Genomic DNA, 72,089 nt, shown 5'->3' with positions numbered 1-72,089 from the left:
CAGAGATCTATATTTTATTCACGTTCCAAATATGAAGTACCTTTTCTTCCCTTATTAATCTTTTAATTCTTATTAACCACATTTTTACAACGATTATAAAACATAGTTACTAATACGGAATCATGCATTCAAGTAGAAGAACCAACTATTTTAAACTATTTAAGAACAATTTACAACACCTTCGAAATGTGTGTTCTTGACACTTGCAAGACATTTCTTGCAAATACCCCTATACCCCTTCCAATGTCCATCATTTCATAAAGAAAGTTTGTTCCCTTGGAGTTATTTTGCCTTCTTCATTTGACTTCTCCATTGACTACAATAGTCATGGTCCCTTAACCTCTCACTATCTCTCTTGAAACTTATTTCAATTGTGTTATACACATCAAACGATTTGGAGAGTGCGGTTATTGTTCACTATATAGTTTACAATAAACTTATTGAACCATTTGGATAGGAACACAAAGGTGAAGTCTTTGCCTAGATTCCGTCTTCTGAAGTGGTTTGACACTTCAACACTTAATGATTCAAAATCATCATAAGTCTATGTTGATCGACTATTTTTGTCAATCAACCATTCATTATGTTCTAAACATAATTACAAACTTTCAAGAGTTGTTCAATGTAACTCTCATTTATTCATACAACAATTTGTAAGTGAAGAATCATGGCACATAAAGTGTCTATGTTCTTGTGCTTACTTCTCAAGTTCCTTGTTCATTTAATAAAGAAACAAGCACTAGTGTTTGCGTTAACTAAGGGTTGTTCAAAGCAACTCTTATTTCTTCATACAACGATTTGTAATGGAAGAATTATGACACTAAAAGTGTTGTCTTCTTTATGATAGACTTATCTAACATGTTCTTCCAATAATACATTATCAATAGGAAAATTGTGAGGATGAGACTACTTAGGTATATATACAATCCATTCAAGACAATCTATGGGATTTTGGTACCAAGTCCGGAAACTAAAGCCTTTAGCTTTTCTTTGTCAAGTTTTGGATAGCGTTTGCAAATATATCGATAATTAAATACATAACAAATATAAATTGATTGATTTTAAGCCATTTGATCCGGGATCTTTAAATCAAATAACATCATCCACTATTTTTGGCAAATTTCATATCCCTCATCGGAATTCGAGAGTCTTGGATAAAACTCTTAGTAGGGTATGGGAGACGCATTATTACCAAGCCCACCTCACAATGATATGATGTTGGCTCCATTGCATTAAGTTAAGTTATTCCCACCATGCAAATTCAGGTAGGGGTTTAAGAACAACCTCACAATGATATGATGTTGATCATTCTCATTGCCTACCTTCACAACATCATGTATGCGTATAGAACTTCTCGTACTCCCCAATGATAGGGTGAAGTCGGTGTATGAGTCACAAACGATTGGAGCTTACCACGGTGGAAAGCCACGAAAGAGTGTTCAAAGCACTTTCATGCTTATCAATTTAACAATGGTTTGGTTGAGGGTTTTTAGGTCTCATCACATATTATCATGCATTTTAATCTCATTAAAAACAATTTGGTCATATTACAACTATTGGTTCATGTGATTGATTTAGTAGTATATGATACTCCCACTATGCTTGTAAAACTGTTTTTAAAGCAGGAGTATATGATATTACTAACATAAGCTTTGCATTCATTGATGGACTATATAGTTGCCTTAGAGCCTTAGGATGAACCTTTAGTTTGATCCAACACGAGCCTAGTGTTGGATCTCGGTCTAGGGATGGTGATTGATTTTAGTTACGCGTTTAATCACATTAAGGCATGTTTTCCTATTGAGTGTTGGACCCTATGACTCCAATTTCATGCATATCAAATAAACAAGAAATGAGTACTTCAAAGTAAAGAAAAGTTTATACTCTTTTACAACATTTGATCAAAACAAATTACTTTAAAGAAAAGAAGAGCTTATGCCCTTTTACAACATTTGATCATATCAAATTACAACCAAAATCTAATTTACACATTCTCATGGTTCAAACAAATTTGAGAGACGGTCTTTAACATAGCTCAATTATCGTAGGCTTAGGTTCATGATCACCCTTTCTTTAATTAATTAACGCTTTAACTAATTAAACTTGAATGCAATATTGTTATTTGGTTTTTGTATCCATAGAATTGATTTAGATGGAGTTAAATGAAATAAAAATCCAATTCTCATTTAAATATACAAAATTATTTTGTTCTCTACTAATTTGGGCCAAAAAGCAATAACCTGAACTATTGGGCTATATTGCAAAACACAAACTTTTGAGGTCACTTTGTAAAATTACAAAAGTCCACTACTTCATGTAATTACAACTAGAACTCAAAAATTTCAACAAATGCAAAAACTTCATTAAAGGAGCAAAACAATTTATCCTTTAGTGATTTTGGGCCTTTAAGTAAAAACGTAAACTTTCAGGTCAAAGTGCAAATACACAAAAGTATCAAAACTTTATATAATTGCATAAAAGCCTCAAAAGTATCCATCTTATAGGGTTGGCCGGTTATGGTGAGTAGTAAGTGGTTGGATGGTTTTTTATGAAAAGCAAAAGTCTTAAAGTCAAGTATATTGAATATGTGATGGGTATGGTGTTGAAAATAGGTATGAATGTGTAAGAGAAATACTAATCATGTACAAAAATTCAAACACATTTTTAACTTTCAATCACTTTTTAAAAATTGTCTTGTTGATTGAAAAGTCACACCATCCATCATAAAACAAAACTTTATGTATATAACCTAAAACTTTGAATCAAAATACCAAACATTTTGTTTTTGGTATGAACAAAGCAAGAACATTGAAGAACATTCATGAAACCCATAAGCGCTCCATGAATATTTTCACTCAATAAAACTCAAATTTTCACTACTCAAAAGTGGGTTAACATTCTAGGGTACTTAGGGATTCCAAAAATCACTGTAAAACACTTTTAACAAAACAAACATGAACCAAGAATCCACCATTTGTATTTGGCCGAATTTTCCCCTAAATATGACACCAAATTGGTGATTTTGGGGATTTTGGTGAGACACAGTTAAATGGAAAGAAGAGTTCACGAATTTAACTGTGTCTCACCAAATCCTTTAAATTTTTTGGTTGTGATTTTGGGGATTTTGTTTATGGCTTCGGCTTCTGGGTGATGGTAGTTAATTTGGTTTTGTTTTTGGTTTCAGGAGATCCCATTTTTCGGGTTTCTGATGTTTCTTTGCAGCTTGCGAATGCCTCTATTTTTTAGGTGAGTAGTTTTGAAATTCTACGTTTTTGATTCGATTTGCAGCCTGAGATGTGATTTTAAAGCTGAAATTTCCAAGTTTTTTTATTAATCTTAAGTCAGATTAGTTAATTATAGTTTTTTTTTTCTTAATGCGATGTAGCTGAAATAGCTAAAGTTGAGAAAGAACAATTGGAGCTTTGAGTCTTGCACTTGGGAGTGTAAATTTGGATTTACAAATGGGTTTTTTTGTTTAAATTTTTTGGTTGTGATTTTGGGGATTTTGTTTATGGCCTCGAATTCTGGGTGATGGTGGTTAATTTGGTTTTGTTTTTGGTTTCAGGAGATCCGGTTTTTCGAGTTTCTGACGTTTCATTGCAGCCTGCGAAGGCCTCTCTGTATTTAAAGTAACAAATAATGTAGTTACTTTATTTCCTCCTCAACCACCTGTATCTATACCACCTGATATACATATTAATCGTGAATCACCTTATAATTCTCCAATTTCACCATCATCAGATTCATTATCCTCTATCCCATTAACACCATTACATAATGATGATTCAATTCCTCAATCTCAATCCATTACTGTCACATCACATTCTTCTCCTCATATCTATGTGGTCCTTGTCAATGGTTCTGAATATCAAAGTGTCACTTTTTAGTTTAATCCAAAAACATTACAAGTAGTGCTGGATATTCCACCACTCAATCTTCATCCAATGTAGACAAGAAGTAAGGGTGGCATTATTAAAAAGAAAGCTCTAAGTGCTTCATTGCAGCAGTTTACTAGTTTTTATTTGTCTATGAGTGGGCCTACGTCTTATAAGAAAGCTCTCAAAGTTCTATTTTGGTTACAAGCAATGAAGGAAAATGCTGCAGCACTACATCAACAAGGCACTTAGACCTTACTTCCCTTACCACTTAACAAAAACCTAGTAGGGTGTAAATGGATATTCAAAGTGAATAAGAACTCTGATGGATCAATAGCAAGGCACAAAGCCAGATTGGCAGCAAAAGGTTTTAGTCAGAAACCAGGACTTGATTATGGGAAAACTTCAGTCCAGTGGTTAAACCAACCACTGTTAGATTGGTATTAGCACTTGTAGGTCAGTATAATTGGCCTCTCAAACAATTAGATGTCAAAAATTCCTTTTAACATTGCATTTTGCATGAAGAAGCCTATATGGCTAAACCTACAGGCTTTGAAGATTCAACCAATTTTAATCCTGTTTGCAGACTTCATAAATCATTATATGGTATAAAACAGGCACCTAGGGCTTGGAATGAAAGGTTCATAACTTTCTTGCCTCAATTGGGATTTCAGAATACATACTCAGATTCCTTTTTGTTTGTTAAGACAATTGGTTCTGAAATTGTAGTTCTTTTATTATATGTTGATGATGTAATCATCACAGGAAGTGCAAATGCTATTTTGCAACAAGTTATCAATTCTGTCACAATTGAGTTTGATATCAAAGACCTTGGCACATTACATTATTTTTTGGGAATTAGATCTCCAAGATTGCGTTTGGTTTGTTTTTGTCTCAGACTAAATATATCATTGATTTGTTAGAGAAACTTGAGATGCTTGAGTCCAAACCATGTAATACTCCTTATTTACCATACACTATACTTTTGAAGGATGATGGTGAGCTATATGGACATCCAAGCTTATATAGAAGTGTTTTTGGTGCCCTACAGTACTTGACATTTACAAGGCCTGATATAGCCTTTTTTGTTCATCAAATTTGTCAATTCATGCAACAACCTATAGTTTCTCACTTCACTAATGTCAAAATGATACTTAACTATCTCAATGGTACTATGCATTATGGTATTTCATATCGCAGAGATGATTTGTTGTTAAGAGCATTCAGTGATGCTGATTAGGCAGGAGATCTCATTGACAGGAGATTTAGTACTAGTATTGTTGTGTTTCTTGGTTCCAATCCTATATCTTGGTCCTCTAAGAAAGAACTCATTGTGTCTCAGTTATCAACTGAAGCTGAATATCGAGCTCCCTCTTCTACTTCTGCTGAGATTGATTGGATCAAGCAACTTTTGCAATTTCCGCAGGTGTCTTCCTTTACGGTTCCAATTTTGTTTTTTGATAATTTGTCAGCCATTGCACTGTCTTTTAATCCTGTGCAACATCAAAGGACCAAACACATAGAGATCGATGTGCATTTTAACAAGACAAATATGAACCAAGAATCCACCATTTGTATTTGGTCGAATTTTCTCCTAAATATGACACCAAATTGGTGATTTTGGGGATTTTGGTGAGACACAGTTAAATGGAAAGAAGAGTTCACGAATTTAACTGTGTCTCACCAAATCCTTTAAATTTTTTGGTTGTGATTTTGGGGATTTTGTTTATGGCTTCGGCTTCTGGGTGATGGTAGTTAATTTGGTTTTATTTTTGGTTTCAAGAGATCCCATTTTTCGGGTTTCTGATGTTTCTTTGCAGCTTGCGAATGCCTCTATTTTTTAGGTGAGTAGTTTTGAAATTCTACGTCTTTGATTCGATTTGTAGCCTGAGATGTGATTTTAAAGCTGAAATTTCCAAGCTTTTTGATTAATCTTAAGTCAGATTAGTTAATTATAGTTTTTTTTTCTTTCTTAATGCGATGTAGCTGAAATAGCTAAAGTTGAGAAAGAACAATTGGAGCTTTGAGTCTTGCACTTGGGAGTGTAAATTTGGATTTACAAATGGGTTTTTTGTTTAAATTTTTTGGTTGTGATTTTGGGGATTTTGTTTATGGCCTCGAATTCTGGGTGATGGTGGATAATTTGGTTTTGTTTTTGGTTTCAGGAGATCCGGTTTTTCGAGTTTCTGACGTTTCATTGCAGCCTGCGAAGGCCTCTCTGAATTTAAAGTGAGTAGTTTTAAAATTCCTCTGAATTTAAAGTGAGTAGTTTTAAAATTCTACGCTTTTTATTCGATTTGCAGCATGAGATGTTATTTTAAAGCTGAAATTTCCAAGCTTTTTGATTAATCTTAAATCAGATTAGTTAATTATAGTTAAATTAAAAATAAAAAAATTTTCCGTTATGTAGCTGAAATAGCTAAAGTTGAGAATGTTAGGGAAGAAATTTTAAACCTACAAAAGCTTGATTTTCAGGAAATCGCCAATCCTGCAGAAACTTTGGGTTTTTCTGGTGAGTTCTCCGACTTATTTGTTTCGGGTTTGGTTTTTGAGTTCTCTTTTCTTTATTCAAATTTTTGTTGACTTTAATTTTAAAAATCGGGATTTTTTTTATTTGTTCAATGGTTTCGTCCACCTTATTAGCTTTCTCACCAGAGATCTCCGCCATCACTGCTCCACCAAACTCGCCGATAGCTTCCGCTCTCTCAAACCAGGTACAACTTCTTTCACTTTCTTTTGTTTCGGGGAAAATTTAGGGTTCGAAAGTGTGTACACAAAGAAATTGAATTTTGATTTGTCTTTCGGCATACCCTTACTGGAATTTTTTGATTTGGGAATTGTAGAAGTTAGTGGCCATTCGTTAACCGGAATGAGAATTCGATGGCACCTTATTCGTTTCTGCCACGAAACTGTCAACTACTCTCTCCGTGGAAAAATAAATTAGGGTTCTTCTTCGATTATCTCAGGTATCCAACTTGTTTTTCTCTTTTGCCTTATGTTTCCTCAACTACTTCTTATCAAGAACTAAAAAAGTTTGTTCCTGTATTGCACTTTTTTCAATAAGTTTTTATCCTTAGTTGCTTAAATTGATCATCTGATTTAGAAGCAGTGGAAGAAATTAATTAGGCTCTCCATAAGGCACTCCAGTCAAGACAAAAGGATAACGAGGATGCACCCCAGTTGAGACAAAAGGATAACAAGGATGAGGCTCTTCCAAAACCAATTTGATCGATACAGAAGGAAAAACAAAGGGATGAGAAGAGGCTGTTACTTTTGATAAGTCTGGTAATTATTAAATTGTAATTTCATTTTATGGTTCCATTAATTTTGTTAGAATTGTGATTTGCAAGTTACAAAGAGAATTTCAGTTACTTTGTTTTCTCGATGAAGATTTAGGGTAAAGGTATGGGTTTTAATCAACCAAACATGAATAGAGATGTTCATTATCTATATCGTAGTATGAGTTTAGAAGATAATTGCAATTAAACTTATCTGACTTATTTGTGTTTCATGATGAGGATGTGAAGGTTTTTGGCCGGGGATGGATCAGGTATGATATATATATTTTTTCTGGTCAGGTCTGATTTAACTTTACCAATATTTCATGCTATTTAATTCTGTGAGATATATTTTCTTTAGTGTTGTTTTTTAGTATGTCAATGTGTGGGTGTCTTTTTTCTTTTTTTTTTCAAAAACATATTGAACAATGTTTTGTTTCAACAAATGACTTAAGCCCTTAATGTGTTAGGCATCGTATCATGTTCCAAAGAACTTGAATGGCAGGTTAAAATATACTGTAGCTTATCAACAAATTTGCTACCATTAGTGAACAACGAAAAAAGAGTGAAAGATTGTGTACATTTGAGAACTCCTTTTTAATACAACTTCATTAAATTTCTCTAAACCGTGGGGGGGGCGGGGGGAATGTTGGACAGAATGAATCTTATGGCGTTAAAGGTTGACAATAGTAGCTCATGCTGATGGATTTTTAGAAAAAAAAGAAGAAGAAGAAGAAGAAAAAAGGGGTATTTTCCTTTTGTCTTATGGTTTATGTTTCAATTATATAATGGATGCAACCTAAATGTTTCTTATATTTTATTTGATTTGACGCAACCTTTTGCCTACTAGGAATTCTCCACCGAAAGGCAAATTGGTTTCTGTTTTCTTTCTATCTTTAGGAAAATTTGGGGTAGTTAAAAGAGAAAAATAAAATTAAAAAAAGGAGGGTTCCAAGTTACATATGAATATGATCATTAACTTCATGGTTATAGGTGGGAACAGGAATAGTAAAGGAGCTACTATTTGTGCAGGTTATCCAGTCATGGTATGTCATGGGACGTACTCTTGGGTGCTCTTAATTCTAACAATATGCATGTTGCCTAATTCCATTGTTATAAATCACTACAGACTTACATTCTTACAACTTTAGTACATTTAAAAAATGCTATATTATTAGTCCTGAGTCACTTTGTCGATTCGTTGACCTTAAATACATATGAGGGCAGTAATTGGGTAATTGTCGTATACAAAAGAATTTCATAGAAAGTCAACCTCCTCAAGTGTAACTATGAAGGTATGATAGGAGTGGTGAGTAGCAATTATTCAATTCAATATGCGAGACAATGTTTGAACTATAGAGTTAAACTTCCTAATGCAAAAGGCAATCTTTTTGTGTTATAAAACATACGCAGAGTATTTCTGCTTCTTCATATTCTCATTGAGCTTTATTCAATCTTCCTAGTAATAGTTGTTATGTGTAAAAAGATTGAAATATGCTAATATAATATAGTATTAATGGCAGCTCGCAAGTTCTTCTATGGAGTCCATTCCCCTCTATGGTGTGGATAAGGGTTTCAAAGTGATGCCATCTTCATTTCATGATATCAGCAACATTGAGTATCAAGATACTTGGGATTGGTTTGGTATGCTTTGCATAACTTAGTTGAATTTTCATATTACAATTCTTTGCAATTTTTTTCCACATGAGAGTTTGAACTTGAATTATGCATACACGTACAACTGGGAAGACCTTGGTACAGTTTCTATTTTGGTGTTGATGTACACCTCAATTGCTTAATAGTCTTGAGTACAGAGTAAGTTTGAATAATCTAAACTAAATAGAAACTATTCCAGTTTGGGTTGAAAAAGCGAATGGTACTTACTGTAAAACCTTATGCAAATATTCTTCTTCAAAAAAAAAAAAAACCTTATGCAAATAATGATTATAGGGTAGGAAACTATTCAATCAATTAAATCTTTTTAATGATTTCTGGTGGAATTGTTCAGTTTATATCTTTTAGTGAAATTCATATATGTTATTTGCGTTTAATTTAATAAACGATGGATGCTTATGTAAGTGCACACATCTAGATGGCTTACTTTACTTTCATAGAATGTTTTTGGTTTCTGTTTGTCTTGGGGGAAAATTTACATTTGTGGAGAAGTTTTTGGTGAAATATGATCAAGTATAAAGCTTTGCAGGTTGTTTTGTTTCAACTAAGTAGTGCTGGATTTTTGTGTGGCATAAATGAGTTCAAATTTTTCGTAAATAGAATTATTTGTTTTGAAAATTGGGTTTGAAGGTACTCAACTGTGGTGAAACCGTTGTTCAAAAGGGTTGGTGTGGAGCTGATCGCAATTGAATTGGATGAACTGGGTACGAATTTTTCTACCCATTACATGGCAATGCTGCAGTTTGCAATTCAGTCCTTAGATTAATGTAATTGAATTTTGTCGTATCTGAGCCTGTTCTTTAATCGTTGTTTAATCTTTGTTGGGATTGTGATTGAAAAGAAATTAGACTACATTGTCTCTTTGAATGGGGGGTTTTCGAGTCTTGGACCTCTCAGTTCTGGTCCATGGGAGAGCTAAAAATGTTTTTATCATCATTGTTATGCTGTTTTGCACTCAACATACGAGTAAGAGGAAGCAGTAACATCTTCTGTATAACAATCTACATAGCGTTGTCAGGTAGATTGCTATATACTTTATCTTTTGTCTATAGCATTAACGTTTTGCAACCCAATCTTTTATATCATTCAGACATAATCTTTTTTCAATTTTTAATTCCGTAGCAATGCGTGGGCATAAATTTCTAGTTAAATACTATAATATTAAATAAATATAATAATATAAATTTCCAACATTGACTTGGCTGTCCGTCCATCAATAAAAGGTCCACATCTCAACCCAAATATAATGACGTCAAAGGAGAGGGGAAAATGAGAAGGAAACTCAGGAGGGTAGAGGGAAGGAAAAGGAGAAGGGGAGAAGGATTAGGATTTTCTCTCCTCCTTCCATCCCATTCTCTCATGTTCTTTATTTTGTCTTTTTTTTTATATAAAAAATTAATATAAGATTTTGACGTGGTTGAATTGTGATCGTTTAAATAGGAGGGGAGGGAAAAAAAAAGAAGGGAGAGAATCCTACTCCATGGGAGAAAAGGAGAAAAGGAAAGGGAAAAGTAGAAAAGGAGAAAAGGAAAGTGAAAAGTAGAAAAGGAAGGAGGAAAATGAGAGGAAATTTCGGAGAATAGAGAAAAGGAGAAGGGAAAAGAAGAAAAACAGAAAAGGGAAAGGGGAAGGAAGCTTAGGAGAGTAGAAGAGGCAAATGCATAAAAATAAAAAATAATAAAGGAAAGTTGCCTTCATCATTATGTCTACTAACAGAAAAGAGCAAAATGCCCCCAACTTCCCTTGTTTTTTACATTGTAAATAATATTGAGAAACCAGTATTCCTACCCTGAGGTTGTAGACACAATTTGCCGAATCTTGTTGCTCTACAGCAAGTCTATAACTATACAACAATTCAATCAACCATCTTAAGTTCAAATACACATGAACCAACATTCAAGTTTTTCCAAACTTTCCTTATGAAACTAACTGAACATTACAAGTGTCACATTATTATGCGGTTTTATCAAGTTTTAATTTTTGTCTCATAACCACATTATCTTTAGGACAATCAGTTTTGCAGATGAATATATAAACCTTCAAGATTGTGATATTGGAAACAATAGTTGGTGGGTTGATTAGTAGAAATGGTTCCAACAATTCACGGACAAGAAATGAGTATTAACCAAAGACCAAAATGTGTTATATTTTATCACAAAGATTTTTGTACATATTAGAAGTGCATTTCAAAAAGGTGAGCAACGATGAATATAATTGTAATTTATATAATCACACATAAAACAAGAAGTAATCTTTTCTCTTTATTTATTCATTTCTGCTACTAGCAGCCGACCATGACTTAAAAAACGCTTTTTTGGGTCAATGGATGGGAACGACCCATTTTATAATTGTTTGTAAATTTTTCTAGAAGTAGATGGGAATGGAAAAGGAACCTCGCCGGATTCATTTTCTAGGGATCCTAGGGATTTGGTGATCTTATCCGTTCATCGTATATCGTGCGATCAGTTTTCGTTAGGTACTATTTACACTTAATTTTAAATTTTAAATTTTGTCGTATTTCTGAGCTTGTTCTTTAACCGTTATTTTATCTCTGTTGGGATTGTGATTGAAAAGAAATTAGACTACATTGTCTCTTTGAATGGGGGTTTTCAAGTCTTGGACCTCTCAGTTCTGGTCCATGGGAGAGCTAAAAATGTTTTTATCATCATTGTTATGCCGTTTTGCACTCAACATATGTGTAAGAGGAAGCAATAACATCTTCTGTATAACAATCTACTTAACGTTGTCAGGTAGATTGCTATATACTTTATCTTTTGTATATAGCAATAACGTTTTGCAACCCAATTTTTTATATCATTTAAACATAATCTTTTATACAATTTTTAATTCCGCGTGGGCATAAATTGCTAGTTAAATACTATAATATTAAATAAATATAATAATATAAATTTCCAACATTGACTTGGCTGTCCGTCCATCAATAAAAGGTCCACATCTCAACCCAAATATAATGACGTCAAAGGAGAGGGGAAAATGAGAAGGAAACTCCGGAGGGTAGAGGAAAGAAAAAGGAGAAGGGGAGAAGGACTAGGATTCTCTCTCCTTCTCCTTCCACCCTCTTCTCTCATGTTCTCTATTTTGTCTTTTTTTTTTATAAAAAATTAATATAAGATGTTGACGTGGTTGAATTGTGATCGTTTTAATAGGAGGAGATGGAAAAAAAAGAAGGGAGAGAATCCTACTCCAAGGGAGAAAGGGAGAAAAGGAGAAAAGGAAAGGGAAAAGTAGAAAAGGAAGGAAAAAAAATGAGAGGAAATTTCGGAGAACCGAGAAAAGGAGAAGGGAAAAGAAGAAAAACAGAAAAGGGAAAGGGGAAGGAAGCTTAGGAGAGTAGAAGAGGCAAATGCATAAAAATAAAAAATAATAAAGGAAAGTTGCCTTCATCATTATGTCTACTAACAAAAAAGAGCAAAATGCCCCCAACTTCCCTTGTTTCTTACATTGTAAATAATATTGAGAAACCAGTATTCCTACCCTGAGGCTGTAGACACAATTTGCCGAATCTCGTTACTCTACAGCAAGTCTATAACTATACAACAATTCAATCAACCACCTTAAAAGGTTCAACTAAACATGAACCAACATTCAAGTTTTTCCAAACTTTCCTTATGAAACTAACTGAACATTACAAGTGTCACATTATTATGCGGTTTTATCAAGTTTTAATTTTTGTCTCATAACCACATTATCTTTAGGACAATCAGTTTTGCAGATAAATATATAAACCTTCAAGATTGTGATATTGGAAACAATAGTTGGTGGGTTGATTAGTAGAAATGGTTCCAACAATTCACGGACAAGAAATGAGTATTAACCAAAGACCAAAATGTGTTATATTTTATCACAAAGATTTTTGTACATATTAGAAGTGCATTTCAAAAAGGTGAGCAACCATGAATATAATTGTAATTTATAAAATCACACATAAAACAAGAAGTAATCTTTTCTCTTTATTTTTTCATTTCTGCTACTAGCGGCCGACCATGACTTAAAAAACGCTTTTTTGGGTCAATGGATGGGAACGACCCATTTTATAATTGTTTGTAAATTTTTCTAGAAGTAGATGGGAATGGAAAAAGGATCCTCGCCGGATTCATTTTCTAGGGATTCTAGGGATTTGGTGATCTTATCCGTTCATCGTATATCGTGCGATCAGTTTTCGTTAGGTACTATTTAAACTTAATTTTAAATTTTAAATTTTAAAATGATTTCTGACCGCACGATATACAATGAACGGGTGAGATCACAGATCCCTAGAATCCCTAGGAAAAGATCCGGCGAGGATCCTTTCCCGATGGGAATGACCCAAGTACATATTTCCCTGCTCACAGACATTTGCATTGCACCTAACAAACACCAGTTTTTTTGTTTGAACATCGATACACAGCAATGGCTCTTGTGAGAACATCTCCAGGAACCTCTTCGGATTCCAACACTTTTCGGCGTTATCGCTACGACGTGTTCTTGAGCTTTAGAGGCGAAGAAACTCGCAAGAAGTTTACTGACCACCTCTACACAGCCTTGAACAACGCAGGATTTCTCACGTTCCGAGACGACGATGAACTTGAGAGAGGAGAAGATATAAAGCCAGGACTGCAGAAAGCGATCCAGCTGTCACGAACTTGTATTGTCGTGTTTTCGAAAGATTACGCGTCCTCCAGGTGGTGTCTTGACGAGCTTGTGGTCATCCTTGAACGCAAGAGGACCACCTCGGACCATTTAGTTTTACCAGTCTTCTACGATGTTGATCCGTCCCACGTGAGGAAGCAGACAGGTAGTGTTGGAAAAGCATTTGCTAGAAGCCAGAAAAATCAGTCGCCGGAAAAGGTGGAGGGATGGAGGAAGGCACTTGCAGAGATTGCAGACCTAGCAGGCATGGTCTTACAAAACCAAGCTGATGGGTAACTTTCATTATCTCCATTTCTCTTCTCTTTCTTGGGTCAATTTGATGTATGATACGTAGTGTCCTTGATTTTTATATATTTATGAATTCAATCTCAGTAGTGAATAATAATCTCAATTTAGGTCAACTTAAAGAAATCACACTTGGACTCAACTTAAGGATTAGTCATTTTCCATGTTAATCTACATTTGTTTGATTTATTAATTGTCATTCTAAATTCCCTAATTCATTATTCATTCATCCAATACTTCTGTGAGACATAACATGTTTGATTTATTTTTCATTTTGTTTGTAAATTCTTAGGTATGAGTCAAGGTTTATCGAAAAAATTGTTAAAGTGGTTAGAGACAAGTTAAGTCGCACACCATTGACTGTTGAACCAAAATTGATTGGAATCAAATCTCAAGTCAAAGACATCAATTTGTGGTTACAAGATGGATCAACCGATGTCGGGATACTGGTTGTTTATGGCATGTCTGGAATAGGGAAGACAACCATTGCAAAACATGTTTACAATTCAAACTTTAGAAGCTTTAAAGGAAGTAGTTTCATTGAAAATATCAGTGAAACAGCAGATCGACCAAATGGCTTAGTTCAAATACAAAAGCAACTTCTTTCTGATATTTTGAACGGCAGAGAAGTGAAAATACATGGTGTTAGTGAGGGACTAAGAAAGATTGAAAGAGCCATAAGCTCTAGAAGAGTGCTTCTTGTTCTTGATGATGTGGACCATTTGGACCAATTAGATGCAGTACTAAAGATGAAAGATCGGTTTTATCCGGGAAGTAAGATACTTATAACCACTAGGCGTGAAAGGTTGCTAAAGGCACATCAAGTTACAAAGGTGCACAAAGTTGGAACTTTGTATTACAATGAGTCATTAGAGCTTTTCAGTTGGCATGCTTTTCGCCAGTATCATCCCCCTAGTGGTTACGTGGAATATTCAAAAAAGGTTGTACACTACTGCGACGGACTTCCATTAGCCCTAAAAGTTTTGGGCTCTTCTTTATCAGGGGAACATATAGATGTATGGGAAAGTGCATTGGAGAAGCTAAAAGTTATCCCTAATGGTGAAATCATGTATAAACTAAGAATGAGCTATGATAGTTTGCAAGATGACCATGACCGGAAATTATTCCTCCACATTGCTTGTTTTCTAATTGGAAGGAACAAAAGCTACATTGTTAAAATACTCGATGGATGTGATTTCTATACAATTGTTGGTATTCAAAATCTCATTGATAGATGCTTGGTGACAATTGATGGATGCAACAACGTGCAAATCCATGACATGATCCGTGACATGGGAAGAGAAATTGTTCGCCACGAATCAGAAGAGCTTGGAAAACGTAGTAGATTATGGCGCCATAAGGATTCTTTCGTAGTACTGAGGGAAAAGAATGTAAGAAACATGCCTTTTAGTCTATATATGTATTTCTTCTTGTGAAAATTATCCATATTAATGTTTTAAACTTTTTTTTTTCTGTTAGGGTACACAAACAATTCAAGGTCTTGCCCTGGATATGCGTATGCATCTTCCAAATAGACCAATAAACACAAATGAGACAGTTTTGGAAACCAATGCATTTGAAAGGATGTGCAATTTACAACTACTCAATCTTAGTCATGTACGACTGGATGGATGTTATGCAAATTTCCCTACAAGATTAAGATGGTTGTGTTGGCTTGAATTTCCATTGGATTCTATACCTGTTGATCTTCCTTTGGAGTGTCTAATTGTTCTTGAAATGCAACATAGTAGCTTAAGACAAGTCTGGAAAGGAACAAAAGTATGTTACTCTACACATTTCAATTCAGTTTTTTATTTTTTGACCAAATGCATATGTTAAAATTAACTCTCCCACATTTTTTTTCTTTCTTTGTTTTTATTTTACACAGTTTCTTCCATCGTTGAAGATCCTTGACGTCAGCCATTCCCATGCTCTCACTGAAATCGTGGACTTCTCACTTTGCCCCATTCTAGAAGAATTGATTCTTGTTGATTGCACCAGCCTGATTGATGTTCATGAATCCATTGGAAACCTGGAGAGACTCGTGTACTTGAATATGAAGGATTGCAAGAATCTTAGGTTGCTTCCGAAGAACATGTGTTTGCTTAAATCACTTGAAACACTCATTTTATCTGGTTGCTCAAATCTTGATGAGTTTCCAGCGGAGATGATGAAGATGGAGTATCTGAAAGTTCTTGAAATAGATGGAATTCCAATAGGTGAATTATGGCCAAAAAGAAGTTCAACTATCTTGAGTTCTTTTCCATGCTCCTTAGTAAAGTTGATTCTCAGTAGGTGCAATCTTTCTGAAGATGCCTTTCCTACGGATTTAAGTAATCTATCCTCGTTGCGAAAACTAGAGTTAGATGAGAATCCAATTTGCAGTTTGCCAGGTTTCATCAAAGGTTTGAGGAGGCTTGATAAACTCTCTTTTTGTAATTGTGAGAAGCTCGAATCGCTTGTGGGGTTGCCGAGAGTACACAAAAAGATGGATGTAACCGATTGCATATCATTGAAAAAAGTAACATATCAATCGTTTGAGGGGCTCCAACCAAAGACCTTTTGGGGAAACAACGACAACACAGTTGAGTGGGAGTACATTTTCAAGTTAGAGTCTATTGATAGAGTTGATGTGGAGATGATCAAACTTTTGGGCTTGTGCAACTTGGGATCCATGCCACCCATTACAATGAACGCTCCATTCTCAAGCTATGGTTCAAAAGTGAGTCCTATCCAGGTGCGCCTCTCTCTCTCTCTCTCACTCACTCTCTCATAAGTCATATATATATAATGGGAAATAAATGACTTTGTAATGTTGTGATTATTATGGAAAATGCATAGGGACTGTATGAATGTGGTATATTCAGCACATGTTTTGTTGGGAATGAGGTTCCAGGCCGGTTCAGCTATAAAAGTACCAAGTCCTCCATATCTTTTAGTGTCCCTTTACTCTCTTCTAGTCACACAATCCGAGGCTTGAACATCTTTGCTACCTATGCAAACGAGGAGAATTCTAATTATAATGGTTATAATAAACCTCCAATGATAATCAAAGTGAGTAACAAGAGCAAGGGTCTGAAGTGGATCTATTGGCCATTATTCTTTGGTATCCCAGGTGACGGAGAAGATATGATATGGTTGAGTCATTGGAAGATGGTGAACGAAACAATATTACAATGTGGAGATCAAGTGGTGGTTTCAGTAGTGGCCGGACCACATAAGTTGTTTCGGATAAAGGAGTTTGGTGTCGAGCTTATGCAAGAGCACCAGAATAATATGATGATAAGTACCCAACACAACACCAAATCAGATCCTAATTATCCATGTGTCATCGGTGGAGATTTGTCCATGTGGGAGCGTAAACCAGGAATATACTTCCTTTCTATCCAGAAAGAAAATTTTGAAGACGATTATGACTCTAAGCAAAGATGGTTGAATCGCCTCATCATGGACAATGATGAAGAAGACACAGGTATGTTGTGATGTTGTATTGCAATGAATTATACTCCATCCAAACACTTCCAAGTCCGTCCCTGTTCAATTCAAAAACATAAGTCTAATATTATTTGTATGTTCTTCAGACAAAGAAGGCCAAGAGGATGAACCTGATTACACAATTGGAAGGACAAGGGATGCCAATAACAATTGCGGCCTCAGAGGCTGGAAGGTGCTCCTCACAGCTGCCGGCTTATTTTTCTCGCTTGCTCTAGTAGTTCGGTCCTCCATATCTCGGAAAAAGAAGCGACAGTAGTCCACAAGCCAACCATGAGTTTGTAATTTTACTTGATACAGACATCTTTGGATTCCCTCCTTGTTTTTAATATGTTTTCTGCCTTCAAAATATTGGAGTTCAGATGTGTTCAACATCATCAAATACTGCATAAATATAGCATAAAATACATCCAACATTAACGATATTTAAGAATTTTTCTTCCCTGCCACTGATTGCATACAATCCCGTACCAGAGAAGAAAAACAGATGGTTGTATACTAGCAGTAAATAATTGAAAAAAAGAAATATATGATTCTAAACATACAAGGGAAGGACATTGACATAGGTATCTTTAACAATACCAGGCAAAAATCAATTCTTTGAACTAGGGGAAAATATTTTCTCACCGAGGAAAGCAAAAACATCCTATCTGCTTATAAATGTCAAATTTACATAGTAATTGTCATTTACAACAAAATCATGCTTCTTAAAGACTCGGCTCCGATTGAAAAATTGTGTAAATTACATAAGTATCAGTTACAACAGATATTAGATTGACTAATACATCAAATAAATTAACAGCAGACAATTTCTTAGCCTGAGATCTAAGGACTATACAGCTGACTTGCATTGCTACTACACTACAAAAGCTGGTTTCTGCTTCTTCAACCCGAACAAATTATTGAGGTCAGGAAGCATAAGAGAAACGGCCATGGTCTCTGGAGCCATGAAATTTACTATCTTCTCGTAAACATTATACCTGCAAAAGCATAATGCAATAAGCCTTCAACAATCTGGCCTAGTTTGCTCAACAGATGCTCCAAGATATTCCAAAACAAAATCAATATAGTTTCACATAGGGAACCGAAGAATCTATTGATACCTTATCTTGCGACTTCCTCTTCTTAGCATGCAACTTTTTCAAAGAATAAAATGTTGTCTCTACGGATAATCAAATAGTGCAAAATCAAAATAAACAATAAAAGTTCAGGATCAAATAGGTTCCAAGCCCACAATAAGCTGAGACGATACAGTGCCATTGACTTGAATGGCTGCAGATACAGATTGTTTGAATGAAACTCTCCTCATGACTCAGACTTAGTTACTTAAACTTGGTTAGACGAGTCCAAATTGTTTGAAAATCATGTTCATCAACTCCACATATCCAAAGCAGCAAATTAAAGATGATACCGGACATCACTTAGGACGATACAATCCTTAACAATTTCCAAAAGCCACAGTTTTTATATGCAATCTGATTACATGTGTTTTGAACGACAGGAAATCTTATAGATTCGGTAACCCGTTTACCAAATTCAAATGCAATCATTCATATATGAAGTATGAGATGCCCAATAGTTTTACTAAAGCCAATTTTTTCACTAAATCAGGCTGAGGTTTATATGAGATCAAGCAGGAAAGATTTGTGCCGACATCCTAGGGCAATTTGAAATCTGGCTTCATCTTGGCTTATGCTCAGATCAACAAAACAAGGCCCAACTGATTTACCTTCTATGTCAACATTATGCTTTTGACAACTGCAACAAATACTTACCTCTAGAGTGTGATTTAATTGATGTTTCTGTAATCAAAATCCCAAGGTGTCTTATGTTTGTCAAAAACAACTGTATTTCTGACCAATTGGACTACTTTGAACTTCCCACCTCTTACACTCTTAATGATAACTTAGTACCAGCACAATCTGACTAATTATAGCTACCGTTGTAGTGGAACTTCTGAAATTTGGGGAACCCTCACAATCATATGAAAACTTAAGCATTTCCTTAAAGTTTGATTTGACAAAATTGAACTCTCTCTTAACTAATAGTATAGTTATAAGCCAAACACACTTTATGAGAATGTAAACGGTTATTAAAAACTTCAAACACAAAATGTAAATCACCAAGATAGTTGCAAACCTTTCACATATTGGCAATTCTTATCAAGCCGAAAATGATAGATTATGCACAAGAACGGAAAGCCAAATTGTATTACAAGATAAATATAATAGTTTGATAAATGTACTTTGCACATACTATGTGTTGCTTGAACAATGGACGGGTTCTTCTCAAGTAAAGCTGCAACAAGAAAAAATAGCCCGATGTGATTAATGTTAGCATATACAAATGGCAATATTAACAAATCATAATAATGTATAAAGCACTTATCATATTACAACAAGGTATGAAGCTAAACCGCAAACCAAGTAGTACGAGGTAGACAAAAAAAACTTTTGACAGCCATACTTCTTGTAGTTCCGCTAGTTAGTCCAAAGTTCTCCTGATGAGTCCACTAGATCAGAATATGCTGCACTGACACCCTCATGTGAATCGCAAAAAAAGAAGCTTTAAACAAGGAGCAATAATTTCATGTTGACAAACAAAACCTAGTTCATGGATATTACAAGAGCTATTATTTTGAACAACACACCTTTTGGTTATTCACTGCTTGACCTTTAAGAAGATCTTCGTCCTTATGACCCCTTAGATTCTTTAAAATATATTTGCATGGGAACAGGGAATAAACGAAGAACAAAATTAACTTCATATGTCAGCCTATATAGCTCCATTTTGTGCTTTCATAGTAACTAAATTAAATATATACTGAAAATTAGCCTTGAGCTAAGATGAAAATGGCACTAGTATTCAATTCCTATAGCTACACTCGCGGATTATTTACATTATTCAATGACTTCTGTAACCTAATATCAAATTTCGTCACCAACCTCCAACTGCTATGCATATTATCTCTTATATTCACATTATTTAGCTCTTTGCCTTCATTCTAATTAAGCATCACATGTTTATAATTAAAAATAAAAGGACTGTGAATGGAAGTCTCTTACTGCTCCTGATGACGAAGATTCATGTATTCTTTCTCGAGTTCTTCCATCTCGGCGCCTTTATTATCGTTTTGCCCATCACCATTTTCCTCTTCCCCAACTTCTCCTCCATCTTCTTCCTAATTTTCTGATTCTTCTTCCTCCTCCTCGCCATCATGCTCATCATCAAATCCATCCTCTTCCTGCTTCATCTACATCACAAATCATCAATTAACAATAAAATAACCAAAACAAAACCGAATGATTACCAAAACCCAATAACAGAATTTACAAATCAAACTAACATTCAGCTCATCGCTGTTGAATCACCATCGTCCTTGAACTCACTGTTACTTTCACGAGCCTTCCTCTCCATTGTGACGTCTGAGCCCCTACAAATTCAAACACCCACATATTTACAGAATTTAATTCCACAAGGATTTAAGCTTTGATGGTACATACAACTTCATTTCAAATATCCAAACCAATTTATGAATCTCAGATTATAAAATTGATGATTTTTCCTTGTTTTCTTTCAAGCGAAACAAATTAAATATACATATATATATATATATATATTATATATAGAGAGAGACCCTTGAGAGAGGCACAGACAAGCCTCAGAAGAAGCTGTAGAGTTTGAGTTTTGGGGGTTTAAGCTAGGGATGACAATTCAAAAAGTTAAATCCAACAACCGTGGACAACTGTCCGAACGAACGGACTTGGGTATGAAATTTTGGGTAACTCCATAAAGTGCTATTCGACTAGCTTGAGAGGGTCGAAGAAGAACAAATCACGCGGATTGGAGGCACTCGAATATTTTGGATATGAAAAAAAAAACCGTGAATATTATTCAGTTATGGTTTTGGATACGGTAAGAGTGCATCCGGCGTGTTGTGTGACCGTCATAGGTCACTGAAGCTCAAGGGAAAATTTTATAGGACGGCAATAAGGCCAGCGATGTTGTATGGCACAGAATGTTGGGCGGTGAAGCATCAACACGTACAAAAAATGGGTGTGGCGGAGATGAGGATGCTTCGTGGGATGTGTGGGCACACGAGAAAGGATAAGATTGGGAATGAGGATATCCGAGGTAAAGTAGGAGTAGCCGAAATTGAAGGAAAGATGAGAGAAAATCGGTTCCGGTGATTTGGACATGTGCAAAGAAGGCCTACTGACGCTCCGGTTGATGTCACTACTAGATAGAGGTTCAGGGCCGAAGAGGTAGAGGAAGACCTAGGAAAACTTTGGAAGAGACTCTAAGAAAAGACTTAGAGTACTTGGATCTAACGGAGGACATGACACAAAACCGAGCGCAATGGCGTTCTAGGATTCATATAGCCGACCCCACTTAGTGGGAAAAGGCTTTTTTTTTTTTTTTTTTTTTTTTTATGGTTTTGGATACGGTTATAAAGATCCTCATTCCATAATCGTCTCCGAATCCGACCCAAATAATATATATAATCTAATATTATCATATAATATAGATATATGTGTGTGTGTGTGTCAATATATATATATATATTGATCTGACACACACACATATACCAAATATGGGGAAAAGGAGGGCAGGAGAACTTTTCTTATAGGAAAAAGGAAGAATAATAAAGATAACTAATGAGAAAAACATCAAGAAATCGAAATCACAAACTTCGACGAAAAAATATGTATACCTAACATTTTCTAAAACTTTAGGGTAGAATACTTGTTTATATGACACTGCACCAAAGCTGTACATATAACAAACGCTCTAAAGACAATAATCTGACATCTTGGATAAGAAACGAAATAAGAAGAAACATACAAATGTTTCGCATACAGTGATATTCATTTTCTACATTGAAGCCTTTTGATAAATTACTTTCTACACATTCATGGAGCCAATACTTTGATTGCCCGAGAAAGCAACTATTTGTTTCACACTAGACACCAAACTCAACGTAGTGTGTTAAGTGCCCGGAAAGACCATAAGGATTAGGCCTTGCAAGGATGCAATGCTGTCCCAGACTCACAAGGGAACCTTGTTGCTTGTTCTTTATGTTTGCAAAATCCCAGTCACTAATCATACAAATTGGATTCCTTCAGGAATATAAGATACTCAACAGCCATATTGGATTCAAACAAATCTCTCTAAGGCCTGAAATGGATAGTGAAGGCCACTGTTTATTTGTACCCTAACAATGCACAAGTCTAAGTATCTTGCCTATAATCAACAACATCTAAAAGGATAAAGATACAGAATGCACGCAAAGAAAGAGCCAGACCTACGTAACCAGTCAAATTCAAGTTAATTTCTATATCTCAAGATACTTCGTTTGGGAAAATCTTCAACCGGTTTAACTGAAAATCTCTAGTATACTCATGTGTATCTATATTTGGTTAAAGAACTTCCAACAGTTTTAAGCACATTGAATCATGCAACTATTACCAACCGCTAACGAGATTCGTGTTATATACAGACAACAAATCTATACAAAACCACCTTTTAGCAAAACACAGTTCATTATCTAGTATCTACATAAATTTCAAATTTCAATTCAATAGATAACTTAAAATACTCGAAACCAAAATTGGATAGCATTCATAAGGTATAACTACTTACTTCATGAGAATGTCATAGTACTCGGGATCCAAAGAAGAAAACATTGCAACCACCTCTTTAATAGCCATGATAGCTCTATGCACCATTATCCAATTTGCAGACTGCAAAACTCAAAAAATAAAAAATAAAAAAAATAAATCTCATCACTTTCTTTTCATTCCGCACCAAACAGGACACTTGGATTATAATTAAACACAGGGGAACAATTCTGATTGGTACCCAAGAAAAACACTGGAAAAACAAAAGAAAAGAAGAATAAAGTTCTAAACTTGCAATTCAATTTTCTATTCCATCGATTGATTTTCTCGGCAACCAAACAGAAGATTAGCAAAAGAGAAAAGACAAACCTTGCAACGCTCGTCTTTGGTGTTGAGAGGCGAGCCTTCAAGAGCAGTTTTTAGAGCTTCAACTGTCTTGTACCTAGATGAAAAACGGATCAAACAGTTAAGGTTTTTGGGGAATTACCAAATCATTAAGGGGTTTTACAGAAAATTGAATGTATAAAGGGGAAAGTTTCACTGTGATTTTCTCATATGGCAATTGGAAATGACTCGAGGAAACATATTCCCGAGAAAGTGAGACGGCAGGTGGACCAAACTGTATATTGGGCATTTTGTCTTCCACTTTGAGGAGAAAAATAACGGGTATGCTTCTCTCCTCCGTGAGAGCTTTTCTCTCCGCCCTGAGAGCCTCCTCTGTGAGCGTGTCCTTTCCTCCGTGTGGGTTTTTAGTGTTATGGTGTTGTCGGTGTTTAGAGGCATGAATTAATATTGACCACACAAAACACAGGGCATGGAAAGGCATGAAAAAAGAAGAACAGACAATCCTTGTCCCGTTCTCTTTACTCCTTGTCCCTTTCTCTTTACTCCTTGTCCCTGCCTCAAACTTTCTTCCAAATGGGTATAATTTAAGATATACTTAGTGAGAGTGGGTATGGGTATGGGTATGGTATGGGTATGGGTAAAGGAGGTTTTAACTCACATCAATCTTTCAATCTAATAAGAGGTATGGGGGTTGGGCGTAGATACCTTACCTTCCAACAAATTAATATTTTAATAAATAATGCAAGGTCATATTGTTTACCATCTTCAACCGAAGGTCACATCAATATTTTCGATCTAATCAGAGATGTGGAAAAATTAATATTTTAATAAATAATGCATGGTCATATTGTTTATCATCTTCAACCGATGGTTAAAGGGTCGTATGGCCAAACATAGTCATGTGAAAAAAAAAATCATCTCCAACCAATGACCAAAGGGTTATAGGATCAAACATAATTTATTATTTAAATTTAAAGGTTAATCTCAGTTTACTACTTTGAAGTTTCGTGGTTTTCAACATTTGATACATGAAGTTTTTTTTCATTTTAGAGTCATATCTCAAGTCTTAATTTTGGGACAGTTTAGTATATTCGTTAAGTTGGCTATTAAGTTAGCCGTTAAATGATGACGTGACGCCCATGTAGACAATGACTGGGCGTCACGTGTCAATATGGGCCCACGTAGATATTAAAAAAATTAAAACTAAAAAAAAAAGGGGTTAAAAACTAAACCTAAATCTAAACCCTTCCCCATGACCCAGACCCATTCTTTCTCCTCCATCCTTGTCGACTCGATCTCCCTCATCCGTCCCTCTCCCCACTCGCACTCGACCTTCCCTCACTACCACATCCCAACCCTTTTTCTTCTTCTCTTTGATAGCCACCCAAACGAGAGCTTCGAGAACGTGTAGAAGGTCATCGCGTTCGACTCTGCAAAGGAGGAGGTCATCTGGTTTCTGTACAGAAAACGAGAGGCGAGAATCCTAAGGCCTCTGCTTTCTCCATGCAGGTCTGGGTAGAGCTCATCTTCAATTTTTGAATTTTTATCTCCCTCTCTCTCTCACTACAATTCCAACTCCTCTTCGATTTGAATTTGTATGCGCTCCCAATTCCTTTTCGGACGAGACCCCCTCCCCGACGCCGAGAAGAACCAGATCGAAAGCCTCATCGTCTGCAACCCAGGTATGCTGAAGAAAATTGTAGTAAGAGAGAGGGAGAGAGATGAGGGAGAAAGGAGGAGGGATGGGGTTTGGGTCCCAATTTGTTTCAAGGTACTAATTTTATTAGCAATCAATTAGGGTTTAATTAAAATGGATTTTGGTTTTTCGCTTAGAGGAATAATATTAGAGTTATGGAGGTTTGGAGAGAGAATAAGAGAATTGAGAGGGAAGAAGATGGAATTGCATAAGTCATGGTGGTACGGCAGTCGGACGGGAAGAAAGAGGTAGGTAGGGGTGTGACGTTCCAAATTTGTTTTTTTTTTCTAAGTTTTAAAGTTTTTAATTTTTTTAATATCTACGTGGCACTTAGTCATTATCCATATGGATGCCACGCCATCATTTAACAGCTGACTTAACAGCCAACCTAAAAGATGTACTAAAGTGTCCCAAAATTAAGACTTGAGGTATGACTCTGGGATGAAAAAAAACTTCATGTACCAAATGTTGAAAACCACGAAACTTTAAGGAAGTAAAGACTACAACAACTTAAATTTAAAGTCCATAAGCAACATCATCTTCATCATCCGACATTGTAGGAGTATAGTTGGAGGTAAACAACTGCCGCTGGACCGTAATTTCCCTCTTTTTCCTATCAAAATAAGCCTTACTCATTGGAGTGTAATCTGAAGTGTTCCTTAGCATATTCCTATCATCCATCTCTTTTTGTATTTGTTTGGCCCACTCTTCATGCCTACGGTTCCTTTCTTCCGTGACAATGGCATTTTGTCCACCATTAATCGTAATGACGTCGCCACTTTCTGTTGGGCAGCATAATCATCCTTTGCCTTGCTCTTTTCCTTCAACCACTTTCTGTTGGGCAGCGTAATCATCATTTGCCTTGCCCTTTTCCTTCAATCTTCGGGCCTTGTTTCGTCTCATAGCCTTAGGTATGGAACTTTCACCAGAAGACGGATTTTCTACCCTTGTTCCTTGAATGGTAGGAGAGCTATCTTTATCCCCATCTACATCTGAGGATGCAGTTCCGAACACCGGTGTGGGACCTACTCCATGTTGATGTGGATCTTTAAATAACACCCACCCTTTACAAATTTCCCAATAACTGTGATGTTGAAAGGGTTTCGAGTTGCCCTCCATATACAATTCCTCCGTTTAGTGTACCTAGAAAATATAATCACAAAAATTAAAGGAAATTACTTTATGAAATTAATATAATTAAATATAACTACAAAAATTAAAGGAAATTAATTTATGAAATTAAATGTAATATAATTAAATATTTAAAATAAATTATGAAAACACTTACTTCGTCGTAGTAATTAGCGCCGCTTTCATGTCTACTTGCGGCTGCTAACAGTGCTTGATGCCATTTATTCAAACTTGGATGAAGATGTTTCTTCCATCTTGAAGAACAACTCTCGTGGTTTCGGATATTCGGTGGAGTGGTGCCTTCGTAGAACTCATAGTATTTTTTTGGACACACGAGTCCAAACACCTCACTTGTTTGAGAACTCCCGTTCACACTATCTTCCGAGACCCATCTATAAGTCCTGCAAAAAGCTTCATATTCTTTTCGGGTCTAAACCTACCTTTCATTGCAGATGAGGCCATTTGAAAATTATTGAAAAGAATTAAAGGAAAGATTATTGGAAGAGGTAAGAAAATAGAATGTGAAGAATTGTAATAGAATGAAGTGAGATAGTATGGAATGGTGAAAATTATGTGATAAATGGTGTAGGAATGACTTAGGTATTTATAGGGAAAAAATGAGAATTTAAAAAAAAAATTTTAAAATTTTGCCCAAAAAAAAAACTCAAATCCAACGGTAACTGACGTTAGCTTGCCGTTGGTTTTGAATTTGTGGCCGGCTTGGGGCTGGTTGGCCCTTTGGCCCTTTTTTGGCCCACGAGCCATTTGGCCTAGCCTTCGGTTGGAGACAGTTTTCGGGCTATTTTTGGCTCTCTGGACCCTTCGGTTGGAGATGGCCTTATAAGAGGTAGATGTGGAAATGGTCCTCTTTTGGGTCCAGATTAGGGTTGTGCCGTTATTTTTTTATATCAGAAGCCAACGGTAGACACCCGAGCTAAAGAATTTGGGGAGTTCGAAGATCCTTCTAAGGCCAGAGGTTTTCTGCATGTAAGGGTGATGCGAAAATTTTCTTAACACACAAATTTAACCCTCTTTTGACAATTGTAGTACAAGTATAAGTAGGGATCGTTCTGGACTGGGGATTAGGAGAGCTTGCTAATAACCTTTAAACTAACTCAAAAACATAAAACTAAACTTAAAAACACTTAACAAGACTCACAAGACTCAAAACAAACTTAAAATAATCAAAACAGCTTAAAACAACTAAATAAACTTAAACTGGACATTAGGAATGACTTTGGACGAAAAAATTGACTTTTACTTTAATCAAAACACTTAAAAACACAAACTAAAACATATTTGAAACACTTTGAAACAAGAAACTAAAAGGTGGGGTTTTGATTTGGATGAAGTTGTAACAAACAAACAAGTATGAAAAACTAGACAGATTGTAAAATAAATTTGAGAAATAAGATGATGGATGTGATAGCTAGAGGGTTTTTCTCCACACATGATATGTATGCAAACAACTCGATTTCCAGTTACTATTTCATTGAATTATGAACGACAATGCTCCAAATTAACCATGACATCACTAGTTAACTCTCATATTTTCCTTCTTTTATTGGATTGGATGATATCATTCGACAACCCAAAACATTCTTCTAAAGTTTCCTACATGACATCATAATAGAGATACAATCAAAGATCATTACGTTTAATGAAAATCATAAGCATTGACAAAGCACTTGCAACTATGACATCATGTCACTCATGCTAGGAATTGAACTTAACGCGATCGTTTAGAAGCGACCTTCACTACATGTGAATATAAGTTTGTAACGATTATGTGAAACTTCCTTATATTCTAGCAACGGATTTATGCATGCAAATTAAGTGTCGACCCTTAATTAACAAATACAAATAAGTTATCAATCAAAATAGTTAAGCCAATTGCATTCACGATTCAAGAGTTCATAACTGGAATTTATCAAATTATATTGCACACATAATCATGGTTTTGAAATCACCCCTAGCCAAGAGGGGTTTAGTCACTCATATTTACAACAAAACGAAAGGAAATGAATTTAAACATTAGAAACAAAAGAAAGAAAACACCTAAACGCTCCAACGATCCAAGTTGGACAGCAAGCACGTCTAAGCACTTTCCTTCCCTTCCTTTGCTACGGCACAAGGTGTTGGTGAGTGTTTGAAGGTTTGTTTGTATGGAGGAATGAATGTGTTTGGATGAAGGTTGTGTTGAAATGTGAGTGAATGATCTAACCAAGTATGAACTAAATTTATGTTACACACACTTCCTTTTATAGAGGAAGTGCATGGCAATGGAGGGGAACATGGAGTGGTGTAGCAATTGAGTGCAATGATGTAATGTAATGATGCATGAAATCTGAAATGATGGAGGGAACAAGGAATGGTGTAGCAATTGAGTGCAATGATTCAATGTAATGATGCATGAAATCTGAAATGATGGAGGGGACAAGGGTGATTATGCATGGCATGGGTGGAAATGTGAGTAAGTGGTGAATCAATGAGTGCAAGGAGGTGAAAGGACATTGTGCACATGGTAGACAAAGGAAAAGAAATGGAATGATGCAACAAATGAGTCAATGGAGGGAACATGGATGATGATGCATGGCATAGGAATCTAAAGGGAGTGCAATGGTGGTGCACGACAATGATGGAAAGGTGAATGGTGGAGTGACACCTTTTTGTGGCTGAGCTCTTTGTCATTTTTACATTAATTCTTCTTTCTCTTTAACACATTCCTAGCCTCTTTAGTCTTTAATTTCGTCCATCCACCTTGCTCCATGCATGTGCTATTCATTCCAAGCCCAAAACTGCTCCAAAATGCATCTTATTGCTTTATAAGGCCTATGGACCTATAAACACACGAAAATAGCTTAAAATACATAATTAACTAAGAAATAACAACATAAATGCATGAGAACAAGCTAACTCAGTCGCATAAATATGCTCCTATCAAATTTCCCCACACTTAGCTTTTGCTAGTCCTCGAGCAAAACAAAACAAACAAAACAAACAAAACACAACCTAGATCTTCCAACATTTGCCTCAGGGATTTTTAATGAAACATGACATGTTAAAAATCATCATTCCCACATATTTTGGTCATCTTTACACTTAAGCACATACTTAATCACAGTCACCACTTACTAGTTCACAATTAACCAATTAAAACAATGTTTTGAATGTAGTATCATGCCTTAGAGAATTTGCTCAATTCCTTACAAGATACTCTCTATTTTCACACACATTTTCTGACTACACACTCTACACTAGTATATGTGAGAAGATTGATGTAAACACGAAAGACTAGGACTCACATATGTTATAACAAAGAAAGCAATTTTCTGGAGTTATTAAGCATGTTTAGATATGATCTCATGAATGGAATGCTACTACTTAGATGCGAGAACCAGTGACACCATATGCTTATACCAATTTCGAACTCCACAAATTGAAACACACAACACTCAAGATTGAAGTCAAGGGTTGTAACAGGGCTTGGGGGTAATGGCTAATAAAGAAAGGATAGGAATAACAAACGTTCTTAAAGCGATAGCAAGCAAAGCGATGATATAGACACTTGGAATTCACTTTAGAATGCAGAATCAACTTTTAAATACAAAGGGAAGATTAATGCAACACTTAAGGCTCTTTTTCATACTCTTTTCAATTCTTTTTTTTTCTTTTCACTCTTTTTTTTCTCTTTTCTACATGTGCCTTATTAAGGACTTTGGCGCACACACACACACACACAAGAATCACTTCCCCCACACTTGCTTTCTACAATACATTGATAAAAAAGGAGTTCATTTTAAGTATTGCTTTACTATGCTTCAAACATCTTACAAAAACTGATTTTTCCTTTATGATTGCATGTGAATTCATAAATTATAAACACAACCAAGCATACACCAAAGAGTAAATCAAACTTTCATCCATGTTTATAACTCTCTTTAACAGTCATGTAATTAAAAACCAAATCCTCATCATTGTGTTGGAAGGTACCCTAAGACACAAACAAACACATAAAAACAACTCTTTTTGGGTTTTTCAAAACAATTTTTCAAATTTTTATGAGATTTTCAGATTTTTATGTCAAAACACACAAAAACACTCCAAAACAGCTTAAAAACACTTAAAACAGCAAGGAACAACACTAGAAGTAATGGGTGATAAACTCCTACGAATTTCATGCAAAATAACTTGGTTACCCCCTCCCCACTTAAATCAAACATTGTCATCAATGTTTCAAGCATAAACTCATACAAACACAAGCAAACAAACAAACAACGAATAAACATGACAAGTATAGCAAAGTAAAAACCAGACAGAGTAGAGTTTAAGAACGCAAATCTGATTTTGGAGATAGATGATCTTGTTGACTTTCCACAGCTTTGATCTCGAACTGGTTTGGAATTCTGAGCGAGGAATATCAGAGTTCCTTGGTTTCAAATCAGACTGCTTCTGCTGGTTGATTTGATTGTGCAGTCTGCACGGTAGGTAGGCACGAGGTAGAGGTGATGGTCTGTTTCTTTTTTCAATCTTTCCAAGTGCCCACCATTTGCTTTCTTTCTCCTTGTCCCTAGCTGAGGATGAATTAGCGTATTGTCTCCACATGCTTTGAGGTATCATTTTCACTTCCCTTATATGTACCCCAGGCAGAAATGGTAAACGAAGAGGAAGCATAAGATATTGAAGATGAGTACTCGAGAGCAAGGCTAGGTAAGCAATCAGGAAAGGGTTCCAGGCAGTCAGTTCCAGATCGGAGGATTGATACCAAGTGCTGGCTGATTGCTCTCTTTCTCATTGTCCCGCAGATGAAAACAACGACAAGGAGAAAGACAGAGAGAAAGTATGATATGAGATACTCTTGCTTTCAATCTTCATGATATGAAATACTTTTGCTTTGGATGAGTTGTTTGCAGAGGTACCCCAAGGAATAAGGAACACTGAGTGACTCGAAAGGCTTCATTGGGAAGACATTCTCGGAGATTAAGAAAGGTTATGTATGTCTGCCTTGCAATGGAGGGTAAAGGTTGACATTTATAGGAATTAATAACCGGTACTATTCTTTCACTTTTATCGGCAACCGTTGGATGATTTAACAGTAAACTTCACGTGCCTTCTACTTCACAAGAAATCTTCGACAGATTGCCCGTAATTTTCGCAATGCTGATTGTGCATGTGACAGGTGCTGACACGTCTGGAAAAGCAAGTGCCTCTTCGATATCTGGAATCGGCGCTTCGACAAACTGTCTGTGATTTCCGCAAAGCTGAGTGTGTATGTGACAGATGCTAACACGTCTGGAAAAGTAGATGCCTCTCCGATTTCTGAGCTTGCCTCTTCGAGTTCTAAGCTCGCCTCTTCGAGTTCTGAGCTCTGTCGAGTGCAGAGGTTGCATGTGACAAGTACGGACAAATCTGGAAAAGAAGATTAGCCCGTGGTTTCTAAGCAAGCCCAGCTTTTGAGAAAGCTAGCGCCTTTTAGATTTTTGAATTGGCCTATTCGATTTCTGAGCTCGCCTATTTAATTTCTAAAATCCCATAGAGTGCTGATTTTTATAGAGGCGTGCAGTTCGTTTCAAAACACACTTGAATTTTTGCCTGTAGAAACCTTCTTCATTGCACTTCTAAGATCTCGATTTGTCCAACCTCTTCTTTCTTCAACATTTTTTAAAATGTCTGGCCCCTCCGACCGTCGTTTTGACTTGAACCTTGGTGAAGAGGCATACATGCCTTCTCCAGACAACATATAGCGTCCATCCTTCATAACCTCTACTGGTCCTCTTACTGTTGGGGATTCGGTGATGAAAAATGATATGACCGCTGCGATGGTGGCCCGGAACCTTGTCACTCCCAAATATAACAGACTATTTTCCAAATGATCTTATGAGTTGGCTGTTAAGGATTCTCTGGCTCTCAGTGTGCAGTGTGCAAGTTTTGTGTCCAATATGACCCAACGTCTATTTGCTCGAACCCGTCAAGTTGAATCATTGGCGGCTGAAGTGATGAGTCTTAAACATGAGATTAGAGGGCTCAAGCATGAGAATAAACAGTTGCACAGGCTTGCACACAACTATGCTACAAACATGAAGAGGAAGATTGACCAGATGCAGGAATCTGATGGTCAGATTTTACTTGATCATCAGAGGTTTGTGGGTTTGTTCCAACAACATTTGCCTTCGTCTTTTGGGGCTGTACCGTGCAGTGAAGCTCCAAATTATCAACCTCCGATACCTCCTCCTATGGCTCCGCCGACTACTGAGACTTCTCCTAAGCAGCCTTTGTGAAGGTTCTCTCTTGTATTGTTCTGCCTCCTGTTCATTTTCCACGAATTTTAATGTAAAAGTACCGTGCATATCTGTCAATGTTTCAAAAATAAACCTACACCAAAAACAATTAAACAAGCAACAAATAAAAATGACAATCATGGAAAAATAAAAATGCAGAAGATGGAAGGTTTTTAGGAATGCAAAACTAATCGTGGAGTAATTCAAGGATCTTCCTTATTTGAATACATGGGTTGCCTCCCAAGAAGCGCTTGCTTTAACGTCTTGTAGCCGAACGAAACTTCCTTCTAAGCTTGGATAGGGCCCATAGCATGGAATTGATCCTTGAATGGAAGGTGATACTTAATGTGATCCGGCAATGGTTTAAATTCTAGTGTAGGTGCCTGAATCATCAAAATCAACAAGTTAGTATAAAATAAAATCAAAGTTGGAAAAGATGGCTTACTTGCTTGCTTCGACACAAACTCAATTACGACCATATCTTTGAAGGTTGCAGAGATATGGGACTTGGCCAGATTTGGTGTTTTAAGAGTTATGACTTGTCATGTGTCATAAAATCCAACTTCTTTGGGATTTTTCGTCTCAAGTGTATCTTCTTTGATGAATTCTAGAGATTCCCCATCCACTTCTTACTCTTGATTCTTTAGAAAGGTTTCAAAGATGCCTTTCTCACCCTCTTTTTCCTTGGATTGCATGATCCTGCAATGAATAAGGACATTTGGTGAAACGGGGTCAAGACGAATTGAATTTAGGCTTACCTTGGTTGTAGTGGACGGCATAAAGGGCATATGGGGTTGCGGCAAGAGTGGTTCTTCCCTTGCCGTGGCCTTGTTATTCTCCTCTTCTTCGAGCATCAGCTATTCATCTATGTTTTGGCTTGGTTTGGATGTCTTGGGTTCACCTCCAACCTCCATAGCACTTCCCAAAGTGATAGCATCATGGATTTCAAAATCTTCCTTCAAATTTTCAATAATTGAGTTGGAGAGTTCATTTTGCTCTTGAATTTGTGCCGTGAACTCCATAATCTCCCCAAGTTGATTTTTCAATTCGCTAATCTCCTTAGCTTGATTGAGCATTGTTTCATTTTGATTTTGCTGCCCCTACACCAAAAAGGTTAGTAATTGAAAAATTGGATCACTATCCGTGGACATACTTGAATTTGATTGGAATTGTTGTAAGGGAAGCTGTGGTGGCTGCATAGGTGTTAAATAAAACTCCTCAGATTGCTGCCAATATCCATCTTGTTGAGCCTCCTTGGTTTGATTTTGTGAGCCCTGCACCAAAGAATTTATTTCATCAAAAATTTGCTCATAATCTATTGATGAACTGAGTTTGATTGAGCATATTGTATATGAGGTTGTGATGGATGCATAGGTCTTAAATGAAACTCCTTTTCTTGCTGCCAATATCCATCTTGTTGGAATTGTTGAGGTTCTATGTAATCTGAATAATCTCTCCAATCCGAATTGTAAGCGTTGGAAAACATGTTGTCCCATGATTGGCTATGGCCTTGATAACCCCAAGCATATTCATTCGCAGCGAATTGAGAATATTGCTGAGTTGGATATTCTTGCCCATAGGACACACCACATGTATGGACACTTTGCATTGTGGTCCTTTCGACATATTATGACAATTGAGAAGTAAGTTCCGCCAATTGAGCTTGAATGGTAGCAAAATCCATGTCTTACTTCTCTAGTACCTGAAATCAAGGAAACAAAACTATATCAAATATCAAAAGTAAAACCAAAAAAAAAAAAAAAAAAAAACACAAACAGAAACAAAGTCAGTAACTAAAAACAAAAGACACGAAAATAAACAAAAAGAAATAACAAGGGATTAGCAAAGTTGCTAATCCCCGGCAACGGCGCCAAAAACTTGATGCGAAAATTATCTTAACACACAAATTTAACCTTCTTTTGACAATTGTAGTACAAGTATAAGTATGGATCGTTCTGGACCGGGGATTAGGAGGCTTGCTAATAACCTCTAAACTGACTCAAAAACATAAAACTAAACTTAAAAACACTTAACAAGACTCACAAGACTCAAAGCAAACTTAAAATAATCAAAATAGCTTAAAACAACTAAATAAACTTAAACTAGACATTAGGAATGACTTTGGACTAAAAATTGACTTTTACTTGAATCAAAACACTTAAAAACACAAACTAAAACATATTTGAAACACTTTGAAACAAGAAACTAAAAGGGGGGTTTTGATTTGGATGAAGTTGTAACAAACAAACAAGTATGAAAAACTAGACAGATTGTAAAATAAATTTGAGAAATAAGATGATGGATGCGATAGCTAGAGGCTTTTTCTCCACACATGATATGTATGCAAACAACTCGATTTCCAGTTACTACTTCATTGAATTATGAACGACAATGCTCCAAATTAACCGTGACATCACTAGTTAACTCTCAGATTTTCCTTGTTTTATTGGATTGGATGACATCATTCGACAACCCAAAACATTCTTCTAAAGTTCCCTACATGACATCATAATAGAGATACAATCAAAGATTATTACGTTTAATGAAAATCATAAGCATTGACAAAGCACTTGCAACTATGACATCATGTCACTCATGCTAGGAATTGAACTTAACGCGATCGTTTAGAAGCGACCTTCACTACATGTGAATATAAGTTTGTAACGATTATGTGAAACTTCCTTATATTCTAGCAACGGATTTATGCATGCAAATTAAGTGTCGACCCTTAATTAACAAATACAAATAATTTATCAATCAAATAGTTAAGTCAATTGCATTCACGATTCAAGAGTTCATAACTTGAATTTATCAAATTATATTGCACACATAATCATGGTTTTGAAATCACCCCTAGCCAAGAGGGGTTTAGTCACTCATATTTACAACAAAACGAAAGGAAATGACTTTAAACATTAGAAACAAAAGAAAGAAAACATGTAAACGCTCCAACGATCCAAGTTGGACAGTAAGTACATCCAAGCACTTTCCTTCCCTTCCTTTGCTACGACACAAGGTGTTGGTGAGTGTTTGAAGGTTTGTTTGTATGGAGGAATGGATGTGTTTGGATGAAGGTTGTGTTGAAATGGGAGTGAATGATATAACCAAGTATGAACTAAATTTATGTTACACACACTTTCTTTTATAGAGGAAGTGCATGGCAATAGAGGGGAACATGGAGTGGTGTAGCAATTGAGTGCAATGATGCATGAAATCTAAAATGATGGAGGGAACAAGGAATGGTGTAGAAATTGAGTGCAATGATTCAATGTAATGATGCATGAAATCTGAAATGATGGAGGGAACAAGGAATGGTGTAGCAATTGAGTGCAATGATTCAATGTAATGATGCATGAATCTGAAATGATGGAGGGAACAAGGAATGGTGTAGCAATTGAGTGCAATGATTCAATGTAATGATGCATGAAATCTGAAATGATGGAGGGGACAAGGGTGATTATGCATGGCATGGGTGGAAAGGTGAGCAAGTGGTGAATTAATGAGTGCAAGGAGGTGAAAGGATATTGTGCACATGGTAGACAAAGGAAATGAAGTGGAATGATGCAACAAATAAGTCAATGGAGGGAATATGGATGATGATGCACGGCATAGGAATCCAAAGGGAGTGCAATGGTGGTGCACGGCAATGATGGAAAGGTGAATGGTGGAGTGACACCCCTTTGTGGCTGAGCTCTTTGTCCTTTTTACATTAATTCTTCTTTCTCTTTAACACATTCCTAGCCTCTTTAGTCTTCAATTACATCCATCCACCTTGCTCCATGCATGTGCTATTCATTCCAAGCTCAAAACTGCTCCAAAATGCACCAAAATGCATCTTATTGCTTTATAAGGCCTATGGACCTACAAACACATTAAAATAGCTTAAAATACATAATTAACTAAGAAATAACAACATAAATGCATGAGAACAAGCTAACTCAGTTGCATAAATATGCTCCTATCAAAAGGTCATGATTAATACTTCTAAACCATTGATCATAGGCTGTTGGCTACCGAGGGAGGGCAATAAGGATACTTGGATTGAGTTTTGGTACTATAGGCTGCAAGATTTCTATTACAGGTATGGAAGAATATGGCATACAAAGATGAATGCTCTTTTGAACTGAATAAATGAGGGGCTGCCAATTATGGGGAATGGACAAAAATAGGGCCAGTTCGTGAGGAGGTGGATCTCCCTAAAGCCATATCACTTGAAGTGGAGGAGATGAGGCTTGCTGGTACCGTGAAGCTAGGAACCATGCCCACTTCGCAGCGGAATGTTGAAGACCAGATCAGAGCATGAGGAGGGAACACCATATTAACCCTTTGGACTCAATGCAAACAGATGAGATTTAGGAGGTAAGAATCCGAAGAAAGAGAAGAGACATGTTGGAAAGTCGTGGGATGAATGGGGGGAATATTTCTGCGCAATGGTTTATAACTAAAGTTTCTCCTAGTTCTTCCCACCACGAGTTCTTGGGATTGGTATCATTGAGCTCTTCTTACCCACATATCTTGGGAGTTCAGTCCAGGTAGGGAACAAGCCCCTCAGTTACAATTCAAGAGTTGGCAGATGAGAGTAATGGTCCAAGGTAGATGGAGGATCCTGGCATGACAACAGATCAATTGTTTCCCCAATTAAGCATGGGGAGAAGCGCTGATGCGGAGCAGGTTACAAACATAGATGTCCCCTTAATGGCTCGAGTTGAGACACATGAAAGGGTGGTTGGGCATGGCGGCGGCCTTAAGGACTCGGATTGTCACTTGCAATGACTATTGATCTATAAGACCAAAAAGTCTTCCAATCCCCACAAAAAAAAGGTTAAGAGTGGTGAAAATAGTATTATTCAAAAAGGGAAAACAGCTGAGAGGCTCCGGAAAATGAGTATCAAGGTAAGATGTTTGATGATGGAAAGAGCTATCTACGCAGATGAGCAACTCTAGGAAGTCCCAATTGAATTCCAGGACATGTGGAGCTACATGGAGGAGGTCTTAGAGAATGAAAGGAATGCACTATTGGCCAAAAAAACAGGAAAGTCTTCCCGATGCGGTGGCGACTGGCCTTCAACAGCTGTAAGGTCGCCACAACTTAGCTCTTCTAAAACTATCGTGGTATTGGGTCAAACACGATAGTTCGAGCCCTACATGGGCTGATAAGAAAACATAGACCCTCTATGATCTTTCTCTTTGAAACTAAGATGAAAGATCATAGAATTGATGGCGAAAGACGTCATATGAGATTCTTGAATGGCTTTAATGTTGCTCCAATCATAAAAGATGGTGGGTTAACCTTATTGTGGTATGATTCTCTGGATGTTCAAATCACTTACTCTTCAAAAAAATATTATTGATGCACGAGCTACTAAATTAGGAGTTCAAAATTGAGTAAGGGTGACGGGAGTAAACGGGACTTCATATCGAGCTGAGAATGAGGAGTTTTGGGGGTGGATGAATTCCCACTTTACCCTGTTCTCTATCCTCTGGCTGTGCGGAGGGGATTTTAACAAATTTATTTGGGATTTTAAGGAGTCAGGAGGGGGCGGGGGGACCTAGATGCTTTATAATCAGCCTAAATACTTAGCTAACTTCATGAACTGCACAGAGCCTTGATTTTAATGGGCCGGCTTTCACATGGCGAAGCACTCGTAACGGTGAACTCATTAAGAAAGGTATTGATAGGGGCCTTCTCAATTGTTAATTGCAGGAGTTGTGGCTGAATACTCTTGTTATCCTTGCTACAGTGATGGGCTCTGACCATTGCCCTATTATCATCCAATGTGAGCCTGGCATTAAAAGGGGAAAAAAATTACATAAATTTCTGGAAAAATCCAACTTTTAGGATTTTGTAAAACAAATCCACACATATCAACAAAATACAATCCACATATAGATCAAACATCTAGCACAAATTTCAACCCCAAATCAATCCCCATGGTTGTGCCTATCAATTTTAAGCTTCCTCTCCCCTGAAGAACGACGAGATCTTGATGCATGACATGACATAACATTGTGATTATGGCATGAGGTGAGGTGAGGCATTGACAAGTCATATATTAGCTTAGATGTGCTGTGATGGGACTGGGAGTGGGAGTTATGCATGGCACGTGGAGTTTCTTGCAGTCCCAGAGATGAGAACGACCATGCACCATTACTTGTCATTTTCTTTTCAGTCGAAGTATTTTTTTTTTTTATGTGTTCTTCTTGGCTGTGTTCTACGGATTTGGATCCTTTCCTGAGCTTGGGAGGCGGAGCCTCGTGAGAAAATCACACAGACTGTTGGATTTTGATCTAACGACTACAATTATTATAACTTAAAAGGGGTTCCTTATTTGTAACAGTTGGATCAAAATTCAATGGCCCATGTGATTTGCTTAGGAGGCTCTGCCTCCCAAGCTCAGGAAATGATCAAATCCATGTTCTACATCATCATCATCATCTTTTTATTTCCTTTTTTTTACTCTTCCAAATCTATATACAACCGAATCTTTTCTCTCTCCCCCTCTCTCTATTATTTTTTTCCCCTTTCTGATTGGTTTGAATTGGATTTTCTTTTGAATCTTTACAAAGGTTAAGAGTACATGTGCATTTGTGGTTGTATTGAATTTGAATACCCTAAACCCCCGAAACTCTAAACCCTCTAAATCCTAAACCCTAACTAGGAAAACAAGACTATAGCTAATACATGATAGAGCATAGTAATTGTTGTACATAATTGTGCCACGTGTAAGCAGATTAGAGGTTTGGTTAGTTAGTTAGTTGCTCTTGTAGTAAAGCATGTATAAATAGCCTAAGCTTGTATTACTTAATCATTAAGAAACATATCAAAGAAAGTTAGTTTTCTCTCATTCTTTCTCTGCAAGGTTCTCTCTGTGTTCATACAAGGTTACACAGGTTTACATGGTATCACTCGCCATTGTTGCCTAAACAAGCTTTTTCGATCCTCTTTTGCTTCCTCTATCGTAATCAACATCTTCGTCTTCCTTTGTGAATTTTTAGATTTCGCCTCTGATTTCTTGAACAGTTTCAGCTTCGGTGATTTCTAGGGTTTTTCTCTCGATTTCTGCAATTTCTGAACTCTACAAGCATGGTGATTGCATCACAACTCCAGCTTCTTCAATCTTCGATTACAGCTCTTATCTCGACAATTTCAACATCGGTCAATGTCAAACTCGATGACTCCAATTAACTTTAATTGGCAGTTCCAGATGTAACTTTTATTGGAAAACAATGGTATCATTGGCTTTGTTGAAGATTCTACGCCTCGTCCACTTCAACATTCATCAGCATCGGGTGAATCTGGTATAAGTTCTCCAAATTCATCCTCTTCCACTGACACTGATGATTTTGTAGTATGGAGAATGCATGATAGGGCTATTATGCAATTAATTACTGCAACTCTTTCACCAGTTGCTTTATCTTGTGTAATTGGAAGTACTAGTTCGATAGATTTGTGGATTCGATTGAAGGAACAATTTTCAACTGTTTTCAAAACTAATATTTTCCAAATGAAATCCAATCTACAAACAATCAGGAAGGGAACAGATCATGTTTCTTAATATTTGCATAAAATCAAAAAAGCTAAGGACTACTTGTCTACTGTAGGTGTGTATTTTCTTGATGATGATATTGTCATTCTTACTCTAAATGGGTTACCTCCTGAGTATAACACCTGTCAAACAGTAATTAGAGGCCGTGAAAGTGTGATATCTCTCAAGGAATTTCGATCTCAATTACTTGCTGAAGAGATCACTATTGAAAATTCTATAACTACTCCATTACTTACTGCAATGGTAGCTACCAGCCAATCTAACTTTGTCAATGGAGGTTTCAAGGCCTATAATAGGAATAAAAATAGAGTTAGAGAAAGATACAACCACAATTCAAGGTCTTTTACACCTAAACAGATGTTCCATACTCAAACTCATGTGCTCCCTACACCTACTTCAGGTGTGCTTGGGCAATCTCCAACACAATATTATGGCATTTCTAGTGCTCCTCCATTACCTCTATGTTAATTGTGTAACTATGAAGGACATATTGCAACATACTATAACTCTAAGCCCTCTGAGATATCAACTTGTCAAATTTGTGGGAGGCACAATCACAAAACTTGGTACTGTTTTTACAATGAAAATGACCTAATTTTGTTGGTTTCAGTACTCCTGTTTATCAAGCTTAGATGACAGGTCAACCAATGCGGTCTTATTATCCACATCCACATATGTTAGCTCAACAATCTTATGTACCATTTCATTGGAATCAATCTCATCTTCAGGCACTGCACATTGTGATGACTCAAACAAGTCCCTCAAATGATTCAACACTTCCTCAAGTTTGGCTTACAGATTCATTAGCTACCAATCACATAACTGCTTACTTAAGCAATCTATCATTGGCTTCTCCCTATCTAACAAATGAAGTCATTCAAACTACCAATGGTGAAGGTTTAAAAGCATCTCATATAGACAGTATTGTTCTTAAACCATTTATGCATCCAATCAAACTAAATTATGTGTTTTATGTTCCAAAATTGACACAAAACTTACTGTAAGTGCATTGAATTTTCTTAGACAACAATTGTTGGTTTATATTTTTTGAATTTTGTTTCTGGATTTAAGACAAGGTCACATGATGAGATATGACAGGTACCTCTACCTTATACCTTCACTTGCTTCTCACAACATCAACTACAAAGCCACTGCCCTTCTTGGTCAGCTTGTTAACTCCACTCTTTGGCATAATAGATTAGGCCACCCAACCAATAGTATTGTATCTCTGATGTTAAATAAATCCAATGTAACAAATTCTAAGATTTCTATGCCTGTAATATGTCACAGTAGCTTAGAAGGCATGTTTTGCAAACTGCCATTTCAAACTAGTATCACGGTGACCTTTAGGGTCCTACACGTTGTGTTTCTATTGAATGATATAGGTATTATGTAACCTTCATAGATGAATGTACAAAACACTGTTGGATTTTCCTTTTAACCAATAAATCAGATCTGTTTGTCACATTTCAAGCATTTCATTCCCATGTTTTTACCCAATCCTCGACATCAATTAAAGTTCTTCAAAGTGATGGGGGGGAGAGTACATTAGTAAAGCTTTTCAATTTTTTTTTTATTGAATAAAGTCATGGAACATCACAAATTTTGTCCACATACACCAGAACAAAATGGCCTTGCTGAGAGGAAGCATAAACACATTGTTAAGACAGCCATTACCCTATTACAAATAACTAAACTACCTTCTTTTTCTGGTTTTATGAATGTCAAACAGCTGCATATCTTATAAACAGAATGCCCTCTCCAGTCGTAGCCAATAAGTCACCATTTAAGCTATTGTTTGGTAAGGTACCTATCATATCTCATCTCAGGGTTTTCGGGTGTACTTGCTTCCATTTTCTTAGACCATACAATTCTACCAAATTATAACCCAAAGCAAATAAATGCATCTTTCTGGGGTATGCAACCAAGTACAAAGGGTACATTTGTTATGAACTGTCTAAGAAAAGAGTTTACATTCAAAGACATGGTGTCTTTAATGAAACTGAGTTCCCATATACAGACTTATTGGTACATTCTAAGTCCAATTTCATTACATCAGAGATACATCAGTTACCTGTTTCATTACCTGTGATTACAACAAATAATGTAGTTACTTTATTTCCTCCTCAACCACCTGCTCTATACCACTTGATATACATATTAACCGTGAATCACCTGATAATTCTCCAATTTCACCATCATCAGATTCATTATCCTCTATCCTATTAACACCATTACATAATCATGATTCAATTCCTCAATCTCAATCCATTATTGTCACATCACATTCTTCTCCTCATATCTATGTGGTCCCTGTCAATGGTTCTGAAAATCAAAGTGTCACTTTTTAGTTTAATCTAAAAACATTACAAGTAGTGTTGGATATTCCACCACTCAATCTTCATCCAATGTAGACAAGAAGTAAGAATGGCATTATTAAAAAGAAAGCTCTAAGTGTTTCATTGCAGCACTTTACTAGTTCTGATTTGTCTATGAGTGAGCCTACGTCTTATTAGAAAGCTTTCAAAGTTCTAGTTTGGTTACAAGCAATGAAGGAAAATGTTGCAGCACTACATCAACAAGGCACTTGGACTTTACTTCCCTTACCACTTAACAAAAACCTAGTAGGGTGTAAATGGATGTTCAAAGTGAATAAGAACTCTGATGGATCAATAGCAAGGCACAAAGCCAGATTGGTAGCAAAAGGTTTTAGTCAGAAACCAGTTTTCTGACTTGATTATGGGAAAACTTCAATCTAGTGGTTAAACCAACTACTGTTAGATTGGTATTAACACTTGTAGGTCACTATAATTGGCCTCTCAAACAATTAGATGTCCAAAATTCCTTTTAATATTGCATTTTGCATGAAGAAGTCTATATGGCTCAACCTACAGGCTTTGAAGATTCAACCAATTCTAATCCTGTTTGCAGACTTCATAATCATTATATGGTATAAAACAGGCACCTAGGGCTTGGAATGAAAGGTTCACAACTTTCTTGCCTCAATTGGGATTTCAGAATACATACTCAGATTCCTCTTTGTTTGTTAAGACAATTGGTTCTGAAATTGTAGTTCTTCTATTATATGTTGATGATATAATCATCACAGGAAGTGTAAATGCTATTTTGCAACAAGTTATCAATTCTCTCACAATTGAGTTTGATATCAAAGACCTTGGCACATTACATTATTTTTTGGGAATTAGATCTCCAAGACTGCGTTTGGTTTGTTTTTGTCTCAGACCAAATATATCACTGATTTGTTAGAGAAACTTGAGATGCTTGAGTCCAAACCATGTAATACTCCTTGTTTACCATACACTATACTTTTGAAGGATGATGGTGAGCTATATGGACATCCAAGCTTGTATAAAAGTGTTTTTGGTGCCCTACAGTACTTGACATTTACAAGGCCTGATATAGCCTTTTTTGTTCATCAAATTTGTCAATTCATGCAACAACCTATAGTTTCTCACTTCACTAATGTCAAAATGATACATAACTATCTCAATGGTACTATGCATTATGGTATTTCATATCGCAGAGATGATTTGCTGTTAAAAGCATTCAGTGATGCTGATTATGCAGGAGATCTCATTGACAGGAGATTTACTACTAGTATTGTTGTGTTTCTTGGTTCCAATCCTATATCTTGGTCTTCTAAGAAACAACTCATTATGTCTCAATCATCAACTGAAGTTGAATATCGAGCTCTCTCTTCTACTTCTACTGAGATTGATTGGATCAAGCAACTTTTGCAATTTCCGCAGGTGTCTTCCTTTACGGTTCCAATTTTGTTTTTTGATAATTTGTCAGCCATTGCACTGTCTTTCAATCCTGTGCAACATCAAAGGACCAAACATATTGAGATCGATGTGCATTTTGTTCGAGAAAGGGTAGCCATAGGTCAACTTAATGTGCAATTTGTGTGCTCCAAGGAACAGTTTGCAGACATACTTATCAAGGGTTTAAGTAAGGCTGGTTCGGGTCGGGATCCTGAACCGAAACCCCCAACCCGAATCCCAAACCAAAACATTTCGGGATGGGATTTTATATCTCGAAACTGAACTGAAACTATTCACTTCCCAAAATTCGGGATTCCCGAAACTATTTCAAGATTTTCGGGACATTTCGAGATTGGGCCTTGAAGCCAAAAAAATCCTGCACAGACATATCAAACTTTCACTGATTCATTCACATAAACATAAACATAATCAAACACAAACAAATCCTGCATAGACCCATAAATTTCCACCATTCCTTACAATTTCGTGCACCTATGACCTACCTCCCAAGTCCCAAGGGCCTGTAGTCCTGCACTGCACCCACCCTAATATGAAACCCCCTGCAATTCGTGCAGGTCCGATTTCCCCATCCCCTATAATTTTATTCAACAAATTCGTGCATGCACCCACCCACCCTAATCTTAATCTGAATGAACCCACAAATTCGTGCATCTACCCTTCCAAAGGCATGCAGGTCCTGCACTGCACTGCACCCACCCTAATTCGAAATCAAATCCCAAAAGAGAGAGAAAACATGATTCAAGCAAAAAAAAAAGAAGGATGATTACGTTCCATTAATTAACCTCTCACTCTTGCATCAATAGGCATAGATTTCAGAAATTCTGAAACCCTTACCTGGATTTTGGGACTCGATTGGTGTCAGATTCGCATCGTTGAATGAAGGGGACGGAGGGTGGGAGGAGCGCTGTTGAAGAGGACGGAGGACGGAATGAGCGTCGTGACCTGATGGAGGAGCGCCGTGACTCGAATTGATGGAGGAGCGGAGTGGCGGGATCACGAGAGTCATTCGGGAGATTGAGTGAGAGTGTGAGCGTTTGGGAGATCGAAGGGGAATCACAAAATGACCTAACTCAATGACGGTTGGATTAGATCTTAACCAATCCAACGGTCCAAGTAATTTCTAATTATAAATTAAAAAAAAAAAAATATATATATATATATATATATATATAACATTCAGTTCGGTTCGGGATTACCGAACGCATTCAAACTTCTGGCCGAATTCCAAACCGAAACTTTCGAGACGGGTTCGGTTTCGGGTACTGAGTGTTTTGGGAAATTCAGTTCAGATATTTTTCGGTCAAATTTCGAGACGGTTCGAGATTTTCGGGAAAAAATTCCACCCCTAGGTTTAAGTGCACCTCTCTTTCACACCCATTGTGACAACTGCATGCTTCGATCATCCAATCATGAACTTGCGGGGGGATAATAGAGTATAGTAATTGTTGTATAGGATTGTGCCACGTATAAGCAGGTTAGAGGTTTGGTTAGTTAGTTAGTCTTGTAGTAAAGCATGTATAAATAGCCTAAGCTTGTATTACTCAATCATTAAGAAATATATCAAAGAAAGTTAGTTCTCTCCTTTTTTTTCTCCGCAAGATTATCTCTGTGTTCTTACAATGTTACACAGGTTTACAATACACACACTTAAGATCTCACAGACATATGACATTGACAAGTTATTAGATGAAAATTATGGGATAAGGTGGTAGCTAAGGGTGGTTACTGTTGATATTTATTCCTGTTATTTTTAAGTTATAAAGGATTGTGAGCCATGCAAATTGAAGCACAGCCACTTTTTCACATGAGCTTGAACTAAAGATGAAAGTCAAAATATATTTTCAGTCGTTAATTTGGCCATCCATTTGTTTAGTCCCTTAAAAAATACAAAAGAAAAACATAAAATAGAACTCCACACATAAGTTGTGTGTAGCTCGTCGTGATTAAAAAAAATGTATTTTGCACTAGCAATACAAATAAAACAATCTCTTGAAATTACAATGAAAAACAACTAAGGCAACACATTTCAATATCCCTCACACTCTAAGAAATTTTGGTTTGATTTCAAAACATATTTTAAAAAGAATAATGCTAGGTACACCTTATATGTGCACCAAATGATGTAGCACCAATCAAATTTGTATTTTAGTTCAAGTTGAAATTTGATTAATAATTGTAATACAAATTTATATAGTATAGAGTGTGCCACATTATTTAATACACAAATTAATGCATAAATTGGTGTATGTACCACCAACTTTTAAAAAATGACGACGAGTGACATAACATTGGAAAATTTACTATTAATATCACCAAAAATTGATCCAAAAGATGCAATAATTTCTTGCTGAATCGCGTCCAAAACCTACATGGCCTTGCAAGATTGTTTACCACTAGTATCGCTAAACTTAGTCCAATTCCTCCCTGAGCTTTCTTTAACATTGGAGACCAAAGAATTAGAGACATTAAAACGAAACATAGGGGTCGAGATTGGTAGATTCACAACATATCGAGCACCAAAGATTAGGGAAGATAACTCATTGCACAATTTAGAGTGGGAGAGGCCGAGCTCAATCAATAGAACTTTTATTTTGTCTTTCACTTTTTTTATTGGTAATTTTCTATTTTACAAAGAGTGTGTGTAAGGTTAAAAGAGGTGTGTGAAAATCAATACTCAAAAAAAAAAATCTTAGCTCTAAATGAAAATTCCCCCTTATTTTTGTTTGTAATTTATCTAGTTGATTGATCATAAACATATAATTCGTAGCCTACTATCACCCTTCTGTTTTTACGGTACAAAAAACCACATCTTTTTTCTACTATTTAAATCTCTAACATCTGTAAGTGAGAGGTTTAGTTCGATTTTTGCAAAAGTAAATTTGAACCACATTATTGATAGCACATTGTAAAGCTAGTATTATTCAAGAAAAAAAATATAATTTAACCAAAATACGTGGTTCGATTTTTGCCCAGCCTTCCCCTCATGTAGATAATATCGTTTAATCAAGAAAAAAATATAATTAAAAAAAAATCTCTAACATCTTGTCTAGTGTTATTCCTCTCTTCTTATGAGTGGAATGCCTTAGGTATGACTCTCATGGATGACGTGTTCGATACTAATTATTATGATTAGTACATTATATGACATAATCTAATCTTCAATGTTTTAGTTTATATATATATATGTGTGTGTGTGTGTGTGTAATTGTATTGAAAAAAAAAATCCCTAACATCCTAAAATCGGTTCATCAAGTAACAATTATATGTTTGACGAAACCCCCCCCCCCCAAAAAAAATTAGTGATAATAGTTTCAACCTCTTTCTAGCCACTATTGTGTGATTCACCAGCATTAGGAATCAAACTCAGAATGTACCGTGTAGAATACATGCTTGGAATTCCCCTAACCACTGGACCACCCCCTTGTGGTTGCTTAGGTACATTAGGCCATATCAACATTTTCTAATTTATCAAATTAAAAATTATTATTGTAATTAATTTTTTAAATTAAAGTTAACATATTGATTTCCTAATTTATCCTTTTAATTAGCTGAGAGAGATGTTTTTATTCTGCCAATTTAAAATGCATTTTAAGAATTGTGGACTCTTTTTATGAGAAGACAATCTTGGTTTTTCGTTCAAAATATTTGTTCAATTATTTCTTGTTTATTTCTTTGTAGGGGTGATTTTTTTTTTTGGTCAAACGATAGATTGTAATATCCCACATCGCCCAGGGGTGAGGATCATGTAAGCCTTATATGTATATTCTCATCTCTACCTAGCACGATGCCTTTTGGGAGCTCATTAGCTTCGGATTCCATCTGAACTCCGAAGTTAAGTCAGTTCGCGCGAGAGCAAACCTATGATGGGTGACCCACTGGGAAGTTTTCGTGTGAGTTCCCAGAAACAAAACCGTGAGGGCGTGGTCGGTGCCCAAAGCGGACAATATTGTGCTACGGTGGAGTCGAGCCCAGGATGTGGTAGGGGGCCCGGGCTAGGATGTGACATAGATTTTGTTAGATTAGCCAACAACGGGATTTGAACTCATGTAGTCATGCAACGGGGTTTTATAGTTTTTAAAATTACCTTATGCACATTTTTTTTAACAAACAAATTATATACACTAAGGGGACATGTTGGCTTAACCTTACAATGGTCTAGCAATAATCAAATCTATAACCTCTCACTCACTAATAAAGATGAATACTACTATAACACCTTAATACTAAGCGGCACTTTGTGTGCATTTATTAGAGTACTATTTTGTACACATTATTGGTCTTAATATGTTAAATTGGTATCACTCAGTATTACGGTTTGATGGTATTCATCTTCACTTGGAAGTGAGAGGTCTTAGATTCGAATTTCGTAAATGACGAATTTAATACTAAATTAGGTTGTCTACTGTGTGGCTTAGCCGAATTTTTATTCATTTTAGTGTAAAAATATCGATGTACTAAAAGAAAAAAACGTTGAATTGGTCCCTTTACCTTCATATGAGTATTGACCAAAAACTACGGATATTTAGTCTAATAAATTAAAAGATTTAGCGCCTATATCAAAATTTCCGATAAATTTACGAGGAAATTGGAGCATTGATACCCGCTTTAAACAATCGTGAATATTTGTCCGTGCGAGCGTCACATGTAAGGTGAGATGCCGTAATCTTAAGATAAAATCAGGACATTGACAAGTTATATATTAGCTTTAGCTTGGCTAGGCTGGGCTGGGAATTATGCATGTGGAGTTTCTGTGAGTCTCTCAGACATGAGATCGACCACCATTACTTGTCATTTTCTTTTGGGTCAAAGCATTGTTTTGTCTATTCTTCTTGGCTGTGTTCTACATCATCATCACAATAGATCACGCATGCAGAATTATTTTTATATATCTTTTTTCTTTTTCCAGATATTCTATATACAACCGAATCTTCTCTCTATTATTTTGGGTTAAAACCTAAAATTTGGAAAATTTTGACCCAGAATTCCAGCCGTAGTTAAAAGGCTAGCCCATCTTATCCAACCATCCATATTCAAACCCTTTTAATTTTAAATTTTTAAATACAATAAATCCAAAAGTTGAGATAGAATACGACCAAATATAACAGTAAAAAAAAAGATTTAATAGCCTAAAATTAAATCCAACAGGTAAAACAATTAAAAAATTATTTAAATAAAAAGTCACCTAAAAACTCTATAAATACGTGTTCAAGGGGACTGTTTAGTGAATTTTTAACTTTTATTAGAATTTAAATATTTTTAGGTTAAAATGTTCCTAAAAATAAATTATAATAATCTATATAAATTTTATTTTAAAAAGAATTACCGAAAAATAAAGTTACCTTAAATTCATTCTTTAATAATCTCCGACTAAAATTTAACCCTTAACCATTTAAAATGTAAGAAGTCATTTTACGTTACTCAAAAGTGTGAACGGAGTTGCACCTCGAATGGAGAAGTTGTAAACTTGAATCCCATTTAATTTGATCTTTGTTTAACTAGAGCTACCTCCAAAGAATGTAAAGGAATATAAACAAATTTGCATTTTTCGATTCAGATAATAATTTTATATACATTATTCGAGAACTTTCTGTCCAACCGAAAATGTGAAATACTCATTTGAATGCATTTTGGGAGATGCCCACAAAACAGTGACAAGATGACTCCCCCATGATTTTATTTAGTGATTAGGACAAGGCTCAACACTGAATCAATCCAATTAAAATCGTCCAAACACTGATTTTTCAATTTTGCCCCTGTCTTTTTCGTTGAATATCTTTCTTCCTTCTCTCTTCCGCTATGTCTCCCCCATTTCTTCATGAATCCTCACTCTTACAAGCAATAAACTTTGGAAAATCAAGGATTTCACGAAACCTGGCGATTCGGTGGTGAGTTTGGTGCATCTCTACTCAGATAACACAAAAGTTGAAGAAAGAAATGAAAAACGCACATGGGTCACTATAAAATTCGTCGATGTCGTCCTTGTGGTGGTTGGGGAGACTTTCTCATCAACCAAATTATAGAGAGACTTATAAGTACAATCATCTATGCAAAAGCAGAGGTGACTTACTCGCTCACTTTGAGAAGAGCTTCATACTGGGCAGGTTCCAATTCATCTTTGTGGTTGTCGGTGAAGGAGAGGAAATGAGAGGTTGGGGAAAGTGAGAAAGGGGAAAGAGAGAGAGACGAGGGAGAAAGAGAGAACATGGAAGAGCAATGCTATTCATATTATGTTTTTGTATCACCTAAGATGGCATCTGATGTGGACAGCCACATCATTTAAAATTTTTGAAAAATCCAAGGAAATGAAGGAGAAAAACTCCTCGTATACCACAATCATCATTTAATTAACTAGTTTTTCTTAATTATTAGTTTATTAAATAATGAACTAGATTTAAAAATCTAATTAATTCAAATGATGTGGCTGTCCACATCAAATGCCACCTAAGGTGGTATGAAAATGTAGTACAAAAACATGGTATGAATAATATTACTCAACATGGAATTCATTTGCAGAGGGAAAGAAAAGGTCCATAAGTGAATTAATTATTTTATTAATAAGAATATTAAATAAAAACTTTAAATAAAATTTTAAAATGTTAAAATAACATTAAATAAATTTTAAATGTACAATTATAAACATTTTTATATACAAATCAATTTACATTCTTTAACAAATTTAGAACGAATCAAATACCGTACTATCTATGTCTCATCTCTCGCGAATGATACTATAAGTTACTAGCAAATCCCGTAAAACTTGAACTATACTATGTATCTAGTAACTTCTAATCAAATAAAAATAATTGATTTTTGTGTCGAACAGTGGCTTACATAATATACATCGTATACATTTTCTCGGTAACCAAACACAATTGAGGAAAGGGAAATTACGAACCTGAACAGTGGCTTCTATTCTGAAACTAAACCAAAATAACCCAAGCTATTTTTAGAACTACAGCAAAATAACCTACACTATTTTTGAAACTACGGCAAAATAACCCAACTATTTATGAAACTAAACCAAAATAACACATTATTTCTGGAACTACAGCAAAATAACCCACACTATTTCTGAAACTACAGCAAAATAACTCACACTTTTTCTGAAACTTAACCAAAATAACCCGCATTATTTCTGGAACTACAGCAAAATAACTCACACTATTTCTGGAACTAAACCAAATAACCCACACTATTTTTGGAACTACAACAAAATAACTCACACTATTTCTGGAACTATAGCAAAATAACCACACTATTTATGAAACTGAACCAAAATAACATACACTATTTCTAGAACTACAGCAAAATAACCCACCCTATTTCTAAAACTATAGCTAAATAACCCACACTATTTCTAAAACTATAGCTAAATAACCCACACTATTTCTGAAACTTAACCAAAATAACATACAATATTTATTAAACTACATCAAATTAACCCAAACTATTTCTGAAACTTAACCAAAATAACATACATTATTTATTAAACTACATCAAATTAACCCAAACTATTTCTAAAACTGAACTAAAATAATCCATACTATTTATGAAATTATAGCAAAATAACACACTATTTCTGAAACTAAACCAGAATACTATAAATTACAACTAGTATTTGCCTACACACTTTGTGTGTATGAACACATTTTTAGAAAATGAGAAGGAGAGAGGGAGAGAGAGAACGTGGGGGGAGTTGGAGGTTTTTGTTTTTGGTTTTTTTTTCTAATAAATATTGGAGGTATTTTAACATCACCTGTAGGTGATGCTTCAATAAAAAATAGTAAAATTTGGACCTAAGAAATTACATTGTTGCCTATCAATTTTTGTGTGTGATAGAAGACTAATTTGTCTTTTTCACCATATTTTGGTTGACAAAGAGGGTTTTATTAATTAGTAGAGATATAGTCAATCCCAATGTGTTGCAAACTTATGGTAGTCTTAATAAACGAACCACCTACTATAACACGAGTAGACTGAAAAACTAATCATGTGTTTAGTGTTTTCAGTACTAATAAACTTTTTTTATTAGTACTGAAAACACTAAACACATGATTAGTTTAATATATAATTTTCAAAAATTTTTAGAAATGATCTAATCTTTTCGATAAGGAATAAAAATTAATATGATAGCACTAGCAAGACAACAGTTTTCACGTATCACAAGAGAATTATACATTCAAAATAGAAAATAACAAAATAACAAACAAAAGGAATCAGTCAACATATTAATGCTGAAATTCCGTTAATCGATATGGGATGAAGCTTGGAGAGGTGGCTGGGAAGGGGAGCTCAAATAATTCCTTGTGATTTGGAAAGTGCCAAACAAAAGGGCATCGTGTAGTAAAATACTAAAATGTAGTAAAACGTAGTAGTAAATATCACAACGTTCAGGGGTATACCGGAATATTAGAAAAAGGTCTAGGGGTATATCAAGGCTCGGGCTGGATTGACTCAGGCCATCTCCAACCGATGGCTAGCCAGAGTGCTCGTTTTAGCCCTCTGGCCCTCCAAGATCCTCCAAGATATTAATATTTTAATGATAGTACAGGGCCATATTTGCCTCCGTCTCCAACCGAGGGCCAGAGGACTCATTTTAGCCCTGTCACAAAAAACCGTCTCCAACCGATGGCCAAAGGGCCATAGGGCCAAACATAATTTATTATTTAAAAACTACAATTTATATTCAAATCCAACGGCTAAGTGATGTCAGCTAGCCGTTGGTAGCTGACGTCAGCTAGTCGTTGGATTTGAATTTTTTTTTGCTATAAATAAGGTGGATATTGGGATATAATTCACACAACTTTGAATTCAATCTATTTCAATTCAATCTCTTTCAATTCAAGTTTGCAATGAATTCCAACTTTGGATCTTCTTCAGATTCCAACTGGGGGTCCTCATCCAATTCCAAAAGAGAATCAAAATGGGCGCAAATGAGACGAGAAGATGAGGAGTCTGATGAAGAAGTTCAAGTAAGGCGCAACAAACAAAACAAAGCAGCAGCCATGGCTGCGGCCATGGTATGTCAGCCAACTGAGGAGCAACCTTAATAGGGTGGTTCTATTGATGGCCGCTCTTACAAACCACGAACCAGAGCGCTGACGCGTGCTAATCTAATGAACAACTACTTCGACCCCAACTCGGTGTACACAAAAAAGGATTTTAGACGTCGCTTCCGGATGAGGCGTCATGTCTTCGAGTGTTTACTTTGTGATGTCCAGCAGGTCAATCCGTACTTTCGACAGAAGCAGGACAGAGCAGGCTGCCCTAGTTTCTCACCTCATCAGAAGGTTACTGTTGCACTCCGAATGATGGTCTATGGCTCCCCAGCTAATTCGATGGATGAAACCCATGGTATGTCTGAGTCTACATGCCTTGATACTCTTGAAGAATTTTGTGACACAATTGTTCAGGTTTACAAAGACGAGTACCTCTGCGAGCCAAATCAAGAAGATCTGAATCGGCTCATTCGCAAAGCTGAAGACCGTGGGTTTCCAGGCATGATAGGGTCATTAGACTGCATGCATTGGGATTGGAAGAACTGTCCCACCGAATGGCAAGGAGGCTTTAGCGGAAGGTCGAGAAAGCCAACTGTTGTGTTAGAGGTGGTTGCCTCATATGACACATTACAGTTCTTGGGCATTCACCCCTCTTCAATAACTTGACGGAAGGTAAAGCACCTCAACTTGTCTACTACATCAACGGTCGTCAATACAATATGGGGTATTACTTGGCAGATGGCATCTACCCAAAGTGGGCAACACTTGTCCAAGAAATTCCAAACCCTAGGAATGACACGGAAAAGTTGTTTACCTTACACCAAGAAGCTTATCGGAAAGATGTTGAGATAGCTTTTAGTATTCTACAAGCACGGTGGAAGATCATCAGCGAACTAGCAAGAGGGTGGAGTCGAGAAAATTTGGACTCCATCATGATGTCTTGCATCATATTACACAATATGATAGTGGAGGATAAGCAAGATGGGTATATTGATGGAGAGTCCGATGACGACCAAGAAGATCCAAATAGGTCAAGAAGGGCTCGTGCAAAAATATATGATGAGCCTAATTTGTCTTTCAATCCAAAAACTGGTAGTATCTCTATAGATGAGTACATGAGGCGCTATAGAATGATACGTTCTCGTGCCACAAATAAGTACCTACAACAATATCTTGTTGCACATCTTTGGGCCCAAAGAAGCATGGAGTAGGCATTTACGTTTTATGTTTTTAAATGTTTTTAAAAATGTTGTTTAAGTTTCATGTTGTATAATTTTTATGTTGGTTAATGTTATTTAATGTTGTTTCATATTGTTTTATGTTACTTAATTTAATTTAATGTTGTATAATGGCTTAGGAAGTTATAGGAAAAAAATAGAATTAAAAAAAATATGAAACAAATTTTGTGAAATAGAAGTTATAGGAAAAAAATGGAATTTAAAAAAAATATGAAACAAATTTTGTAAAATAGAAGTTATACGGAAAAAAATATGAACCAAAATTTGTAAAATATAAGTTATAGAAAAAAAAAGGTTTAAATTCATAAAAAAAAAAAAAAAATTGAATACAACAGCTAGTGACTGGCTAACCGTTGGAATTCAAATTAGTATCGGTTTTAACCGACACTGTTCAAACTGCTATTATATTAACATTGCTATTAGTGTCGGTTATAACCGACACTAATAATATAGTATATATTATTTCTGTTGGCTATAACAGACAGAAATAACAAAACATTAAAAAAGAAATGGCCAGCCTCGGGCTGGCTGGCTGGCTGCATGTAGCCAGCCCTCCAGCCCTCTCCTATTCCGTGGGGCCCTCCTAGATTTCAAAGCCCTCTGGTTTAGCCCTCTGGTTTAGCCCTCGGTTGGAGACGGTTTTAGGGCTATTTTCGGCCATCTGGCCCTCTGGACCCTTCGGTTAGAGATGGCCTCAAAGCTCACATTTGACAGCGAGCTCAAACCTCGAGGGTTGTTAATCCTCCATTTAATTCAATAAAGGCTGGATTTTCTTTCGATTAGGGCAATTTTGGAAATTTATTTTTGTCCATATTTGGCTCTGTAATTCAACCCATATAAGATTGGAGGCCTTTGTTCTTATGGTTAATTTTAAGATGTTTTTGGTTAAAAAAAAGTATAGAATGGTTTTTTATTAAAATAATTTTAATCCAAGCTCTTTTCATTAAAACTTCCTAATAATTTTCAACATATTTGCTTAAAAACTTAACGGTCAAATATTTGTTGACCAAAAGCATTAAATTATGAAAGGAAGAAAAGCTAAATAAATTACTTGCCTTTTCTTTTTTCGTCGAAGTATTCTTGGTTGTGTTCAATATTATCGTCTTCATCATCTTCTCTATAAATCACGCATGCATGCATAAGACAACCGAATTTTCTCTCTCTCTCTCTCTCTCTCTCTCTCACATTTTTTTTCGCACTTTCTGAATTCTGATTTAATGGTTGAAATCGGATTTTAGTTTTGCTTGAACTCATTCGGCCTTTGCTAGTTGTTTAAAAACATATTTCCTTCACTTTTCTTCATCTTCACTTCTTTTGTTCATGCTCTAACCTTTAAACTTTATAGACCAGTGGCAGGCGTGCTACTTTTCTATAAGCAGACAGGCCCGTGTAGCCTATGCAGCTGTAGCTGTTGGTGTACAACTTTGCAAAGTTGTTAGCCATATGGTTGGCAGCCGGATGCCTTACTTATAGAAGTAGACAAGTCAGCGTAACCACTAGGCTGTTAACCTTGGCTTTCTCCAATTCTGTAGGTTGCATAGCAAGTATCACAACACTTTAGGACTTGGTGTAGGTTGTTCTGCGCTAAGCAAAGGTGAAGCTTATCGACTACGTAGCATGTCGGTAGTGGATAAAGCTTCGTATATACACGTTAGCTTGTTTAACCTTTCACAAGAATGTGCAATTGTATAAGTCTAACATGGTCTTACTGCTCGAAGGGCAAGTCATAGGCAGTCTTTCGGAAACCGTATGCTACCTTAGTGCACTCGATAGCAGCTTTAGGGTTCCAGGGCAGCCATCTGTAGGGCGTACTGCGTAATGTGCCCCCTCCTTCTCTAGGGCCTAGTTCCCCACGGATTAGGCCAAGAGACCCAAAATCCTTCAGTTAGCTAAGCCTTGAAAAAGACCATTATGGCTACTTCTAGGAATCCCGGCGCAAGCCATCGCGCATCTAGTTATACTAGGGCAACCAGGCTTATCCACGTCTGGATATTCGGAGTGTAGATTTTATACTCCCCTCTTGGAGAGCTGACCAATGTGGGTGTCGGGTATTTGGTTTACCCTCTCGCACTGGAGAGCAATTAGTTTATCCTTTCGCACTAGAGAGTATGGTTGGTCCCTCAAGGAGCGCAATTCCTGCGATGAATCCCTAAGAATGGCGCGATCTTTTTTTGAAGTGCAGGAGTGATCAGTTGTTATAAGCATGCAGCCGAGCCAAGTTGTGATTACTTCTGAATTCTTCATTGAAAACGAGTGAAACGAACGAGAACTTAGCTGTAAGGTATGAACTGCATAACAACTGGATAATCCTCAGCTTATGAGGTAGTGCCTGTCAAGCTGTTTGAGTCTTCGGGCTTTGATATAGCGGGATGTCACACATGGTACTTCCTCAGATTGTAGGCGTTCCACTGCTTTTCGATTTTTTTGTCGTTTCATAGTGGGGAGGGTGTAATTACTGTTTCTGCCTACTCTGCTGATCTTGTACGGACTTTCCCATATGGGATCCATCTTTTTTAGAGCCTTCTCTAGGGCAATGATGAAAGCTTTTCTTAGGACTAGATCTTTGGGCTGGAATTGCCAGATCTTGGCCCTTTTGTTGTAGCTGGAGAGGAATTGCTACTAGTAGGCTGCGATGCGGGTGATGGTCTGGTTACGCTTCTCATCTGCCAGATATAAGCTTATGGCCATCTCATTACTGTTCTACTCAATGCTTGGAAGTAAAGCGGTGATACTTGGCTTGATGACATTGGGATGAATGATTGGTTTTGAGCCAAATGCCAAAGAGAAAAAAGTATAACCGGTTGCTCATCTTTTGGTGGTGCAATATGCCCATAAACATCCGAAGAGTTCGTCTGGCCATTTTCCCTTCTTGTTGGTGAGGGATTTCTTGAAGTAGTCGATGATCATCTTGTTGGATGCTTCGGCCTTCCTATTGCCTTGAGGATATCTTGGCATGGACATGTGCTGCTTGATGCCATATTTTTAGAAGAGCTTCTCCAAATCTTTGCCCACGAATTACGGACTGTTGTCAGTGACAATGAATTGAATGATGCCAAACCGACAAATGATATTCCTCCATATGGAGCGCTTTATGTCCGTCTGAGTTGTGGTCGTCATGGGCTCTGCCTCTACCCATTTGGTGAAGTAGTCGGTTGCCACGATCATCATGCCTCTATCCCCAGTAGCAGGCTGCATAGTTCCTACCAGGTCAATTGCCCACTGTATGAATGGCCAAGGACTTGTCTGTGAGTATAGCTCGCTGGCAGGCAGTACTGGTACCGGTTTGTAGCGTTGGCAACGGTCGCATTTTTGTACTAACTTCTTAACATCTCGGTTCATGGTAGGCCAGTAGTAGCATGTGTTAAAAGCTTTCTATGCTAAGAATCAACCTCCGGAGTGATTTCCATAAACACATTCGTGGATTGAGCTTAGAACCTTCAGGTTATCAGGAGACGATAGGCAGCAAAGATATGTGACACCTCAGCTGCTGGCTTCGTCTCTATGCTTGACTCGTCTAGATACTCCACCGGAATAAAGCGTTTGAGTTGGTGGTCGAAGGCAGAGCCTAGGCCGGCTAGTGCATCCATCTGAGTGTTGTCTGCTTGTGGAACTTGAATGATAGTGTAAGTCTGAAATGCCTCAAGTAATCTGGCTAGTGATTAGCTAGGAATCAAAATGAATTGTGAGCTTTTTCACTGCCAAGTCTTTTGCTATTCAGATGACTGCTAGTAGGGTCTCATACTCTACTTCGTTGTTGAATGTTTTAAAGCCTAAGTGATCGCCTGTTCCGGTATTGAATCGTCTGGGGTGACAAGGACTACGCCTGCTTTCTAACCTTTGTAGTTGGATGTGCCGTCGACATGAAAATGCCAGAAGTTTCCATCAGGTGGAGCAGGAGCGGCTAGGTTGTGCTCAGCTACCTTCGGGGCGTCGTTGGGCCGCTCTGTTGCGTGATGAATGCTTGGTAGGGAGTTATGGAGCTAAGACCATGTTACACGTAGCAGGGGATGCTCAACTACCGGTATTGGACCACTCTAGAGCTAAATTATGGAGCAAGGGTCGGCTAGGGTCGTGTGACGCGCAACATGAGGTGGTGCTCAACTGCCGGTACATGTTGCTCCTATATAGAATCTTTTAGGGCGAAGGAGATAAAACTTGCTTTCAAATGTGCCCTTCTAGTGTTTGTCTGCTCTTGGCGTGTCTTTTGGGCCCAGTTGTTGCGTTCGTCAGAAAACTTTGCATCCGCCAGGGTCTACGCCATTATCGTTGCGCGTCTGGATTGGGTGGAATAGTGCGTCATGAGGATGACTGCGTGTGTTTAAAGGTAAAACTTGAGCTTCCGGGTTGTAACAACTATCGCCAAAGTTAGCTTTTGAATTTCTAATAGCATCGATAAAAGCTTTTGAACTGTGGAATACAGGTAATCGGCCCCCCAGCTCTTCTCGTATGATGGTATAGCTTATTGCTGCTTTAGATACCGTCAAACATGCAACTAAGTCCTCCATTGCTTCCGGTTTGGATAGTAAGGAGGTGATGCCGAATACTTCTTCAAGTCTTTGAATGTGCATTGGCAAACCTCGTCCCAAAGTGCATGCTTCTCTGCCAGATCGAATGAGTATGCCAAAGTTAGATCTTCTTTCATGATCAATTTTCTGAATAGCGGGTGGTCTGCTGGAAGTCCTTTTTGGAAAGTTGTTTTAGCTATCGAGTCGTTGCATCCGACTATCCTTGTCTTCTCTGCTTTGAACCGCTTCACATAGTTGCAAAGCGACTTCTTTAGGTTCTTCTTGACGTTGAACAAATGGTCGGACTTCTTCTTGATCGAGTGATATGATGAATATTCTTTGGTGAAAATCAAAGAAAGTTCGTCAAACCTTCGGATGGATTGTGGCGGCAGGGTGTAGAACCAATTTTGCGCCTCGCCTTGTAAAGTGGTGGCGAATATCTTGCACATGAGATCGTCGTTGTTTCAATAGAGGATCATTGTGCTTTGGTAGTGCTTTAAGTGTTTCTCCGGGTCCTCATCCCTTTGAAATATGTGAAATGTGGCATGCTGAACTCACGTGGAGGCTCTGCCTGCTCGATCTCATCCATGAAGGGTGACCTGCTTATGTTGGTCATGTTCCATCGTAATGCCTCATCGGTGACCTCGTTGCGTTGGAAATTGCACAATCGCTTGGTCAAGAGTCTCTCTACTTATTCTTAAATTTGCCTTTGTTGAGGTAGTGGAGCTCTCGGTTGCCCCCAACCGTGACTTGCTGGTCTAGGCTGCTCTTCCATGTGTTTGGTTTGTCTGTGCCCCGGATGCGATATGTCTAGCGTGTTCCTAGCAGGCGAGTAAGTTCTTCGCAGGCTGCCGGTTGAACTTGAGCTGGATTGAGTGAGTGCTTCTCTTCGTCCGTTATGCTGCCTACTCCAATGTGAGGTGAACGATGCTCCTTGCGGGTTTAGCCACGAATGAACACTTCGTCTGAAATGTTGCTCATGTTGACTATCGGAGTGTGACCCCAACCATGAATGTATGTTCGTCTGTGGGTCTAGTCGATAGTGCACACTCTTCCGCGCTTTAAGACGAGAGTATAGGCTATCTTAAGGGCCCAATCAGGAGTGTACACTGCCTGAACCCTCGGTTCGTGGCTGGTCGAGTGGCTGCTTGCCGGGACGCTACTTGAGAGGTTTTTTTGTCTGCCCTTGTCCTACTTCTGGACACCTCGTCTGGGGCATGTTGCATTTCAATGCGTTGCAAGAGCTGGTTCACCAAGGTCGTCTGCTGTGCGAGGGCGCTCGTTAACTCTATGACTTGTCAAGACAAGTGTTGTTCTCCATTTGGGTTGGAATAGCTTGGAAGAAATGCGTCTCCTTGAGCAATGGAAGTGTGACAGACTTCGGGCGCGAGATCTGAGTTGGGAAATGTCAATCTGAGTTGGGACGATTGAACTAATCTTGGATCGATTTGGGCTGCTTGGAAGGCTATGGGAGCAGACTGGGCCACAGGAGTGGGCTGCTCAGCGAAAACAGGCTGGGCCACGGGAGTGGACTGGGCCACGAGAGTGGGCTGCTCGGTGGGAGCAAGCTAGGCCACGGGAGTGGGCTACTCGACGGGAGCAGGCTGGGTCGTGGGAGCAGGCTTGGTCATGAGAGCAGGCTTGGCCACGGGAGCAAGCTGCTCAGTGCGTGATGCATGCGAGTGCGAGGCTTGGGTCGTGGCTTTGGTTCTATGGGCCTTGGATGGCATGGTGGAGCCCCGTAGCGATGGTGCCGCTCCTACGATCACATTTAGCCTCGTGGATCGCCGTGGTCCCATTTCTTGAATATTGGAATTTTCACTTATGGAATTTTCTAAATTTCTAGCCATTGTATTTCTCTTTTACGTTTTATCAAAGAATCCTTGCAAATAAAAATTCTAATAATAAGAACGTACGAAAAATCTACAAATGGACAAGAAAATAGAAAAACCTTTTGATGTGGGAGTCTTCTCTGAGTGTGTGACTCTTCTCTCAATGAAAGCACCAATTTGTGGATGCAAATTTCGTCCTCCTTCTTTTTGGACAAAATTACACCTACAAAACAATTAACACCTTAGGGTCAAGGCCAAGAGCCTCACGCGCCTATGATGAATTGGGGGGCTTTGGCCGAAGAACCTCTGATGCCAAAACTAGAATTTAGAGAGAAAAGTGTTTAGAGAGTTTTTGGAATTTTGCAAGAGTGTGGACTTAGGTTTTTAGAGACAATGGGGTTCAATATATAGAGTATGCCGGTCCCTTTTAGAGAAAAGGTAGCCGACTTTTGGGATGTGTTTTGGGTGTATGGTTTAATGTGTGATTTATTTGGCAATTAATGGATTAATTAGGCAATTAATCCACTGATTAGCCAATTAACACATTTTTAGAAAGAAAGTTTTGGAGGTTATGGAATGAATAAAATAAATAACTAATTGATTAGCTAAAAAAGGGAAATTGAGGTAAAAGATATATGGAATGAAATAGGTTTTGGGAATTACCTTGTAGAAGGGATTTGATGAGATAGGTTTTGAATTGTTACCTATTTTGGGCACTTTTGATTTAGTTGAAGGATGCTTGCCCGCTGCTCGCGCGTAGGAATCTCGTTGTACCTCAAGGGTATTTTTGTCCTCTTCTGTCCAAAAATCCACGTGTCGCCTTGTGATTATTTTTGGCTCCACACAAATGGAAAAAAATTGAAAAAAAAAATATGCAAAAGGTGAAAACAAATGTGTAAAATAGCGCTACTTTAAATTAATTCAACTTTATAGCAACTGAGCAAGTAGTTGGCAGCATTGTTCATTCTTGATAATGAGACCATCTTTGAATCAAAAAGGTTGGTGGGAGAATCTCATGGGCCCTGTAAATTAGTTCAACTTTGATTCCTTAAACTAAAACAGTATGCCCAACCTAGATCAACAAAAATGTTGCTATGCTACATACAAAAACTAGCAACCATCCCACGCAGATGACATAATATTTTTGCAGTCTAGCGCATCATGGAAGAAAAGGCCACCCAGTCATGAAGAAGTAGTAAATGAGATTCACTATCCTCCATTAATAGACAGACAATCCTGTCCTGCTAATGGAAGTCTCTATTTAGGGACTCCCACCACCATTTTTGAGTACTCATTTAAAAATTTAAGAGATAGACAGAGAAAGTAAAGCTTTGTATTCCTCACATTGAAAAACCAAATGACTCTTACACTATGGTTATTATGCTGCAACCATTCTTACAACAACAATGTCTATATTGCCCTCTAACAATCTCCCTCTAACTAACTACAGTCAAAACTAACTCAATCAATTACACATTGACAAGTGTCATCATCTTAGTATATCCATTACGTTTCATGTAAGTCATTCTCCTAAAAAAGAAGAAGTGCAAAACGGGAGGAGAAATCTAAAGCAAAGAACGGGTATAAGGGTAAATTAACTCTCATTCAGTTGAGTGTGATGCAAGCCACACACCCTTTTTACCTCCCACACACCCTTGTTAATGGTTGTCCATTGATTTTTAGCTATTCATTCGATCAAACGGCAAAAAACTGAAGAAAAAAAAATATTTAAAAGGTGAAAATAGATTTGTAAATAGCGCTACTCTAAATTAATTCAAACTTTATAGCAATTGAGCTAGTAGTTGCCAGCATTGTTCATTCTAGATAGTGTGACCATCTTTGAATCAAAAAGGTTGGTGGGAGAATCTCATGGGCCTCTTAAATTAATTCAACTTTGATTCCTTAATCTAAAACAATATGTCCAACCTAGATCAACAAAAATGCTGCTATGCTACATACAGAAACTAGCAACCATCCCACGCGGACGTGACATAATATTTCTGCAGTTTGGCGCATCATGGAAAAAAGGGTCACCCAGTCATGAAAAAGTAGTAAATAAGATTCACTATCCTCCATTAATAGATAGACAATCATGTCCAGCTATTGGAAGTCTCTATTTATGGAGTCCCACCACCGTTTTTGAGTACTCATTTAAAAATTTAAGACATAGAGAGAGAAAGTAAAGCTTTGTATTCTTCACATTGAAAAACCAAATGACTCTTACACTATGGTTATATAGCAACCATTCTTACAACAACAATGTCTATATTGCCCTCTAACAATCTCCCTCTAACTAACTACAATCACAACTAACTCAATCAATTACACATTGACAAGTGTCATCATCTTAGCTTTACAATTGTCAACATCTTAGTATATCCATTACGTTTCATGTAAGTCATTCTCCTAAAAAAGAAGAAGAAGTGCAAAATGGGAGGAGAAATCTAGAGCAAAGAACGGGTATAAGGGTAAATTGACTCTCATTCAATTAAGGGTGGTGTAATCCACACACTAACCTAGTGTACCGAAATGTTCGTACCTAAATATATTGTAATGAATTAGTGGCAAATAAGAAAATAGGCAAAAACATAAGTGTACCGAAAATCTCTACGAAAATATTTTCTTATATAAGATAGTCACCATAATGAAAATTAAAATTTATAATATTTTCATCAAATTTAATTTATGAACACCATAAAATTATAAATAAAAAAGAGAGACATTGAATACATATGCTGGCATTTAATAGAGTCTATGGACTAAAATCTATTTTTAATCTTGTATTAGACATTTTTCTAAACTTCATCTTGTTTAGGGATTGAAATCTAGTTTTCTATTTGATGAATCAAGCTACATGAAGTTTTCCATCTACATGTAACAATAAAACTCCGTCCCGCGGAGAAACCACTTAATTCGCCAACCTTGATAAAGTTGGAAGTATCTGAAGCATGCTCATCTAAATTCATGAAGAAAAAAAAAGGAGCATGAAATTTTGAAGTATTACAGAGTTTTCTTTTTGAAACTTCGACACACAGAGCCTTCTTCTTCTTCTGGAAATTATCAAAACTAATCTAACTGCGGAATTCCTATCATTAAAACGAATACCAGACTGAAGATATATTGTCGTACACCTCTTTCACTTCTTCAATGGAGCTACAGCTCCTTATACCAAGAACTGCAACAATTTAATCAACAAAGAAATCGTTTAAAATCCATTGTTGGTAAAATTACAAGAAAAATTAATATTCTTCTAAGAAGCAAGTAGACAATTAGGTTGAGGCATGGGTATCTCGCTCTCTTTAAGGAGATTCAAGCCCACTGCAGTTTGACAAAAGTTCATGAACTGGTGCAACAGTATATCTCTTGACTTGTCCCCTCTAAGATACAACGGTCCAACTAAATTGTCTTTGTCTCAAATTCTACACAAAAAGAGAAGAGTCCAAAGCTCCACCACAAGAACACCTTTTTTTTGGCCAATATAAGTAAAAGATAGAAAGTATGAGGAATAAAGATTGTAGTTATTAGGAAATTGGTAGTGAGATCATAAATACGAATAATTTTTTAAAGAATAATACGAATAAGAAACCTTCATCTGTTTTCTGAATTTTATTTCATGGCATCGTTCAACGAGTGATATTTATATATTGGTTAGCAATGGGGCATAAACCTAAAAGAAAATGAAGTATACAATAGAATATCACGAGTTCCTAGCTATATCTGCAATTAGTAACCGATAGCAAGGAGTAGCTTGCTAAAAAAACATTGGACTCAAACTGCATTACAAACTAAAACAAGTCAAATCATCGGTAACAAAAAAAAATTTACGATAGATATAACGAATTTCACAAGACCAACTTTGGTGCATAAGGGCACAATAATTCAGTACTAAACTTCCCAAAGAGTAATTATCTACTTTTGCAATTGAAATCAATTGAACCGCAAGAGCAGAATCCGAGTCAACGAGTGATATTTTGATTATCAAAAAGAAAAAGGAATGATATTTGACAGGTCAACACAGCTAGGGAATGATATTTAAACCAGAAAGAGATTAAAAGAAGAAAAAAAAAAAGGGAAAGACATATCGAATTAAGTAAACATCTGTTTTCTGCCAATAAAACCAGAAAGAGATTTAAAATTAAAAAAATAAAAAAAAGGAAAGACATTTCGAATTAAGTAAACATCTGTTTTCTGCCATTAAAGTTTCGGGAAAACATTTGGAATTAGCAAAATGATAAGGTCTTAGAAAGAAGAGTGAACGTGGCCCTAAATTGGAGCCCTATATATACAAACCAAACATGACCCAAGCCCTAGCTAGGCCGTAATCTTATCATAATCATATCCTATATTTCATCTCATTAATTCTTCCTCTAGATCTTTTCCCTCTTCCTCTTGTTGCTGGTGTTGTAAAAATGGGGAACACTATGGGAGACTGTGGCTGCGCCGATGCGAAAGATGCAGTGAAACCTGGTCCTGCGCCATTGCCAAAGCAACAAGATCACGTCGATGAACCTTCGACGACCAAAGTGGAGGGTTATGCTGTGGCGCTCGGAGGCCCTGATAAGTCTATTGCGGTATTGCTCAAGGAGGTACGCATAAACATTTTGCATTTCCAGCAATCTAGTACTGATTTTTTCAATGATTTTATAATTTTATTTCATGCTGAGTTCTTCTTTTACTAAATACTCTTATTGGGTTTATACATGTTTCAGCTTAAAAACCCTTTAAAAAAAAATTTCGACACTTCGATCTGTCTGTTCCTTGCGTATATTAAGAAGTCTTGCTATATCTTATTAGTTTTTTACAATATATAGGTTTTAAATTTGTATATCTGCAAATTCTGATCAATTTTTAATGAGAAATGATTTCCCACAAAAAAAATGACAAATGATCTCCAAACTCTTTTTCTTCTCTACTTACCTTCTTGTTGGCAATCCCACATCGGTGGGAGAAGTCAACAAAGGTGGCTTTAAATATGATTATCCTACTCTAACTAATACCGAGGTCTTTTGTAGTAAAACATCACACTTGACTGATTTGGCAGGTGGTAACATTGGGAATAGTATCGGTGTCCTAACTCATTAGAGTGGATACCCCCGAACCCGTCGATCTAAAAAATTTCAACACGTCTTATTGTTAATTTATCCATTTGACAAGTTGAAAAATAGACACATCTTATTGTTAATTTATCCATTTGTTATATCTACGAAGGTGAATTCAAATTTGAAACATTGTAACATCAAGAAGAGACAAAGTATTACTAGACAAATAGCTTATTGGTGGCCCTTCCGTTTTAGTGTATAATTCTTTTAAGTACTTCGAACAAAATGTCCATTCAATAAATACAAAACAATTTTGTACCAACTGAGGTGGTGAGGATTTCTGGATTTAGGGAATTTATCTCCCCATTGCTGCATTGCACGGTAAGAGTTCAAATTTTGTGTTTCCTAGTTTCCCATTTCAAATAATATATTCAAGTAAGGTAGCCATATGATTTCTGACGTTGAAATGTCATTTGTATAAATCTGATTATTCTTCTATAGAAGATTATTTATTTTTTTAAGTATAGAAAATATAGATTAAATTTACTAAATTTACTAATTCTGTTAACAAAATAGTAGTCAACTTATAATTTTTATTCTTTGATAACAAGAAAAAAAACTCATTTGTTTAGAATGGACCACAAATTTACATAAATTAAAGACCTAAATTATTTGGGTACTAATGGTATTATTAGGCTCGTAAATACGTTCTTAGTTTTTGGTCTAAGTTTGCGTATATCTTAATGGTTTTAAATTCACAATCATATATATTTAATATCCATTTGCAATATAGGATTTACATGAATTATTTACAATAGGACTACAAAAAGGTAATTAAATATGTGATTTACAAAAGAGATACTTTGGATGTGGTCCCTAATCCTTAACATTCTTTGACTAAAACATTAATGATATTCAAAGTTTGATCAAAGTCCCTTGACTTTGTACACCTCATTATATTACAATTAATATTTATATTTTTATAGTTTTGACATTAATTAATCCTATAAATTTAAAACCCCTCATTATAATACTATTAGAAACGGTTACAATAAAAAAATTCAAACATTTTGATTGAATAAATGGATAAAAACTATGTAAAAATAAGAAATAATAAATGGCAAAAGAATGTATCCATAGTGTTAAAAAAATTGGTACATTTCACATATAACAAAGTGGTACATTAATAAAGAAGAATGAGTACATTATAAATAAATTAGGGTACATATAAAAGATTAAAAAATTATGAGTACAAATGAATTTTTTAAAAATATAGGCGCTAAAAGAAATTAATAATGGTTACAAAATAAAAGTAAATAGAAAATACTACAAATTTAAAAAATGTTGCAAATTAAAAGTGAGTACAAACTAAAAATATAAATATATGATACAAAGTTTAGGCATAAAATATAAATATACCATATGTAATGTTTCTATCATAGATTAAATATACAATGTCACGTGACGGTATACACATAGGTACAAACACAAATAAAACTTTAAAAAATATGGGTACAAAAGGAAACTAATATATGGGTACAAATTAAAAATGAAAAAAAAAATTGGTACAAACTAAAAATAAAAATATATGATAAAAATTTAGCCATAAATATAAATATACTAATTGTAACATTTTTAACACTAAAGAAATATATTTAAAAATAAAAATATTTTATTATTTAAATAATTAATGATGTTATTAATACCAAGGACCTTGATCAAAAATTGAAAATGAATAGGATTTTAATTAATGGAGTAGTAAAAAGAATGATGTGAACCTAATTTCTCCTTTACAAAATGTAATTTCTCCAGCATTTTTCTAAACACAAATATTAACACATCACAGTCATAGTTAATGTTTCCACTGACAACAAACAAAATGGAAGATGGTTTTCTTTTTAATTTGTCATTGCACGAGCGTTAAACAGCGCAACAATGCTAAATTTTAGATCCCATCCCTATTTTTCCTACTTCATTGATTAAGACTTTATTTCTTTTTAATTTTTTATCAAAGTCCTTAAATTTTAATAAACGTCATTAATTATTTCAATAATAAAATATTTTTTAAACCCTAAATATATTCATTTGGTGTTAGAAACGTTACATTTTGTATATTTATATTTATGGTTAAATTTTTAATCACATATTTTTATTTTTCGTTTGTACCCATTTTTAATTTGCAACCATTTTTTTAATTTGTACAACTTTCTCTTCAGTTTTAATTTTTACTCATATATTAATTCCTTTTTGTGCCCATATTTTTTAAACTTTTATTTGTATTTGTACCCATATTTTTTTATTTATTTGTACCCATTTTTTTAATTTTGCTAAATGTACCCATGCTAATTATATGTATTTATTTTATGTTTTAAAATATATCAATTTTTTTAAATATGTTAATAATTATGTGGGTACATTATTTTTTTGCTATAATTTTTGTGAAGAACAATATTACTCTAAAATTGATTTTTAAGTATTTATTATATTTTAAAAATATTATTTGAATTTGTTTAAATTTCATAATTGGTTGGACATTAAATGCATAAATGCATGAGTTAAATCTCTTAATTAAAAGAGGCTAAGGACCTCGATCAAAATATTTAAGCAAACAAGATTTTAGTCTAACAATTAGGTTGATTAGGAACTGAAACCAAAATGACCCATTTTAATAGCACGTATAGTTCTTTGTTTGACTTTTGAGCTAGTACATACATAATCTCCAGTTTTGGTGATTAAACTAAAACCTTGTGACCCAACGATCTGGGTTCAAAATTTCAAATCCCCCTTTTACAGTATAGCTTGTATCAAATCACTACCGTACTACTACACTGTATATAAATAGTTTCTTTATTTTCTTGTATTCACCCATTTGTGGCTTATCATTATTGTGAGTATTATTTGTGTATGCTACATCTTGTTTTTTAGATTCTAAAGTTATACATATTTTTTGGTTATTATGTTTAACACAATAATTGTAACCTATATAAAATTCGGCTATATCTAATATAGACATTTAGCTTGAAACCTATAATTTAACACAGTGATTCGGTATTCGCAGATCGAAGAAATGAAAGAAAACCATCGTGAAAGGCCATCTGGAGTTTTAAGTGAGTCAAAACAAGAAAAGCCAAAGAACGAGGAAAAAGGATCGTCGCTAAGCCAGGGTTCAGGGTAAAGTTTCTAAAGCTGCAACCAGCCACAGAAAAACGAAGAATAAATGTTTATACATCTGTCAAGACAAAGAGACTTATTAGGACTACCTTTTTTTCAGTAGTTTTGTTCTAAAAAATACACCATTTTGTTTGAGGTCAAAAAATGTTTTGAATATAACGATCATGTCATCGTGTGTCTCCGAGATAGATTAATGAAGAGAAATTTTCATCCAAATATTAGTCAATATTAGAGGTTTACTCTCCTTTTTTCTTAATGTAAACACTCTTCTAGCGTTTATTTTTTCTTTGATACAGTAGTGATACTTTTCACTGATGAGTCGGAAATTTGGGCTAACGCCACTTGATGAAAATGTTCAAACAGTAAACAAATTAAAACACAAGGATCAACTTGTCAGATTGCAAGCACATGCACGATGCATGGACATTGAAATCCAATCAAGCAAATCACGCTTGACAAAAAAAAAAAAAAAGAATAAAGCAAAACACGTACATGTATCAATTAGAGCATCTCCAATCATGCTCATTATCTAAATAAATTTTAGCTAAAAATACCAGAAAGTTAGGAGCTCCGTAGAAGAGTTTACTCCAATCACACTCTCTGGTTTGAGGAGTTATGTGGATTGCGGAAAAATAAGAATAGAATTTTATTTAATATCATTAAAATATTAATAATTAATTTTAAAAGCTCCTTTCTTACTCCCGAGGTTTAGCAGCTCCTAGGAGAATCCCTATCTTAGGAGGTGGTTAAGAAGTGTGATGGGAGATGGATTTTTCCAAATCCTCCCCAGATTTTAGCCAGGACCTCATTTAGAAAAGCCATTGGAGATACTATTCTTAACCCCATACAGTTGTTTAATTTCCTCGACGTCGTCATAGCTACCAAGGAATACTGGGGATCTCTCATGTATCTTGTTTGGAACCAAGTCTAGGGCCTGCAATATTAACCATTTGGTAAGTTCTTACATATCCAAGTGCTTCAGAAAGTTAAAACTTTAGCAAAATCTTGACGTCCTGCTTGATCAAATAACGTATATTTAGAAATAAGTTAATCTTGTAGTGTAAGGTAAAAGTATGGCCAACTAATATACCCTTTGCTTTCCAGTAAAAGCTTGACCTCCTGCCTGCTCAACCAGGTATGACATCGGGAAAACTTCGTAAAGAACTCTGTTTCAATGAGGAAATTGAATTCTTATTAAATTCCAAATCTCTTGTTACAAGAACTAATCGACGAAAAAAATTGTTACAAGAACTAAGTCCAAGAGAATTTGTGTGCAGCTGTCTGCATCAGAAAGCAATAAAACGACATAGTAAATAGTGTACATGTAAAATGATTCGTGTTCATTCCATAGGATTAAAATGCACGTCAACGCACGTAAGCCTTAAAGCACTTGGCATATCATATAATTAGTGGGATAAAAGTTGATAAAGAGAGAGCGCGCATGTACCGTAGTTTTCCATTTGGGCTTTTCTTATCGGCAGGGTACATAAACATGCCTCCGTGTCCGTATAGCAATGTTCGGTGCACATCAGCAACCATGCTGCATAAGTTTTATATGAAGGACGCGTAGGTTTACAATTTGATAAAAAGAGTAGCAAAATCTAGGAACAGAGATAATACGAAGAATGAATCACCTTCCAATGTATCTAAGAGACTTGGGAGATGAACCATCTTGGGGGAACTTGCATTTTTCCACATACCTGCGAGATAAAAGCATTGATTATACTAGTGATTGATTCTATTTTTTATGAGTTACTTACAATTTTAAAGTTGTTCACAATGCAAATTATGTAATTAATATTCAGGACGCATATACTTGGTAGTTTGCTCATCCCAGTTCTGTGCATTTCCTTCATTTACTGAGTAGATCTTTCCCTTCTGCGGAATCTGCACATACTTGAAGAGTAAGAGTACATCCTAGCTAGTCTCCTAGTGTTATATTGTCGTTAACTGTCATATTATATGCAGTCTTCAGCTCCTAACAAATTGATCAACAGCAAACGATAATAAAAATTTGACGCTAGATTAACTGAAATCTGTTTGTGTCCAATCTAATTTTGTCAAGTTAAACGAGAGGAATCAAGTAGATATATATGCCGTTTATATATGTGCACCTTAATGTTGGAATGAGTTAATATAAATTCCCCTAGCGATGGATCAAGCGTGAAGCCATTCACTCCATTTCCAGTACTAAGCACCAGCTGCAGTTCCACGCCAACTTTATTAGCAAACATTTCACAACAGAATTGTTGCAAAGCTATAATTCAAGTTGAATAATTTGTGTGTAATTTACCGTGCAAGAGCTTCCATACATGCAATAACCAGCGGCTACCATCTTATTCCCAGGTCGCAGTACATCCTCAAGACTTGGGTTTTGCTTATCTTTCGCCACGTAAATCCCAAAGATCTGAGTGCAGGTGAATGCTAGCTTATATATGTACTAATTATATTAATCTAGAAGCTTAATTAACGAGGCCAGTTAAAAAAAGAAAGGGGCTAGCTAATACGTACAGTTCCTATAGAAACACCACAATCGATGTTGGAGGATCCATCCAACGGGTCAAAAACAACAATGTATCTGCAAAATCAACGGGAATTTAGTTTCACACACCTAAGTATCTAATTATACAACTGTAGCTGTATACACGAAAGGATATAGAAACACAAATGATAGAAACTAGAAACCTTCCACGCTTTGATGACTCTACGAATATGGCCTCTTCATCCTCTTCCGAAACAAGAATGCACTGGAACAAGGTAAATTTAGAAACAAACAAACAAATTATGACGCTGAACCTAATGTAATTTGCACCTTTCTTTTATTTACTTTGTACTTAAAACACTCTGAAGTGACCTAAACCGGCTTCAACTGGAAGACGTGGGCGTAACCACGTGAGTAATAACCTGACCTTTTGAGTCTAACGCTGAAAGTAATACAACTTATTCAGTAGTGCCAATGACAAATTAATGATATGCTTCAAGCCTTCAACAGACTTACAGTACGGCCACTGCTAGTTAGCGCTTTCACAAAAACTTGATTTGAAAGCACATCCAATTTCTTCTGCTCTTCACCCTAAAAATGAAACAGCAGCCAAATACAGTATGTACTTTAGCCAGACTACGATTCACAAAAGAACAAATTAATATACACATAGTCATATAGGCTGCTCACTTGAACGTTGGTCTCTCCAGCAAGTCCAATTAATTTTGCAAGACCTGCCTGTAAATAAAAAACATAAATATGTAATGAGTATGTAAATATAGAATACATAATTTATCTACGTTGGAATACATAATTTCATAGGCAAGCTCTTTGATCAGGACAAATAGATATATAGCGGTTTTCGTGACAACTAGTCAGATTAAAATTTGCTTAGTTTAGATTAAACTAATACTGATGATATGTACGGCCCAGACACGTATCAGTTAGGAGTCAAATACTATCCTAAAATGGCCCTATACGTATCACATACAGGGTATATATTAAAACATTAGGAGAGTTTAACATTCAAAAATATCTTATTGTTGCAAGAGGTCTCAAGTACGACTGATTCTCCCCATTAGTGTCAGGGTATCTCTCTTACATGATATATACCTTTTTTAGATCCTTTATCAGGGGTTCATGAT

At 36.2% G+C, this 72,089-nt stretch overlaps 2 protein-coding genes and 2 long non-coding RNA genes across 19 annotated transcripts in view; 1 reads left to right on the top strand and 3 right to left on the bottom strand.

The window, feature by feature from the left end:
* Nucleotides 1–12,658: 12,658 nt before the first annotated feature.
* On the bottom strand, nucleotides 12,659–13,257 carry LOC126602438 (uncharacterized). Its single transcript, XR_007616120.1, has 2 exons — nucleotides 13,162–13,257; nucleotides 12,659–12,931 (listed from the first exon to the last, which is right to left on the bottom strand). It is a non-coding gene; the product is annotated as an uncharacterized LOC126602438 (long non-coding RNA).
* Nucleotides 12,922–17,679, top strand: LOC126602435 (disease resistance protein RUN1-like). 2 transcript variants are annotated; one of them, XM_050269300.1, is made up of 6 exons: nucleotides 12,922–13,749; nucleotides 14,055–15,153; nucleotides 15,242–15,541; nucleotides 15,651–16,499; nucleotides 16,604–17,246; nucleotides 17,353–17,501. In XM_050269300.1, the coding sequence occupies exons 1-5, from the start codon at nucleotides 13,238–13,240 to the stop codon at nucleotides 17,243–17,245; spliced, it is 3,402 nt and encodes a 1,133-aa protein (XP_050125257.1). In that variant the 5' UTR covers nucleotides 12,922–13,237; the 3' UTR covers nucleotide 17,246; nucleotides 17,353–17,501. The 2 variants fall into 2 exon arrangements, with proteins under 2 accessions (XP_050125257.1, XP_050125256.1); XM_050269299.1 differs by having other exon boundaries at nucleotides 12,948–13,749; nucleotides 16,604–17,234; nucleotides 17,344–17,679.
* LOC126602437 (uncharacterized) lies at nucleotides 17,454–23,684 on the bottom strand. Of its 15 annotated transcripts, none has more exons than XR_007616109.1 (7): nucleotides 23,245–23,684; nucleotides 22,898–22,998; nucleotides 20,601–20,687; nucleotides 19,678–20,507; nucleotides 19,511–19,552; nucleotides 18,358–18,416; nucleotides 17,887–18,234 (listed from the first exon to the last, which is right to left on the bottom strand). It is a non-coding gene; the product is annotated as an uncharacterized LOC126602437 (long non-coding RNA). The 15 variants fall into 15 exon arrangements; XR_007616110.1 differs by having other exon boundaries at nucleotides 19,721–20,507; nucleotides 23,245–23,683; XR_007616119.1 differs by lacking the exon at nucleotides 18,358–18,416 and having other exon boundaries at nucleotides 19,678–19,794; nucleotides 19,905–20,507; nucleotides 23,245–23,680.
* A 45,422-nt stretch (nucleotides 23,685–69,106) lies between these two features.
* The window catches only part of LOC126604741 (fructose-1,6-bisphosphatase, cytosolic-like), a 3,443-nt gene continuing 460 nt past the window's right edge, over nucleotides 69,107–72,089 (bottom strand). The window contains exons 2-12 of the mRNA XM_050272045.1: nucleotides 71,635–71,682; nucleotides 71,461–71,535; nucleotides 71,148–71,209; nucleotides 70,974–71,040; nucleotides 70,756–70,869; nucleotides 70,577–70,663; nucleotides 70,279–70,349; nucleotides 70,097–70,162; nucleotides 69,910–70,002; nucleotides 69,553–69,628; nucleotides 69,107–69,396 (exon numbers count right to left, since the gene is read on the bottom strand). Coding sequence (XP_050128002.1) covers nucleotides 69,268–69,396; nucleotides 69,553–69,628; nucleotides 69,910–70,002; nucleotides 70,097–70,162; nucleotides 70,279–70,349; nucleotides 70,577–70,663; nucleotides 70,756–70,869; nucleotides 70,974–71,040; nucleotides 71,148–71,209; nucleotides 71,461–71,535; nucleotides 71,635–71,682 — 888 coding nt within the window. The 3' untranslated portion in view covers nucleotides 69,107–69,267. The remainder of the gene's footprint in view (nucleotides 69,397–69,552; nucleotides 69,629–69,909; nucleotides 70,003–70,096; nucleotides 70,163–70,278; nucleotides 70,350–70,576; nucleotides 70,664–70,755; nucleotides 70,870–70,973; nucleotides 71,041–71,147; nucleotides 71,210–71,460; nucleotides 71,536–71,634; nucleotides 71,683–72,089) is intronic.

This window comes from Malus sylvestris, chromosome 15 (assembly GCF_916048215.2).
Source record: "Malus sylvestris chromosome 15, drMalSylv7.2, whole genome shotgun sequence".
Classification (NCBI taxonomy): domain Eukaryota; kingdom Viridiplantae; phylum Streptophyta; class Magnoliopsida; order Rosales; family Rosaceae; genus Malus; species Malus sylvestris.
Note: the sequence above shows the minus strand (reverse complement) of the source record. Positions and strands in the feature narration are given on the sequence as shown.

Coding starts and splice junctions, on each gene's coding strand:
- LOC126602435 (XM_050269299.1), top strand. CDS start 13,238: ATGGCTCTTGTGAGAACATCTCCAGGAACCTCTTCGGATTCCAACACT. Junction 13,750..14,054: donor TTACAAAACCAAGCTGATGG/GTAACTTTCATT, acceptor GTAAATTCTTAG/GTATGAGTCAAGGTTTATCG. Junction 15,154..15,241: donor TAGTACTGAGGGAAAAGAAT/GTAAGAAACATG, acceptor TTTTTCTGTTAG/GGTACACAAACAATTCAAGG.